The sequence below is a fragment of the Phocoena phocoena genome, chromosome 11 (genome assembly GCF_963924675.1).
Source record: "Phocoena phocoena chromosome 11, mPhoPho1.1, whole genome shotgun sequence".
In the NCBI taxonomy this organism is placed as follows: domain Eukaryota; kingdom Metazoa; phylum Chordata; class Mammalia; order Artiodactyla; family Phocoenidae; genus Phocoena; species Phocoena phocoena.
The window spans coordinates 38,051,316-38,122,711 of NC_089229.1; the positions used below are offsets into that span (position 1 = coordinate 38,051,316).

Below are 71,396 nucleotides of genomic sequence, written 5' to 3' on the forward strand. Positions count from 1 at the left end.
CATCAAGAGTTTATAATTTCTCCCTTCTTTTATTGAAACATTCCAAACTGGCTTTATAAATTACAATTAAAATGGAGTATCCGCAACTCATCGTGCCCTTGTCCCAAACCTAAAATGCCCAAGGCCACTGTAGGGGAAATATAAAGAAGTGCCAGTCAGTGGAAAATGGTTTTGACGGATTACGTTAAAATGCTTTATTTTTTGCTAATCGTATAGGAACACATGATTATGTGAAAACATTTGCTCGGGCCTCTCGCAGGGCTGGCTGCTGCAAGTGAGGAGCCCCAAGCTTAATTAATGAGGCTTAAGCCTCATTAGTGTCACAGTCATCCTGCTTCTGCTTACGGATTTTCAGAGTTACTTTCAGATGGGTAGGTAAACCTACCTCCTGTTGGGTGTGCATATGTTTTAGGGGATTTGGGGACTTAACTTATAGGAGAGAAAACCTAGAAAAGAGAAGCTGACGCATTTGTCTTTCTAGGGGTACTGAGTTAGACTGAACAGTTGCCATACCACTTTGGGCCTGGATATCAAAATGGAAAATTATAAAAAATGAATAGTCACTGCCAAGAAAAACCTGTCTTCTTCATGTGTGTGTATGTGTTATAAAGAAGACAAACCAGAGAAAAGCCTAGGTCTTACCTACCATTCCAGCAATTCAGAAGCATCTTGTGAAACGCCAGTCTCCCTCCCAATTCTAGGAATGACCCTTAATCTTGCTTTTCTCCTTTTTTTGCTCCTTAATAACTGATATTCCAGACTATAGCTCTGTACACTTGAAATGAAGCAAATAAAAATTTCTCTGTATAAATGTTAGGATATTATAATGAAAGGGATATTTGAAGCCTCAGTGAAATTAAGAAAACAATGATTTAACCTAATGCAGGACACACCTACTGATAAAATGAAAGACAATGGACTTCTGAATGCCAATTTGAAATATTATTATTATTTTTTAATGTGATTCAGAAATACACACATGGTTTTTTAGTGCTTGAAAGTGCAGTTTTCCATCTGACCACCAGGTAGCAGACAAATGCCTTGCAATAAAGGCTCTTCAATCACTTGAACATGAAAATGTCAAAAACTTACAACAAAAGGAGCGTAAATAAAGCCGAAGACATAAAGTGATTGACAAACAGTAGTGCTTTTGTTTTCAAAAATAGAGGATGCCAGAAGGCATATGCTAAAACAAAACATCTCAGCCATTTTCCATCTCAATATACTTAAAGACTTTATCAACTGTCATATACTTTGTGGGTTTGGATTGAAGAGGCAGGGTCTCCTCTCTGAAAGTGAGCAAGTACTAATAAAAGGAAAGATGTCCACATGTACTGCCCCTGCTTCCTGGAATTACTTGAAGTGTCTAAAGAAGGTGAACATTGTGTGTTGTCACCATAGTTAATCTACTGACAGAGACATCCCTAGAAGTTCTCTCTAGTCATAGCAAGGCTAGCTGCAAAAAGAAGAAAAGTGAATTCTCAATTTAACTTCATGTGTAAGTGCCAATAAAGAGTTTAGTTTAGTCATTGGCACATTTTAAATTAAACTCCACTCCATCAACTATAAATCAATAAAATTGCAGTATAAAATTCTTGCTTCTAGGCAAGTTTAAACAAATTATTCTTTAATACACAAGATCACCATGATATGTATTTTTCATTTAATTTAAAATATAGGACTACCTCATTTTACTGAACTTTGCTTTATTGTGCTTTGCAGATACTGCTTTCTTTACAAATTGAAAGTCTGAGACAACCCTGAGATGAGCAAGTATATTGGCACCATGTTTCCAAAAACATTTGCTCACTTCGTGTCTCTGTGTCACATTTTGGTAATTCTCACAATTTCAAACTTTTCAATTATATTTGTTATGGTGATCTGTGATCAATGAACTTTAATGTTACTATTGCAAAAAAGATTATGACTCATTGAAGGCTCAGATGATGGTTAGTATCTTTTAGCAATCTTTTGATTAAGGTATGTACATTGTTTTTTTAGACATAATGCTACTGCACACTCAGTAGACTACAGTATAGTATAAACATACCTTTTACATGCACTGGAAAATCAAAAACCTTTGTGACTCACTTTATCGCAATGGTGTGGAGCTGAACCTGCAACATATCCGAGGTATGACTACAATCCCTTAATGTTGTAAAACCTTCCCTGGGTTTTATTTAAACAGGTCTTCTCCAACGGATAATTAGTCTTTCGTAGAATCAAGTTGGAAAACTTGTCTTTGAAATCTGGAGGTTCTAACCTTCCCCCTCCCAGGTCTTTGACTCTTACACTGTCTGTAACCCCAGCCCCCCATCTTCCCTGAGTGCCGAGTAGTCACGTGATTGCTCCTCCCTCTGTCAAAACACCTGTTGTCATATCCTCAATTGCCATAAAAGACATGGTGACGGGCTTTCAAAGTTACCCTTCTGAGCACTGACTGCGTTTTCATAGGACTTGAACACTTAAGCTGAAGGGAGAAGGGAGAAGGTACAGAACTTGAGACTCAGAAGTCAGAATGCTGGATTTAAATCCCAGCTCTGTGCCTTACTAGCAAATTGCTTAATCTCTGTGTAATTTCTTTTCCTTCTATGTAAGATGGGGGTAAAAGTTACAGGACCTAGCGCACGGGCCTGCTGTGAGCCTTAAGTGAGATCACGGGACAGTGGGTCTGGCATGATGCAAACTCTTAATGAGTGCTAGTTGTATGTCTTTGTTACAAGGGAGGTTTCCCATAAGCCCCTTCTCGGGTGACTGGAATCATTACCCTTGACAGATTTTCCCTTCAGTAGGCCAGAGGATTCTGACCATGGCTATGGTTATGCAATCTGACCATGACTAGGTTGAAGTTTGAAAGAGCAGCTGTTCGTGACAACAATTGTCATGCTGTGTAGCCCTATGCAAGACATCCAATCCTTTCCACAAATGAACCTCTTAATTTGTAAAGACACGTTATTGATTAGACAGACAAATACTCTATTTACTGTAGTCTCAAAGCTCTTTTTCAACCAAGAAGTTCAAAGGTAAGTTCTCAAATGACTAATAGACATCTCAAATCTAGTACATCCGAATTGAACTTCTGACTACCTCACCCCCCATTCAGTACCCTCTCATCTTAATTTGTGGCAGCTCCAACCTGCCACTTTTTTTTAAGGCATATGCATTGGAGTGACCCCCAACTCCACTTTTTCTCTCACATCCTACTTCCCGTTTGTTAGATAATTCTGTTGCCTCGACCTTCAAAATGTATCCAGAAGCTGACCGCTTTTCACTAATTCCATTGCCATCATCCTGGTCCCAGACACCATCTCTCACTTGAATTACTGTAATAACTTCCTAACTGGTCTCCCTGATTCCACATACCCACCCCCAATCTATTCTCAGCACAGCATCCAGATCCTTTAAAAATAAAAGTCAGATAGTGTCACTCCTCTGCTTAGAACTCTGTAATGACTCTTCACCAGGAATAAAGGCCAAGGTACTTAAAATGTCCTTCAAGGCTTCCTGTAACCCAGTTCTCACTTCTCTGTCTCAAGTCCTACCATTAGCTCATTCCCCTCCAATCACATTGGCCTCTATGCTGTTCCTCAAAAATATCAGGCATGGCCACCTTCAGGCCTTTGAGCTAGCTGTTCTCTGTGCCCAGAATACCCTCCCCTGTTTGACTAATTCCTGCAGATCCTTCAAAGCTGTGTTCAGGTCTTATTTTCACAATGTGGTCTACTCTTACCACTCAAATTAATATTGCAACCTGCCTGTCCACACCCCTCCACATCTCCAGCCCATAATACCCTGTTCTACTTAACCTTTTGTTCCTTAGTACTCATCACCTCCAACAACATACATGTGTGTTTATATTCACTCCCCCTCCCCTGCATCTTTTATGCTGCTTATTTTATTTTGTCTATTTCCCTCCACTTGAATGTAAGCTCCACAGTGGCAGGTATTTTGGTTTGTTTGATTGATGGATGTGTCCCAACTACCACGAATACTCAATATTTGCTGAACGACTGAATTGGAGTAGGGGGAGAGAAGTAGTGTATAGAGAGGAATTAAGATACATTGAAGATTTATTGGTCACTGTTCTAAGCACTTTCACGTATAAATTCACTTGTTTTCCTCTTTTATGTGAGATTGGCAAAATTCAAACCTCTGTTAACACAGATTTCTATCATCATTTCTTGCCGAAGAGTTGCTTTTCAGATGCCAGGAGTATAATTGGGTCAGAACAGTAAGAGTAACAAGAATGGGGGGAAAATCTAAGAGAAAAGAACATGACAAATTCTTTGAATGGAGTTTCAAAATGTATTTTACAATGCTTCAGGGTCTAGCAGTCAGGTTCATCAAATATAAGCTCACGCTTATAAAGTCATTTTCATTTCCTTAGGAAAACTGGCTCGGATCCAGTCTATTAAAAGAAAATGTCTCAGCAGAAGTTAAAATGGATAATTTAAAAGATAACTAAATTCAATCGGGCTTCCCTGGTGGCGCAGTGGTTGAGGGTCCGCCTGCCGATGCAGGGGACACGGTTTTGTGCCCCGGTCCGGGAGGATCCCACATGCAGTGGAGTGGCTGGGCCCGTGAGCCATGGCCGCTGAGCCTGCACGTCCGGAGCCTGTGTTCCGCAACGGGAGAGGCCACAACAGTGAGAGACCCGCGTACCGCAAAAAAAAAAAAAAAAAAAAAAATATATATATATATAAAAAACTAAATTCAACAAACATATATTGAGTGATCATTATGCACTAAGCAATGTGTGGGTGGCAAGTAGGATACAAAAAATGAGGTATTTTCTTTTCCCAGTAAAAGGTTATAATTGAGTAGGAGGCACAGGCATACAACACCAATAATTATAATTCACGGCAGAAAGTGCTAAGTGCTATCATAAAGGTATAGGGTGCAATAGAAAGATGAGAATAAGAATGATTAATTTCAATACTTAGAGACAGTCACTTTTAAATTTCAGTTTAAATATGTGTGTGTGTTTATCTCTTGCAAGGCGCTTCAACTAAATTGACCTCAACCAACTGCAAATAATTGCTGTGGGTTTCATTTTATGTTATCAGACTCTGTGCTCTTCATTTGTCACTACCTCAATTTGTTTAAGTAATGCTTTGCAAAGTACAAAGCCCTGAATCCTGGAGCTTTAATGATTATTTTTTTAATATAGTAACGTCCCGTAATCTAAAGTGCTAACTGGACTCATTTAATTCATCATTTTATCTGAAGTTGAAATGAATCAGAAAATATGAAGTATGAATTCCATAAGACGTAATTCAAGCATCTATCGATAAAATATACTATAGTGTTAGCTTCATGAACACTACTATCTGAATGTATTTCAAGTAGATGATAAAAATTATAAATATAGAAACAGATCAAAAATGATGAGGAAATTCCTATGCTAATATTTGCTTTTTTAGCAAATGATAACATCAGAATCAGAAACCTAGGAATTATCTTTGAAATCTCCCTATCTTTCCTCATGCAATAGCCAATCCAGCATCAGACCCTATAGATTTTTACCTCCCCAGTATCTTTTTTTTTTTAAATTTGTTTTATTTATTTTATTTTTGGCTGCATTGGGTCTTTGTTTCTGCGCGTGAACTTTCTCTAGTTGCAGTGAGCGGGGTTTACTCTTCGTTGCAGTGCACGGGCTTCTCATTGCGGTGGCTTCTCTTGTTGCAGAGCATGGGCTCTAGGTGTGCAGGCTTCAGTAATTGTGGCACGCGGCCTCAGTAGTTGTGGCTAGTGGGCTCTAGGGTGCAGGTTCAGTAGTTGTGGCACACGGGCTTGCTCTGTGGCATGTGGGATCTTCCTGGACCAGGGATCGAACCCATGTCCCCTTCATTGGCAGGGGGATTCTTAACCACTGTGCCAGCAGGGAAGTCCCTACCTCCCCAGTATCTTTTAAATGCATCCACTTCTTCTCATCTCCACTTTTATTCTAGTCCAATCTACCAACCACCGTATCTCACGTGGACAATCACTATGGATTCGTAACTAGATATTTTACATTGGCTTTTGCCCCCTAAAAGTCATTCTTTACAGTAAGAGTGATTCCTGTTGGTGTGTGTGGTTATTTAGGGACCCCAGGTGTCAAGAATTGGGTGACTCATATTTCTCAGCTCATGGCACACTGTCGTCATCCGTCCATGCAATGTTCTTCTCTTATTTCATATTTTTTTCTCCCTGTACTTCCCATCACCATTCTTTTCTCTCATTCTGCTTATTCATGTAGGTATATATACTTGTTAATAAATATGATACTATTTCAGCGTAATGGGCTTAGAAACTGTGTAAATGTCATAATGCAAGAGATTATACTCTCTATCTTATTTTTTCTTTATTCAACACTATGCTCTTAAAATTTATCCATGATGCTATTTGTACATCTAATTAAGTACTTCTGCCTGCTGCCTAGTACTTTATTGAATGCATTCACCACACTTTTACTCATCATGCCCTGAACCCGAATTCTTTTGTTCAGCGTGGATTCATTGAGCAGCAGCTAAGGGTCTGGCAATTTTCTAGGCCATTGGAGATAATAAGGGAAAATATAATGGACAAAAAAATGTCCTCAGGAGCTTATGTTGTAATGGTAGAGACAAATAATAAACAAGATAAATGAGTAAAATATAGATTATGTTGGATGGTAATAATTACAGGAGAAAAATAAAGCAGGAAATGAGGGGTAAGACATGTGCAAGGATGGGGGATGTCAAGGAACACCTCTGTGTTCAGAGAAGGTGACATTTGATTTAAGACCTAAAGGAAGTGAGGATATGAGCCACATGGGTATTTGGAGGAAGAGTATTCCAGGTACAGAAAGACTAAGCTCAAGTCCCGAGGTAGGAGTGAACGAATGTGTGCAATAAGCAGCAAGGAGGGGAACGAGCAGTACAGGTGAGAGTAGAGAAGTGACATGGAAATACCTCTTCAAGGACTATGTAGATCCTTGTGCTGAATTATATGAGAAATTATTGAAGTATTTGAGCAGAGGAATAATGTGATCAGATGTATGCTTCATTAGGAATTTTCTGATTACTATGTTGAGAATAGACTGAAAAGGGCAAGGCAGGAGCAGAGACTAGGTAAGTGAGTCTCACAATAATCTTGTGTGAGAAAGTGGTAATTTAAACCAACATGGTAGCAATAGAGGTGATAAGAAGTTCTTTGGTTTTCGGTATATTTAGAAGGTGGAGCCAACAGGATTTTTTGATAAATCATTATAGTGCATGAAATAAAGAGAGGCAGAGATTACACAAAAGTTTTTTGTTGTTGCTGTTTGTTTGGGTTTTTTTTTTTTTTTTTTTTTTTTTTTTGCCTGAGTAGCTGAAATAATGTATTGTCATTTACTGCATGAGGAAGATAAAAAATTCAGTTCTGTTCATGTGCAGTTTGAGATGCCTATTAAACATTTAAGTAGAGTGGTTCATCAGACAGTTGGATTTATGAGTTTATAGTTCAGAGAGAAAAAGCTAGACTAGAGATATAAGTTTGGGAGCCTTCACCATTTGATAATATGTAAAGCCATGAGATTGAATGATTTCACTAAGGGAATAATTATAGCAATATAAGACACTGATGCCTGAGTCACAACAACATTTTTAGATCAGGGAGATGAAGAAAAACTAGCAAAACAAGGAAAGGGTGTCCAGGGAGGCAGTTCTTCATCTAGTCTAAAAGAGATTTTCTAAAGGCATGCCTTTTGCAGTCTATGGAAATATACCTCAGGTCCAAACAAGGACCTAGGTTTGGGGATTTGATGAGTTGACAAGACCAAGAGAAACTGCAGATAAATACCGCTTAGCTCAAAAGGCTTTCACTTTTTTTATTTTGTAAAGAAGCTAAGAAACATCTGCAAGCAAGCAAAATGGAATGGGGGTAGAGGACATAAGCTATCTGTCCAGTGACTGACAGTCTTTCTCTCTAGCTTAGCCACTGCTCACTCCCAGCAGGTGTGTCTCATGGTGTCACTTGCAAGACTTACCTAATGGTCTGCACATGGCAGTTTGCAGGCAGCTCTGCACGCTCTCGAGGACTTGGCGATTCAATGTGCCTCACAGTCTGGCCAGGAGACCTATAAGCTAATTGGGGAAACTGGGCACTCTGGAAGGGCCTCATATTCGATTGGTTTGCAGTTGTATCAGCCTCATTTTGATTGGTTAGACCCAAAGTTACATAAGCCATTACATCATTGATTATATAATGTTTTTGCAAGTTCTATCACTCCTTATGAATATATTCCAGAGCTTTCTTTTTTTACTTTTCAAAATATGTTTGCGTCTTTGAGGCACAGCAGGTGTTTATCTTCTTTAACCGAAGTGCTCTATGCTTACCCAAAATGGAGTATACATGTTTACAACTTTAACAACTAGTGAGAAAAACATGTTTACAAGCAGAAGAACACTTTCGGTGGGAAAGCTTGTTTACCACTTTAAGCACAGCAAAACAGGTTTTTATTCATTCTTCTAAAATGTAGGATGAGGCATACTTAAAAAATTATTTCAAACATGACCCATGACAAACCATATTATCATTCTTCTGCTTCAAATGCATCAAGGGCTTCCTGTTGTTCTTAAATCAAAGACCAATATATCTAAAGTGGTTACCAGGATCCTACAAGGTCTGGCTTCAACATACCTCTCTAGTTTCATCTCAAAATGATCCTTTTCATCCACACTGGCCCTTTTGATGGAACCCAGTTTGGTGCAGGGGCTTTGTATGCAGTTCCTCTGCTTGGAAATCTCTTCCCTAATCCCACACCCCAGCTACCCTCTAATCACTCAGTTAATTCCCTTAAATCTCACATCATTTATTTCTTCCTCAGGGAAGCCTTCCTGACTTTCTAAACTATATCAGGGTCCCTATCTCTTGCTTTTAAAGCACCGTATGTTTTTTCTTGGTAACCATTGTATCCTTTGTAATTTAACTTTTATCTGAATAATTATTTAATATCTTCCTAATTAGAAAGTACATTCCATTTCATTCCAGCAATTAGCACAATGCAAGGTTACATAGTAGGTTTTTATTAATATTTGTTGAGTGAATCAATAAATGGAAAATACTTGTCATTGTATTTTAGTGGAACAGCACAGCTTTCATTTACTCCCCTTTTTGCATTGTTTTCTTTTCTTCCTTTCTTATTGAGGTGTAATTGACATATAACATTGTATTAGTTTTAGGGGAGCAACATAATGATTCAGTATTTGTGTATAGCAAAATCATCAGCACAGTAAGTCTAACATCAGTCCCCATACGTGGTTACAAGTAGTTTTTCTAGTGATGAGAACTTTTAAGATCTAATCTCTTAGCATGGCTTTTCTTTTTATATATATATAAATTTATTTATTTAATTTTGGCTGCATTGGGTCTTCGTTGCTGTGCGCAGGCTTTCTCCAGTTTCGGCGAGCGGGGGCTACTCTTTGTTGCAGTGCGCGGGTTTATTGTGGTGGCTTGTCTTGTTGCGGAGCACAGGCTCTAGGGGCACGGGCTTCAGTGGTTGTGGCATGTGGGCTCAATATTTGTGGCTAGTGGGCTCTAGAGCGCAGGCTCAGTAGTCGTGGTGCACAAGCTTAGTTGCTCTGCGGCATGTGGGATCTTCCTGGACCAGGGCTTGAACCCATGTCCCCTGCATTGGCAGGCGGATTCTTAACCACTGCACCACCAGGGAAGCCCAGTACAGCTTTCTTAAAGTGCTTATTTTTTCACTTAAAAAATCCAACTTGGAAGCAGCATGTTATATTGAGAAATTCTGCATGTAATATGGGCATCTTAAATTTACCATGAAACTGAATTTTTTGCTTTAGTGATGCAGAAGCTAGAATAATAGATTTTATAATCCATGCTCAGTGATGTTTCAGTCAACAAATATGACCTGTTGTTAGTCTGAGTATCTAAAATCTATGCATTACTTTTTGGAAGAGCACAACTTACTAAGAAATAAATGTGAGTGGAATTTGACTCATCCATAGTTCTTATAATGAGTTTTGGGATTATTGTAGAACATAACCACAATGCTTATGGGTATGAGTCATGAAATGCCTGAATTGAACATGCTCACATTCAAAGAGAGAATTTTGACAACTCTGTTGACACTTCAGCGCTTTCATTAGATGTTTTTAAATTGTAATATGTATTCTAGGTTGACCAGCATGTAAATTCCTTGATTATTGTTAAGTAGGTTTGCAGAAGAATTTTGGGTTGCCATTCATCTCGTGCCACCCAGAGATCTATTACGTATCCGTGTGGACAGCCGCAGTGTTGTTTATCCCATTTAAGAGGAAGACACTTTTCCCTCAGTGCCTGCTGACCGCCAGCCCCACAACACATTTTTTTAAAACTCTAAAGCCCAAACATAAGACACCACTTTCTCCTTTATTTTCTTGTCTTCTTCTTGGATCATTTGGCTAGGGAGACAGAAAGGGGAACAGCTTGTTTGCTGAGAGATTTGGAGTTTGATTTTAGGCTTAACTGAGTAAGAGGAAGGGGTGTTGTTGAGTGTGGAGTAGAAAAGGGCAGAAACTTTGAAGTAGGAGAGCAAGGAGCAGCAAGGTGCTGAAGATCTTGCCCAACCAGAGCAATGTGCCTTCCAGAAGACAGCTTTAACACCTCGAGTAAGCTGCAAGCTTGAGAGTTGAACAGAATCAGTTAACAAAATTATAAAGAGTTTTGATTAAGTTAAACTCTGGAAAAGTTGTACTCATTTTTGCCCTTATTCATGCCCTTTCATATAATACTGTTTTATTTTCATCATAGCACTTATCACTACCTAAAATGTTTTTATTTACTTATTATTTATTTATCATTTATTTGTTTATTAGTCTGTTGTTTATAGTCTCTTTAGCCCTACTCGGTAAGCTCTGACAGTAGAGACCTTGACGTTTTTGTTCTGGACTGTATTCCCATTACCTAGAAAAGCATATGGCACTAAGTCCCTCAAGAAAACTTTACTAAATTAATTAAAGAATGCTTAAAGTCCCAACAAGTATTTCTGTCTTCTCTGTAAAGTCTTTCCTGATAAAGTAAGTCATTCCCTCTATGTTCTGGAGTATATTTCATTCATCCATCCATCCATTCATTCATGTTTGTTCATTCCTTCGTTCACTCATGTATTCATTCCTGCAACAATCATTCATTGAGTGAGTGGGGTATACTAAGAACTCTGAGAAGTAAGAATGCTATACGGTTGAATAAAACTGCCTGTAGTTACAGTCTAGAGAGGAGACAGGAAGTCCAGGGCTGTAATAGAGATGTGCACAGGCTTTTATGAGCGTGCATAGGAAAGAGCTATTAATCCAGCCTCGTAGGGGCAGGAAAGGCTTCCTAGAGAAGAGATCCTTTAAGCTGAGATCTGAAGAACAAGTAGAAGGGAATCATGTTTCACAAAGAAGAAACAGCGTTTCCAAGGCTGAGAGGCTAAAATGGAACATGGTAGATGTTGAGAACTACATTGTTCATCAGACAAATCCCAGGAAAGAGACAATACCCTGCACATAGTAAGTACTCGGTAAACGTTTCCCCCAGTGGTTGTATGGTTTCTTCACTGAGAAACAGAATAATTATGGAAACTAAAAAATCATCCATAATGAGTTACTCTGTGCTTTCCTTGCCTTGATTTAAGATCAATACATTTCTGTCTCCTGCTACATCAATACATGGCTGAAATAGCATTAATTCCTACACATATTCTATTTTAAATGTCTTAAAGGACAGAATTTATGTCTTCTATGCGGAGCCATTACTGCACCACACTTCACAGTTTAGTGGCACAGAAATTCCTGTCATGGGTGGCAGAAAGGACATGAGTACCAACCATTACCCCATCCTGTACCCTAACTACTGTGTGTCTGAAAGGAAATCATCCATCTCTATCTTAGGAGAAGGAAAACTGGTGCTTAATATCTGTCAAAAAGCATTCACTACTCTTTGGCAAAAACAAAAATCTCAATTATTCTTCAGTCTTCTGGGTCTTCATTATATTCCATGCTAGTTAATACAGAATAACTTTGGAGGATTTCTTGGCAATTGTAATTCATGGCTGGCTTCTCTCTGTTCTTTATGATTTCTAGCCAACTCCCATCTGTTTTGTAGTTTCAGTAGGAACTTGTCACAAAAGAGATTCACTGCCCACCTAAGGTTCAAAGGAGTGGCACAAAAGCTGCAGAGATGTTTCACATCTCAATCTGTAAGAAGAATGCAAATGCTAGTGTCCAGGGTACATATGAATCCTGTTAGAGTCAGAAAATGTGCGTTATTATTGAGGTAATGAAAAGACATCCAAAATAGATGGTTCAACAATTACTTCACTCTAAAACAAAACCACAAAACTCATATGGAATATAACAGGATCCTAAGGAGAGGGATTGCTGGGACAGGGTCAGCTGTAAACCTGCATGACGTTTAGCATCCTACTTGAATGGCCATCTCAGCCCCATAGCCTTTAATCATTTCTAGTTCATCCCTTTTCTCCTTTTTCCTTATCATTCCTCCCTTTCCCTACAATGCACATACGAAGTTAGGAATTTTAACACAATTTCATTTAGTTGACACCATTTAAAAATATGACAATTTTAGGGGCTTCCCTGGTGGCGCAGTGGTTGAGAATCTGCCTGCCAATGTAGGGGACACGGGTTCAAGCCCTGGTCTGGGAAGATCCCACGTGCCGCAGAGCAACTAGGCCCATGAGCCACAGCTACTGAGCCTGCGCGTCTGGAGCCTGTGCTCCACAACAAGAGAGGCCGCGATAGTGAGAGGCCTGCGCGCCGTGATGAAGAGTGGCCCCCGCTTGGCGCAACTAGAGAAAGCCCTCGCACAGAAACGAAGACCCAACACAGCCAAAAATAAGTAAAATAAATAAATAAATTTAAAGAGTTAAAAAAAAATATGACAAGTTTACATAAAAATTGAGATTCTTAGTTTCTCTTGAAGAAAGAAAATGGGCCCGCGTTCTTTCTTGGTGATAATTAGGTAGAGCTGACAATACTCCCTGGAGTCTCTGTTTGCCCCAGTCCTCGCTAATCCCTTTATTCCCACACAGACTCTTTCTCTTACATTATCTATCTAGTTTCTGTAGGAGTTAGAGTTTCATTTCTCTGATTTTCTGTTTTAGTGCCTGTATCTCTCATGTATCACTTAATGTCTGCTCTTGCAGTTCTGGATAAACAAGTCCGTCCTCTTACTTGGCTGTTAGCTCTATAAGAGTTCTCTGATTCAGTTTTGGGCCTGTAACGATGTTCTCTGATTCAAAGGGCCTATGATGATATTGTTCAGTGAATAGTTGATGAAAAAATGCAGTAGATGAGAAAGTGTCACAGAGTAAATAAAGGACTGTTTAGGGCATTTGGCCCTTCTGTTAATGAACAATGTGATCTTCAGCAAGAGATACCTCCATCTGGGGTCTCAGTTTCTGTGTTTTTAAAAATAGGAAAGTTAGTTTTGATGACTGTTGCTTTCTCTTCACTCTAGCATTTTATGATTCTAGAGTTCTTTGAACCGGACTTTCCTCAATTTCTATAAATTTGCCAGCTGGGTCACGAAATCCCCACGCTCTTCCCCATTGAACATGAGTGGGAAATTATTCTGATTATAGTTTTGCAAAGGCAGACAAAAGAGCACGTCAAAGAAAATCACACTTGGCACATTGTGAATGAGGTTTTAAACCAAATATTTTTAGACTGCGTTTATTCTTCGATGTGCCGTTATCTAAATCCTCCTCGCAGGGCTCTCGTTTCAGAAGTGATTTAGAGTTAATGATATGGTAGGAATCAAGCAACTCTGTCTTCCCGGTTATGCCACACAAAAGGGGAAAATACAGACACCAGAGAACTCATGATGAAGAATTTGCCGAGTCATGTGTTCCTTTATGTTCTACAGAGCAGAGAGAATTCTATTGCCACTTGAAAGATAAATAATAATAATTGTAATAAGTTCTACTTTATTCCCAGCAGGGCTGTCAGAATCTGAATAGTACTTTTTTTGCAATCTTCCAACTGGGGATACAGGCTCCCTGATGTCTTTGCAAGGCTCAGAGTCATGTCGAGGTTTATTCTCTTTCCCCTGACTAGGGCTCCGACTGGATGTCTCAAGTAGAGGATGTGACTTACTCCTTCAAATGTATCACTACAGAAATATTAATTAACCATCGTGGAAAATTTTAATATAAATAAAAATTTATATTTTTATAGGTTTAGAAATGTTGGAATTTAAATCACCTAAAATATTGCCTTGTAGTTACTCTTAATAATTCCAAATGTGAGCACACACACATAATTTTGAAAAGGATAGTTGTCATTTTATACTCTCATATCTTTCCCCTTCCTACCAGTGCTCTGCTATCTGTGGAGAATCATGTCTGCCTCCCTCGTGTGTACTGTTGGTGAGATGACAAGTTTGACGTTAGAGGGAAATATCATTTCCCAACTTTTGTATTTCTATATGGAGCATATTTCTCAGCTTCAGCACCACTGACATTTTGAGCCTGAAAAATCTTTATTGTAAGAGCTTTCCTGTGCTTTGTGGGATGGTTAGCAGCATCCCTGGCCTTTGCCCACTAGATGCCAGTAACACCTCTCCAATTTTGACAATCAAAAATTTCTCCAGTTATTGCCACTGGGGCAAAATTGCCCTCAGTTGAGAACTAGCAGTATAGTGTGACTGTCCTACAGTAAAATTCCAGGCCTCTTATGAGGGAGGAGTGACTTTGCTGTTTGGAGACTTTGAGGGAAGGAACTAAGCATGCATGGCCTGGCACCTTCTGGATTCCCTTTGGAATCTGTTTGCCTCCAGAGAATGTATTATGGTCTGCTCTTAGGCTTCTGGTAATATAACTGGAGCTTGAATTTGTGGTGGTGGTTTACTTAATCAAGTGTTCATTTTTTAAAAATCTAGCTAATAGTCAAATTTGTACCACCATGGCATGCTTTAACGGTTACATAATTGACTTTAAACTGGCGTGATTTAGGTGAGTGGCTTTAGAACTTAGGATTTTGTGAGTGCAAGCTATGTGGTTATTTTGACCTTGACAGGTCATCACAACTTAAGGTGGCTTTATCCTCAGGCAAATTGATTGTATCTCAGCAAAAATGGGCCGTAATGGCCTTGGCAGATGTTGGCCGCTTGGGCTCTAGAATGCAAGCTGCTGTAGCTTGATTGTAAATAGTGTTCTGTCATGGCACTGCAAAAGAGACAGAAAAATGCACTTGTTCTTTTTTGCACATCGACAGGGAGAGAAACATTTGCTGCTTATGCTCTGTTTTTTCAGCCAGGCCTTCAGATTGGGACTTTGAACAGCAGAGACCGTTGAGTTCCAAGTGAACTACACTAATGAATTTCAGACTTTAAATTATTAGTGCCAGGCCTGAACAGACAGTGCTAGGTCAGCTGCCCAAAATTCCATCCTTCTTTTTGTTGTCTTAAACTGCATTCCTGGCAGACGAAGAGCTAACATCTTCGATTAATGTTCCTTGTCTGCATGTTCCTGCATGTACACCCTCCACTACCATCACTACATGGTCTCAAAATGGCTGGAGCTTTGTTCATTACAGACGTTCTAACCTTAGTTTTAAATCACAGAGGCCCAAACTCTGATTTTATTTGTATTAGGTTGGCCAGTTTGGGTAATTATGCAAAAAAGTAAAATTAGGTAGTTCCTTACCATAAAGAGAATATTCCTTCTTCTTGGTTGGAGGCAGAAAACAACCCAAAGAAACTTTGCAAAACTAAAGGTTATGAAAGTAATTAAAGAGGCTTCTACCCGGAACAACATATTTCTTGGAATCACAGTTCCCAAGAAATCAAGAAATGGTTTGGAAAAACAGGTTTCAGCCATACACTCAGAAAGGAGCAAGAGAAGAATACAAATAAATAAAGGAAAGCAAATAAGTAAACTTGAGGAAGAGAAAGCATTCTTTAATTTTAAGACCGTAGATGATATTCGAGACAGATATGATCTTCAAGGCTACAATAAACAGATATAAAAATAGAAAATGCTTCCAGGTCTCATTTCTTTTAAAGAGAACATATAAAAGAAAGGAATTATTTCCATTATTCACAAAGAGTAACTAGGATCCAATAACATCTAATAGAGGAAGAGAAGTAAGATCTTTTTTTTTTTTTTTTTTTTTTTTTTTTGTGGTACACGGGCCTCTCACTGTCGTGGCCTCTCCCGTTGCGGAGCACAGGCTCCGGATGGGTGCAGCCGCTCCGCGGCATGTGGGATCTTCCCGGACTGGGGCACGAACCCGTGTCCCCTGCATCGGCAGGCGGACTCTCAACCACTGCGCCACCAGGGAAGCCCGAGAAGTAAGATCTTAAAGAGCAGGTTAAAATACTGCACAAGGGCTTCCCTGGTGGCGCAGTGGTTGAGAGTCCGCCTGCCGATGCAGGGGACACGGGTTCGTGCCCCAGTCCGGGAAGATCCCACATGCCGCGGAGCGGCTGCACCCATGAGCCATGGCCGCTGAGCCTGCGCGTCTGGAGCCTGTGCTCCGCAACGGTAGAGGCCACAACAGTGAGAGGCCCACGTACCGCAAAAAAAAAAAAAAAAATGCTGCACAAAGGGCAGGATTCAGGAAATTCCTGACCTTGAATGGCACAGTTAGTTCAAGTAAAGCTGCACAAAGTGAGTATACCTGGAGTCCCCCGCCTTGAATAGCTGTTATCAAACAGTTCTAATGTAGAGGATTTGGACCTACTGAGAAAATAAAACCAGGGACATTGACATAGAGACTCAAGAATCACTTGGTAAACTTTCAAGGTGAGAGAGTTATTGTCAACAGGCCTGCATATACTGCCTCTGCCTTGAAGGGCTATGATCCAGGGAGTTTTAACGTCACGAATCCTAGGGAAGGCACAGACGAGATGAGACCCTAAAGGAAGCTGGGCAGGACAAGAACAGCGTCCATGCCTGATCTGAATATTTGCCTGATAGAAGAACATCTCCTGGGTGAGATTATCTGACTTGGGGAAAATAAAGGGGGACATAATTTGTTTGAATTATGGAAGCTTTTAGCAGCCCCTTAAACTTGATATTTCTGTCTAAAGCAGACGCCAAGGAGACAAAATCTAGAGAAATATGTAAGAAAGATAAGTCTGAGCCAGAAAACAAAGATAGGAAAGGAAAGAACAAGACATTCAAGTTTGGCCAACAGGGTTAGTTCCACCTGTCTCAACTAGGAAAGGGAGCAACTTAAGAATCAGGTTAACTGTAAAAGCTGGACTTAACTCTTCTAAGCAGAGTAGGAGAATATTAAAGGGAAATAAAATATAGCAGCTCAGTAAAAAAAATATGCACAAGGAAGATCTGGAACCTTCAAAAGCTTCAGGAAGACAGTGTCTTGGGGAGCACATAGCAGAGGTATTGGTCTTTATTGGACCCTGGGATACAAGCTTCAGTATTTCGAAAGCAGCATCAGTTCGGGAATCTGCTGAAGAAGATTCTTTAATTGAACCAATGTGGAGATCAGGTGAAAACCTTCCGAAGCATGCTGGTTGTACACGCCTAAAAAATAATACAATGAAAAGCAGTGGGAACAATCACTATGCTTGGGCCCAGGAGAAAGTGGAGGCTTTGTCATTTAGTGCAGAATCACAACATAAGAAGCGCAGATTCTAGTGGGAGATGAAAATAAAGAAGCTTTGAATACGCTGTGTACAAACAAATTAGACCTGGTCACTGAGGATCCCACACTGCAAATTTTTAAACTTTGCAAAGAAAAGGCAGTATTACCACGTGTCTAGGTAAGCATTTGCGAGGCTGATTAGGAAGGAAGAGTACTCCAGAGAGAGGGAACGGTGTCTTGTTCAAGACTAAGAGACATGAGATAAATGTCACAGTTGGAGGATTGCAACTAGGTCAAGTGACGGAATGAGGTAATGGCCAGAAATGAAGTCAGAGGCTAGACCTCATGTTAAAAATATATATATATTCTGATCCACAGTAGGTGCTGAGTATATGTTAGGAGGGAATGTGGAACCAAACAACAAACAAGTTTTTTTACAGTTTTAATAATGGAAATATTTCCTACATTAGGAACTGTCTTGGGAAAAGCAACAGCAAGTAATATTCAGGGTAAGATTGATAAAATTGAGCTGGGGAGGGAAGAGGTGCTACTGGAAGTGGCAAGTAAATACAATATGCTATATCCATTGTCTACTGCAGAGCAATGTGCCCCCAAATGTAGTAGCTGGAAACCACAAAAGTTTATTATTTTCATGATTCTGCCAGTTGGTTGGATGGCTCTTCTGCTGGTCTCACCTGAGCTTCCTCATGGGGCTGTGTTCAGTTGGTGTGTTGCTGGGGGATTGTGCTTGGCTGGGGCAGCTGGAATGGCAGGGTCTTTCTCTCTATGTACTCTTTTATCTCAAGAAGGCTTGGTTGAGCTTCTTTACAGAGTCTCAAGAGTTCCAAGTGTGGGAAGGGGACAGCTGCAAGACTTCATGGGTTCTAGGTTCAAGAACATATACAGTGTCACTTACACGACATTTTATTTGCTAAAGCAAGCCACAAGATCAGCCCACGGTTGATATGCAGCAAAATATTGTGGCCATATTTTTTCAGTCCACCCAATCAACTAAAAAACCTTTGACATTTTGTGGTCAAAATCAGTTGGGAACTGACCTCAAGTATCTGAATTAAAATCCACCAACCAGCCTATGATGTCATCCTCATTCCAGATTACTCCTAGTCTTAGGTCTTGGGGTTCTATAAGTGCTACTCACAGAGGGGCCATATATCATATGGGTTATTCTTCCCCTTCTGCACAATGTTTTGTTTTCCATAGAATTCATTTTTGTTTTCTTTTGTTCTTGTGTGAGTTTTTTGTACATTTATATTAAGTTCATCTCCTCACTCATTCCCACGTTATTACTTCTCTATATATTTAAAAACAGAAGGTATTCTCCAGTTTTCTCTTCCTGAAGATATTTATTCTGGTGAATTCTGTCTTGCTCCAGTCTGATTGGCCAGATGAACAGCTGTCCCCTTGAAATTTCCCATTAACCCATTCTTGTGTTTGCTTTCCCGTTTCATGGATTTTGTTTCGCTTGTTCTTTGAACAAGTAGAACTCCTTTCTACTTGTGAAATGCATCCTTTAGAAACTTTCTGAAAGAAGGTAAATTTTTTTGAAGCTATGCCTATCTACTAAAATTGCCCTTTTTCTACCTTCACACTTAATTGAAAAAAGTTTAGATTGAAAAAACTTTTGTACAGAATTGTGAAGGTATTGTTCTTCTGCCTTCAATCTTTCAGCATTGCTCCTAAGATGTTTATTGCCTTTCAGATCTTGATCGTATGTATAAATCTGAGTTCTCTTGGAAGGTTTCAGAACCTTCTCTTTGTCCTTGATCTTCTGAAACTGCATACTGATGTTATTTGATTTGGCCGAGTATTCACTCATTGTGCACTAATGGTTAATTCAACCTGACGAACCCTGTTCTTTATTTCTGGGGAATATTTCGAAGTTTTTTCATTATTCCTTTCCACCGCTTTCTTTATTCTTTCTTAGAATTCTTATTATTTGGATGTTAAAACACTTGGCCTGGTCCAATAAAATTTCTAATCTTTTCTATTTGCTCTGTTTTTTCTACTTTTTAGGAGGTAGCTTTAACTTTATTGTTCAATCCTTCTCTTGAATATTTCGTATTTTATATTTCCATGACCTCTTTTGCTCTCCAAATATTCCTTTTGTAGGGTTATTTCTTATTTCACGATACAATAATTTCTAAGCATCACAAGGTGTAGCCTTTTGTCTGTTCTACTTACTACTGAAGCCCTAGTGCCTGGCACATAGTAGGCCCTTAAATATTTGTTTAATGATTGCCCATGGAGATATTTTTATAGATTCTTGGAGGGTTTTTTTTCTCTCTGCACAGTGTCTGTTTCCTCCAAAATTTTAGTTTCTATTTCTTATGTTTTCTTTCATTGTGCATCTGCTTATTCTTGGTTGTCTACTCATGTTGAAAAGCTCGGCTCTGAAAAGCTGATCAGAAGCTCTATATACACAGGAAAAACTTGTTTATGGTGGATTTCCTTATAGGATTAGTCAAATCGAATTTAAAATATTCAGCCCCAGTTTTTAGCACACAATTTACTTAGATTTAACCACAGAATGTTCTAAATCATGTGAGATATATTTAAATTTCTAGTTTTAACATGTTCTATCATTTTTCTCATCTTCCTGAATTCCTCTTAATCCTTACGGTAGTAGTCTATACAGAGTAGGGTCACATCAAATCCTTTAACTCTTAATTTTACCATCCAAATATATTCATATAAATATCCAAAGATCTATATACAAGGATATACATTGCAGTGTTGTTTGTAAACAACCCAAATGCTCATCAGTTTGGAGAGTGTAAAGTAAATAATGGTATAGTCATATAATGGAATACTCTACTGATTTTAAAGAGCATGAGGGAGACCTACAGTGCTGATATGGAAAGATGACTGAATTTTGTTTTAAGCAAGGTAGAAAACATAAAAATAAATACGTGGTATTCCACTTGCATAAAAAATGAGTAGGCACAGAATTTATTATCCCATTCCAGAAGTAAAGCCTGGGTTGTTGTAGGGGCTGAAGGAACCTCCTTTGGTAACTTATTCTAGGGATTAATAAAAATATATAAAAATAAAACCATCTCTATGGTTTTATTTATATAAGACAAATTTTAAGTTATTTCTTTATATACTGTAGGTATATAAAGGTACTGTAGGTATATAAAGGTATAAAGGGTACTGTATTTCAGGTACCCTTTTATGTACATGTATACTTCAGGTACTTTACATGTATTAACTTTAATTCTCACAACTACATATAGACACCATTATTATCCCCACTTTTAGATGAGGATGCTGAGGCACAGAGAAATTAGATAATTTGCATAAATTTATTATCTAAGGTTTGAATCTACAAAATTCATGTCCAGGTCCTATTCTTTGACCACTATATTATCCTATTTATTTAACCATTGAAAGTTGAGGTTAAAACATTTCTAGCTGATAGATGGTTAGAAGGGCCAACCTTTAAAATCACAGTTGATTATTCCAAAGAAAATGAGTTTTTAAACCTTTTAATCAAAATGCTCTTTACTCTAATATGCACCATTACTCACATCTTCCTCTTTATTGGCTTATAATTCCTACTGGTATTTCATTTTTATATCTGCCTCCTTATAAAGACATAAATTCCAGACTTGCGTTTCTCTCACCTGGTGCTGAAAGCAGCCAAGAAATATTTGTAAACTTGAAATCTAAAAGGTAGATTTTCACCACAAGAAAAAAGAAAATGGTAACTGTGTGAGGTGATGGATTGACAGATACGTTAATTATCTTGATTTTGGTGATCATTTCACAATATATACATATATTAAAACATCAAGCAGTATACCTTAAATATAAACAATTTTTATTGTCAATTTTACCTCAATAAACCTGAAAAAAACCTACATTTGTACTTACATACGTTTCCTGGATGTCTTCTTTTCTAGTAGCTAGAGATACAGTCAGCAAACTGGCAGATTTATCATAGCATGAGCTCAGGCTAAACTCAGGAAATATATTCTTCCCCATATCCTCCCCTTGCCCTCTAAATTATGCCAAATAGTTCCTTCTTAAAGCTTATAAAGTGCATTGTAATTAAATCATATTTATGTATTATGACTGGCATGCCAAAGTTATTTCATTCCTACAACGTTAAAGAAAATATAGAAGATTGGAATAATATATCCTTAAACTAGCCCAGTTCCCATTCTCATATTTTTAAAAATTATTTTATTGGGGGGGGTGGTTGATTGTATTTTTATTTATTTTCCCTAGGAGCCCCTGGGAACCTTCCTATCTATGGCTCACTTTACCCTTCTGATAGACCCTAACTGGCCCTTTCCATAGCATTGTCTCCTACTGAGAGAAAACTATTCCAAAGGGTAGTGCACACTATCACCGTTGCTCTGCCCAGTCCCCTCACATCCCTTTGATTTCATCTCTGTGCTCATCTCCAGGTTCTGTGTGCCTTGTTTCCACACAAAGTGCTGACCCTGTCTAGAGCTACTTTCCCTGTAAGTGCAGAGAGCAGGACGTTCCTAGGAGGTCACCAGCAGGGCCCTTAGGCCATGACTGACTTGATACTTAAATATGAAAGCCCAGATCCTTTGCCTACAGAGAGGACAAATTCTAAGACAAAATTTACATTCCAGAGATCCCAGTGACAACAGGCTGTTACTGGAGCTTTGTCTGAAATCATATCCTTTCTTGGCTTCTTCCTCTTCCCTGTTCTGATTCTCTCACTCTCTTACCAGATTTTTCTGGGAACATTTCTTTAATAAACTACTTGCACACAGATCCCCATTTTGAGATCTACTTCTGGAGATGCCAACTTCCTAACCTAAGATGTAAAAGAATAGATCTTCATCAGGTTTTTATAGTGTAAGAGTCTCCCCAAGCTCAGCCCTCACCCAGGTGTCTATGTTCTTGTATGGGCTAGATCTGTTTACTTTAGTAGGTTTCTTCTCCCTATCAACCTAATTCACACTACTGTGGTATATGTGTGTGTTTGTTTCTTTCTCCTGAAATTTATCTCTACGATTCAGGGTTCTTCTGGCTACTGAATGTGTCCTGTACCCCACAGCCTCCTGAAAACTATGTTCCTTGCTATCAGTTCTTTCTCAAGAGTTCAGGTTGATTCCCAAATATGTATTTTGAGATCTTAAATAATTTTATACATACATACACATATACGTGCATATACATTAAGATATCTATTTGGTAGGACAAAGTCTTAAAGTTTTACTCTTTCAGCCTTACTGCTCCTAGGTTATTGTTTCTGATTATGTGGCTTGCTGCATCAGAATGACCTGAGTTGGGATGATTTTTGCTGTTACTCTCATGAAAATTATTTTTACATATCATGATTCATTATACACATAGATACCTACACATTCCTACACACATGTTGTACACACACACACGTGTAACTGAAATAGCATTTTAAAGAAATGATACTCTTACGACATATAATATCTGATATTTTGCACTGTACTTCATATTTTTATTCCACTTAAAATACATTAAGTTTAAAACATATCCCTGGGCTTCCCTGGTGGCGCAGTGGTTGAGAGTCCACCTGCCGATGCAGGGGACACGGGTTCGTGCCCCGGTCCGGGAAGGTCCCACATGCCGCAGAGCGGCTGGGCCCGTGGGCCATGGCCGCTGAGCCTGCGCCTCCGGAGCCTGTGCTCCGCAACGGGAGAGGCCACAACAGTGAGAGGCCCGCGTACCGCAAAAAACAAAACAAAACAAACATATCCCTTTTTTTCAAACTTGTGCTTCGATTTATTTTGCCCATATGATCTTAATACATTATAATTTTTATGACTCAAGGTCTTTTACTGATCTCACTGTTATAATTTCCTGCAACAAAGGTAGATATAAAATTTAAATTTAAAAAATGAAACTTCCTCTGACTATAAAATCCTAAGTGTTAAAATATTTCTTTGGGATTAAGTTGTGATTTTACAATTAGTAGTAATACATAATTGATCAAAATAACTAATGTTTAGTTTTGATAATTCTTAAACATAAAAAGCAAAATTATATTGGAAATATTCCTTAATGAAATGCTACTAATCGAATGACTGTTACTAATCGCTAAAGTAAAACAGGGTTCAGATCCATTTTTTCATAAAAATAAGCACTAAGAAATCTTATTCACATAAGTAAGTATGAACGGAAGAAGATAGCTGACTAATAACTAATGTCATTTAGTTCATTGAATTGTTTCTGAGTTATATGTCAAAATCACATAGGGCTCTACAATAAAACACTATTTTTAATGACCTATTAGTAAATACCTTGATTAGGTCCTCCATTAAATAAGTAAAAGGGGATGATTAGAAACTACTTGTCATCAAAAGGCTATATTAGTCATTATAGCCATTCACCTTCCTAATACATACACCAATATTTAAATTTGTTCCATTGTTTGGCATCCTGGTGATTTTTGCACCTGGAGTCAATGTACCCTAGTAAGGTTCAGGATGGGTGAGAGGATTATCTTTTTTATTTTTATTTTTTTCTCTCTCGGTACGCGGGCCTCTCACTGCCATGGCCTCTCGCGTCGCGGAGCACAGGCTCCGGACGCGCAGGCTCAGCGGCCATGGCTCACGGACCCAGCCGCTCCGTGGCATGTGGGATCCTCCCGGACCGGGGCACGAACCCGCGTACCCTGCATCAGCAGGCGGACTTTCAACCACTGCGCCACCAGGGAAGCCCGAGAGGATTATCTTTGACTCATAAAATGGAAGAAAGATTGTTTGAGAGGGGAGATGGAGAAGAACACATAAGAAACTTGCTGAGATGTGTTCTCATGCACACCAATTTTAAGCAAGTGTGCATATGGGAATTGAGCACCTGAAACCCTATTCCTTTGAAATATCTTGGAAAGTCTTTGTATACTTTGAGATATATAAGTAACTCAGTCAGAAGACTTCTGCCCTAGGGTTTATATATTTATGAATGAAATTGTTTTGTCACGGCCATGTACATGATTAAAATTATTGGTTAAGGGACAAGTGATTATCAAATATTTGTTCTAATTTACACTCCCGCCAGCAGCATTTAAGAGCTCCCATTATTCCACATCCTTCCCAACACCTGGGATTGTCGGCTTTTTTAACATTTGCCAATCTGCTATGCATAAAATGAGAGCCAATTATAGTTTCATTTTGTATTTCCTTGATTACAAATTAAGTTGAGCAACTTTCTATATGTTTATCGGGCATTCAGGTTTCCAGTTTCCTTTCTTATGATTTTCTGGGTTACATATTTTGCCCAGTTTTTAACTTTTTCATTATTTATTTAAATATTTTAATATACATATATACACCTATATATTATATATGTATATTAGATACAATCCTTTGTTGGTTGATGTGTTGTAAAACCTTCTTATTTGTGGCTTATATTTTCACTTTTTTATTACGTTTTTTGATGAATAATACTTAAAATATTAATGTAGAAGAATTTATCATTTTTTTCTTTTTGTGTTTTGTGCTGTGTCTTATGTTAGAAATCCACCTGAACATCATAAAGATATTCTTCTATAAGTTTTGCTTTTCACATTTACATTCCACCTAAAAGTCTCCCTCCCTCCCTCCCTCTCTCCCTCCCTCCCTCCCTCCCTCCCTCCCTCCCTCCCTTCCTCCCTTCCTCCTTTCCTTCCTTCCTTCCTTCCTTCCTTCCTTCCTCCCTCCCTCCCTCCCTCCCTCCCTCCTTTCCTCCCTCCTTCCCTTCCTCTCTCTCTTTCTTTTTTTCTTAGGATAGTAAAATGTCCAGACACAATTTGTTGAAGAGCCATAATTTCACCACTGAATTTCAAATACCACCACTATAATTCATAAAGTGTCCACATACGGGTGGGTCTATTTATTTGGGGGCTCTTTATCCTCTTCCTCTGCCCCACTGCTCTATTTGTCCCTGAATCAGTATCAAACTGCCTAATTACTATAACTTTTATAGTAAATATTAATATTAGGTGGAGCAAGTACCCCACCTTTGGCTTCTTCAGTTGTATCCTGGTCATTCAACATAAATGTTAGAGTTATCTCATCATATTCCCCAATGAAAGTATACTGGATTTAAAGATTAAATTTGATGAAAATTGACATGAGTAAAATATCCCATTCCCCTATTTATGGATATAGTATACCTTTCTTTTTATTCAGATATTTCTGAATATTTTTCAATAAAGTTTTAAAATTTCTCCCAAGAAATAAGAAATTTTCAGATATTGATCTTACAGTTAGCCATCTGCCTGAACTCTTATTGGCTCTAGTAATTTGTATAATATTTAAGTTTTATACACAGGCCTCATATCTATGCAAATAAAGGACAGGTGGATGACTTCCAAAGTTTTTCCATGTTAGAGCTGAAACCAGAAGTCTGACTCTTTTTCTTAGTGTCCTGTGCTGCTCACTCCCCTGCCACCCACTTTATAAGGCATTATGGAACACAAGCTTTGTTAATAAATAACCCCATCTTCACTCCCCCATCAAATCAAGATCAACTGACACTGTTAATTGCCACAAAACTAAGCATACAACAGCAACCGCATGTATTATATTTGGACCGTTGGCTTCCATATAACGCTTTACTCATTTTCTCAGACTTGTCAGACTGCACTTTCCCAGCCTCCTTCACCAATTTGTCTTCCTTTCCCTGATTCATTTAAATATTGGCAGTCTTAAGGATCCTTCTTAATCATCTTCTCTTCATTCTACACTCCTTCCAATATGTTCATCGCTTCAAGGAATATTTAGCTAATTTAAAATCTGAAAGTTTTACTTCCATCCCAGTCCTTTTTTTAAACTTCAAACATGTATATCCAATTGCCTCTCATCATTTACATTTGAATTTTTAAGAAACAGCTCAGTAAATATTTTTGATTGATAGAGTGATGAAAGGGTCTTGTGCGCTTCCTTTTCCTACAATGTCATTAATCGGTGAGCTCAGTAACTAGTGCTTAAAGATCAGTGTCAGAGTCAGATTGAAGCTTAAAGGCAAAAAATGTCTGTTTCTTTCCTCCACATGTGATTGTAAGCCTCTTGAAATTAGGTACCACAATTTGTTTATTTTGGAAGGGCTCATAAAATTTTTTTTTAACACTTGAATAGTGTTAACCTCTTAGAAAAAAGTGACCAGAATAGCTAATTCTTCCTTTGAACTTATTTTACTGTGTTTATTGATGATGTGCTCAGCTCAAGTAGCACTGACATAGCATTTATGTTGACCTTAAAATTAAGAATTGATGAGATGGGATGGAGATGATAAAGAGGAAGAGGTCAGAACTGGGAAAGGTGGAAGGAAAAAAAAAGGATAAAATGCAGATTCTTTAGCAGAGATATAATTAGGTTTACTCTGCCTTCTTTTGAATGTGAATAATCTAACTATAGGAAAAAAGAATGATTCTGTCGTACATCTTGGGCTTGAATGCTAGCCTAACATTTGAGTAAAGTTCTTAATCTAACCTCACATGGTTTCATAACCTGTAAAATAATGCATGTAGAGGAATGATTGCAGTGACTGTCCTTAGGTAAATTCTCAGTAAATACCTGTTATTAAAACAAGGCAGTGAACTAAAGTCCTTTAGGAGGTAAGGCATAAATAGATGTCAGGAGTTGAGGAACTCCAGTTGGCCACTCATTACTTAAACTGATTGAACACCAATTTAGAATTATTCAATCAGACTTTTGCTTTCAGATGAATGACTTTTTTTCTTCACTTTACTTACATTTACCCCTCTTCAGGCACCCCACCTCGCCTCCCAGTACTTCCATGTATTCACTGACCTCTCTCTAAATCACTTTTTTTTCCTCAGGTGAAGGGTTTTTAACATTTTCCAACCGAGTTCTTAAAGGAACAGAACACTTCTTTAGTGCTTACCTGGGTTACAAAATCAGAAGATTAAAGAAATAACAGTTTTCTTCGACAGCACCAAAGGTTTTTCACCAGATTGATGCATCCTGAGCTTTAGATTTTGTGCACACTCCACTGAATTAACCTGAACAGTCTGAAAAGAAAGAACATCTTCTAAAAACAAACAAGAAAACTACCTTTAAAATCCTGTCTACTCTGCATAGCAATTGTGAAATCCGTTTAATATTCCAAATGATGTACTATTCAACAAAATCTGCCCAAAATGTAAACTTTCATGTTACTCTGGTATCTCCAAGAACATTTTTTCCCTAGTAAACACTGCAAAATGTACAATGAGGGCCCCGAGTAACTAATACCTGAAATTGGCTTTATATATTATTTGTTGCCTGATTTTCATCATGGTAGGGTTGCTTCTCACCCTACAAAAACCTAAGCTCCTCACGGGCAGCCCTGTATTGCCTGATTCTTTTATGCCTCCACATAAGTTCTCTGCACACTGATGACTCAATAAAGACCTGACAACTGGTTATATTTTAAGTCCATATATTCCAAACAAAGGCATAAAGAGGGTGAATTCTGATTGAACTAGCGGAGCCTTCTAAAGAAGGAACATTTGGGAAATATATTTGTTAAGAGGCACTGAAAGTTACCTCCTTCTAAAAGGGCAAAAGAAAAACCCTGAAGCCAGTTGCATATCAGAAATGGCATCCATTAATTTCTTTGCCAAGCAGCATAATGCAGAGAGGCCTTTGAAAACAGTTGCCCTTAAGAATCGAGTCATGGTTTAATGTGTTTGGTTTGGAGCACCTTGCTTTTAGAAGCCAGCACCTGCAGCAGACTGACTGAGTCACTGCTTCTGGTAGCAGATTGGGTAATGATGCTGATGACATTTATGGTCCAACATTTCAAGAATTAATTTACAATGGAAATAGTTCTTAGTGCAATGAATACATCACTGCAGTGAAAGATTGACTCCCAGTTTACCAGCTATAAACTATGCAGCTCAGCTTAAGTCCTTTAGAAGGCAAGCATTACAGACATTACTCACAGCTATTTGGGGTTCATAATTCACTGAGAGAATATTTGAAATATGAAGGTATATGCCACTATAGTAAAAATCAAGAGTAAAAACCTAGAAAGGGATTTGGAGGGGGAGAAGAACAATAAAGAAATGTGTTCCAGGTGCCTCTGTGTCTCTTCCCTCCTCTGGTCAGATTTCCTATGGAAGCCATGCAATTTCATTCCTGATACTCCCCTATATTTTACATCAGGAAGTTCCCATGAAAACATTTCTTCTTTCAGCTTCTCTTCTTTATCACCAACTTATAGCCAGCCCATCATTTTTATTAGAAAATTTTCTGTAAATCTGTTAGGAAAAGTAACATAAATTATGCATCTTCATATTATTTTGTGGATTATTAAAGAATTACAAGTGCCTCATTTCCAGTCTTCAGAAAATCTAGTATTTTCCTAGGACTTCTGGCCTATTCTCCAGATGACTCTGACCACCTGTTTTTTTCAGGGAGAGATGGCTCTGTCTACTGAAAGTAAAAAATATGAGGGATGTACTGGTAGTAAACATACATCTAAATGTTGATTAAACTATTGGCTATAGGAATGAGACTTGTCTTATAATTATAAAAAGTAATACAAATTATGCAAAGGGATTAACATAAGCTATTATACTGCAGTAAGCTACAACAAATAATTGCATTTAAAGGCTAATTATTGAGAAGCAGAGATACTGGAATTGTAATTATTAGCACCTATTCTTGGCCCTGAAATAGACTTGGGATGAGCTCTTAGATTGAAATCATTATTTTTCTGTGTCTTTAAATTAGCATGGTCTTTCTCAAAGCAAATGTCCTTGTGGGGAGGAATAATTTTTTAGGGGGTGGTCTGAATGGTCACAGGGGCAGTAGGGAAAGACATATACTCCAATTAGCATTTGCAAAGCCTTTTGTCAGAGTTCTGTATGAGCTTAATGGGTTTTTAGTTAGTCTGGTAGTACCCCTCATATACACCTTCATTCTCTCCTAACCCATCCCAACCCTTTCTTCTTTTGGTCATACCTAATGAGAGTAGATGTATCCGTGTGCAAACAGCACATGAAACATTAGGGCTGCTTTCAAAAGTCAACTAACTCTCTAAAGAGGAAATTACAGGTTGGATAATGTTGATATAAGAAGAGTTTGTATAAGTTGTGCACTGTTTTGTTTTCTTTATCAAAGTGTCCATTTAGAAAACTTGGGAAAAACTCAAAAGGAAAAAATAATGAAGCAATTAAATGTATAGTTCCCTCATCCAAACACACTGTCATTCTTTGTGCGTTAATACATAGGAATATGTAGTACAAGTACTGCGTGGAGGAGTTTGCAAAATTCTATAAAATGTCATTACTTTTGACTGAACATTTACTGGGAGCTAATACATAAAATAATTGAAAAAATACCACCCGTAAAAATAGAAGTCTTTTATATGGCTTACCAGCAAGTGATATGGCTCAGTGAGTAAAGCTAGGATGGGCATACCGGAGATACTCAACCCTTTGTCAATGTTCCCAAGTGCCACAGTAAATATAACACATGAAACTTAATAGCCATGATTTTAGGAATTAACCTCCGGAGAGGATTATACTAATAATTAGAATCCTATGTATTTTAGTTTCAGTGAGCTTGAAGTCTTGCCGCTCTACTTTTGTTATACATTGATTTTAAAAGGGATGATTTTGCCTACCATACTCGAGTAAGGATTAAAAATGATATTCTCACATATGGTGAAATAGCCATATTAACCTAGATAGATTGAAGAGCATATCGTTGTAGTATGACTGTAGATCACTTAACACCAATCACTGGTATATGATTTCAGTATAGAACTCAGATATTTTTCTCTAAGGATTGTTAAGAACTAGTTTTTGTAGCACTTTTGTATTTTGTATTATATGTTCATATTTCAGAATTTAATTTATATTGTGAAAACATTTTAAAGTTATATCTTTATTTATTCATTCAAAGAATGAAGGCCAAAGTTTAGAAAAGAGATGGAATGGAGAAGATATAGTCTCTGGAGTTGAAGATAAGATTTTATTAGAACTTGTACATTAACCAAAATAAAAGGAACAATGATTTTAAGTAATTTATTTAAATAACTTTAATATTACAGCATTATATAACTTCCTGTTTAAACAGTAATATCTGTGTGAACATTCTAGAGTTTGTCAAACTGAGCTGGAAACAATTCATCTTGGAATTTTGATTAAGTATTTATTGCTAGGCAGAAAAAAAAGGAAAAATAATTAGTATGCTTATCTTTTCTCTAGTTCCACCTAAATATAACTTCTAGCTATGGTATTTAATCTATCACTACTACTGTAATGTCTTAAGTTAAACCAAACAACCTCTTGGGTCAATAACTTGTCAGATCCCTAGGTTAAGAATAATTTAGTGTATTAGGAAATAATTCTCAAAATCCCCTCCCTGACATTTTGTATGAATTTTGCTGACCATTAATAGGCAAAATAATTTGTTCCATGTATGATGTGTGTTCTATGTACTAAAAATTGATTTCAGAGCTTGATACACATATATATAACTAACCCTAAAAATATCTTGTGGAAATGGGTATTAAGAATTCTGTTATGACTGAGGAAAATAAAGCACAGAGAGGGAAAGTAGTTTGATCAATTTATAAGCTGGGAACTTGTGACTTGACCAAGGTCACTCTTACTTCACAGGTCATTCCCTTAAGTACTATATACATAGCTTTCTACATTCTTTATGTTGGATCAGAAAACCACAAACGTCTCCATGTGATAGTACTAAAGAACTCTTGAGCTGTTGAATCACATCTTGAATTCAGTTGGTTATACTAACACGACTTTCGTGGTCATTAAGTATACTAGAGACTTTATACCAGTACAGAACATTTAACCTTTCTGCCGGGCCAGAAGTCTAATTTGAGCAGTTTTACTTTGATGCTCTATTTTTGATTGGTTAAGCCATTCATCCTGTTTGACATTGTTGTGTGGTGTTGCTATGCTTACTTTAACCAGCTGTCACATTCCAGCCCAGAGGTGGGTGAAATGATTTGTGTTTATATGTAATTCTGAAAGGCTTTTAGATGCTTTGAGTTGGCAGTATGTCAATATAAAAGACATTTATCCATCCAGCATAGCAAGCCTGAGAGACTTTCAAAATTCTTCATGTAACTTTATAAAAATTTCTTTCTGCCACTCAAATGTTGGCAGACTGTTCTTATGCAATTATTTCTAGCTCTATTATTAAGCCTGTGACTGTAAAGAGCTGTCTTTGTAGCAGATACTCATTTCTTCATGTTGAATTGGTTCTAAATTTGTATGAGACTATTCATATCATATATCCTGTCTTTCTGAAAGAGATTATAACACTTAAAGCGGGATAGTTGTCCTGAGCTACAATTAGATATGGGAAGAAGTTTGAATTCCTCCAGTAGAGTTTCTGCACAAGTATACAGATTGATATAAGAATATAGACATTTAATGAGCATTTAAACGCCTGAAGCAAGTCCAGGTGCTAGGGATACATAGAACAGTTCTGCATTGAGGGTACTAATAATGCAGCAGCAAAACAAAAAAAAACAAAAAAGACAAACCCACATACTTTTAGTATTCTTTAGCCACAAACTCATAATCCTTCCAAAAAGTTTTGACAGCTTAAATCAGTGGAGTTGTGGGTTTAGTTATTCAGGAAATCATCTCAATTTTTTGTCACTTTCCTGTGTAGAAAGCTTATCTTCCAAAAGAGTATTATCCCTATTCACAAAATGTAAAGCCACCCAAGTGATTCAAAAAGTAACTTTAAAAATCAGTAATTTCTTCAAGAAAGAAAAAAAGGCCAACCCCATATCAATCAATGTCTTTATCATCATTCACACAAAACACCCAGTTAACCAGTTGCTTTACTCAAACTTTCACTTACAGCAGGTCAACTTAGCATTTGGACATAGAATGAATATGATTAAAAGGCATTATCTTCAATGATAAATTAATATCCTTATTTTCAAGTTATGTTTACTTGGAGACAGTTTTTCAAAGAACAAAGGTATGTTTCTATTACCATCATTACTTAATTACAGCAGTATGATTTTATCAAAATTGGGATTTAAAAAATACATTATTATATGTAATATAGTTACTTAGGAGGATAATTTACTTTTAGTGAACTAAACATGATATTACGGTGCTTCGTTTTTATATCTCATTTTAACTGTGCGCAGAAGGAAAGTGTTAACATTTAATTGTCTGCGAAATATTTTCAAGGAGTTAGCTTTGATGTGAAAAAATAATAGTTACTTAGGGAACTGTAATGCTATAAGCTTGAGACACCCAACCCAATGAAAATTCTTTGAATGAAAAAGAGGGCAACCACAACAAATAGTATTTAAAATGCGTCTCTGATCATATGAAGCTTTCACTTTCTTCATTATTTATTTCCATGTTCACCTGTCTAGTACACCACCATTACTCTTTTAGTGATTCATCAGCATTGGCAACCTAACCATTCCCTAAGAAAAAGCAAGGAAGGGCAATCGGTACATGCTCAAGCTGAGTTAACTCAATGCTGTTTATCTGGATGTAAAGTAAGAAAGGCAGTCAATCAGTTAAAAGTTTTAAATGTTTGATGGTGTCGTATCATGTAACCTTACCATCTGGATGACTGGATTTTCGTCTTTATATCCAGATGTCTGGCATCATGCAGACACCACCTCAGTGGTTCAATCAGTCAACAACTTTCATTGAGAGCCCCCTTTGCCTGGACGACTCAGCAAGGGCTAAAGGAAATGTCACCTCATGCATGGGCTATTACAGTATCCTCTTAATTAGCTCTCTTTACTCGCTCTCCATTCCAAACAACCAGGATACCAAAACACCATTTTCAAGATCTAAGTTAAATACTTGCTCAGGAGCCTCGCCTTGCCTCAGGTTTTCACTGAACTCTAGTTGCTTCATAGGTCTGTAACAGAAGAGTTTACAGAAACTCTGCTTTTAAATTAATCATGTTATTTACCCCTCTGTGTGTAAGCCCTTCTTCAGCTGTAGCCTGGAGTGGGTAATACTCAACTCCGTGAGCTGCTTTTATGCTTAGCTATATATTATGCATATCAGACTTCAAAAACTGTTCCAGGATCATAGTAGTCACTCCGTGAATGGAGGTAATTATTTTTATTGACTCATGATCAACATCAATAAGGCATGTAAAACTCAGTTTCTGGTATAAAAGAAAGTGATGAATAAATGTCCCTTCTTAAACTTCATTTAGAGTCAACATTTACTTTACCCTAAAATCTCATTGATTATAAGATGTCCAATTTGCAACTTTTTTGAGGAGAAAAGGCATCCTATTCCATTAATATAGGCAAAGACTATAAAACTCAGACTGATTTCATAAATTACGGTGTGGAAAATTATGCTTATTGAGGAAATACACTGTTGTTTCTACTGCTATTACTACTATTATTTTAACAATTCCTTTTTGCATTATGATCCAGACAAACTAAATTAATTGTTGAGGGAAAAGGAGGAATCAAAAATGATTCTAAAATTTTTGGCATGCGTACTTATGCATGTGGTGCCACGAAATGAAATACGATATGTAGGAGTAAAAGACAAGTTAAATTTTGTCCATGTTGAGATTGCCATCAAGGGGGAAAGAGCCCATTGATCACTGAGTATATGAATGGCCTTCTGAAGAAAAATCTGCAGATTAATATTTGGAGAATGTTTTACTGTGATTCTTTTAGTTACAAATCCACTCAGGGTAGCTCATATATGACTACCATGAAAAGTAATAAGGGAATCACTTGAGCCAATGGTCACTAAACCAAGAGGACTTCTTTGGAATCAAGATAATTCCAAAGATCCCCACATCAAGCATTCATGAGTCTTCATCCTAAATCTCAATCATTGTGCTTTCTTTTATTATCATTGTATGAGTATGTGTTATGGACTAGGCACTAAGCTAAGCATTTTTTATGCCTTATGTCCTGCAACTCTCACAAAAAGTCGTGTGAGTTCTGTTATTATCCACATTTATAAGTGAAAAAACAGCTTCTGAGAATCTAAGTAATTTACCCAAGTACCCTCAGCTAATTAGTGGTCAACTTCAACTCTTATCCAGGGACCTATATGTACTACAAATAGTGGGCGCTGTGTTCTCTTCTGCCTCTGAATCCACTCTATTCCACTACCAATTGGCTTTTTGGTTTACCTTAACTCATGTTCTCCCATAATTTCAGCCTGTGTGTGGCCTTTCATAAACTCTCCAGTCCCATCAACATCATGACCTTTCAATTTAGTTCCCACTATTAAATGGTGATTTAATTTCTCTATTTTTTAGGCTGACTCATGATAATAAGAATCTGTTTATCTCAATGCAATATTGAAATCAAGCTATGCATTTCATAAATGTTGTTCAGTCTGTTGATTGGTTGCCCTCACATCAGATACCCATCCCTAACTGATTAACAGTTACTAAAAAGGCCAGCCAAGCCAATCAAAGGATGCATGTGGGGCAGCTTTCCTTAGGAAAGGTAAGACTGAAGCAATAGTAGAAACATCTCTACGTAGGAGATAGGTGGGAGTTGAAGCTATGGAAGTGGGAAAGGTCCACAGTAGACCAAAAAGAAAAGAGGACACACAACAGAACCCTAAAAAATAAATATATGAAAATTGGCCAGAATAAGAGAGGTCAGTATAAGAAATTAACATAAAACAGAAAATTATGAGAAAAGTAGAAAATAGTGTCAAGGAATTCTATGGATAAGAAAGTTTGAACATTAAGGGTGCACTCCACAACAAAAGCTTCAGCAATATCAATTCTCATATAGTCCAGGGTTGAGCAAGACAGGTCCTTGCTCTCATGGTGGAGGAGACAAATGTTAGTCATCACACTAATTAATGCACAATTGCAATTCTGAGACATGCTACCGAGAAGAGGTATATGGTATTTTGAAATCGTAGGATACGAGGACTTGATACTGTGAAAGAGTCCAAGAAAATCTTGCCTTAGAATTGATGCCTGAATTGAGGTCTGAAAGGAGTGGGAATGGACTAGGGGAAGTGGAGGAAGGAAGAGCATTGCAGACAGAATGTGTAAAGCTCCTTTGGTAAGAGGGAATGTAGTGACTGATAGAAGTCTCTTATGTAGCTGGAGTGGAGAGAACAAGGACTTGACCAGAAAGACGTACTACTAACGAGGTAGATAGGAGGTAGACACAGAAGCTTGACGGTCACATTAAGGGGCTTGTTCTGTCGATACCCTATGTGCAATAAGCTGGGAGGGAAAATGGGGTGATTGACATGATGAGATGAATATTCTGAAATGATTGCTCTGGCTGCAATAAATAGGAAAGATCAAAGAATGGCATTATGCAAGATTTTTCTGTTTCAGTTAACCAAGTTCCCACTATTACTGGTTTAAGAAAAAAGATCTTTGTTGGCTCCAAACTTGTAAAGCATGGCCAAGAGCAGATATTCAGGCATTTGGGGATCCAGATACTTAATGATATTTTCAGGGATATATCACTCTGTGTCACAGATCTGATTTCTACTGTGTTGGCTTTATTTTTAGGCAGGATCTCCTCTCCCAGGGACATGGCAGCTGGCAGCCTAGAGTAAAAAACATCTCTTATATAAGAACCTCAGCAGAAAGAGAGCTTTTTCCTTACAGTTCCAGCAAATATCCCAGGACTGACACTTAGTGAACAACTTGGTCACACTCCCGTCCATGAAACAGTCATGTGGCCAAGGAAGAGGACACACTCATGGTCAGGCTCATTTCTGGAGGTACACTCAGTCCCACTTGAACCACATGGCCCGAGAAGAGGAAAGGGACAGTCCCCAAAGGCAAACTTGGATGCTGTCTCCAGAAATGGGAGGCCCAGAGAAATTATGGGGGAACAGGTTAAGAAGGTCTTTCGATATTCCTGGATAGAGATAACCATAGTTTGGATTGAGAGGTATTTAAGGAGAATAAATGTGTAGGATTTTGTAGTGAATTAGACAAGAGGTAAGAGAGATTGAAGTATCAGGAGTATGTCCCAAGTTTCATGTTTATATAACTGGTGATATCATTCACTGAGAGAGTCAACACTGAAAGGGTGCCAGGTTAAGAGGTAGGGAGAGAGGCAGAACAGCATGAACCTAACTTGGAATGTGTTTACTTGGAGGTACCATTGAGACATTCAAGAGATGATAGGAATCTAAAGATCAGTTGGATATACAGGTCTGAAGATCAGGGAAGATATCAGGGCTGGAGGATAAGCTTGCCCAGGGCTGGAACACTCTGTTTTGAAGGTTGTAATGACCATGGATAGTGATAGAGGCAGAGCCAGTTTATGGTCAGTGGAATCAGTGAAAGATAAAGAAATAGAGACTGCAAGTATATACTAGTCATTATGGTAGATTAACTATGGCCACAGATTCATTACTATTTCTTCCACTGAAAAGTGGAGTTTAGTTTGCTTCTCAGTGATTCTGGATTGACTTTAGTAACTTGCTTGACCAGAGTAATGCAATAGACACAATGTTCTGGGACTTTTCATGCTATATCATAAGGAACCTTGTGATTTCCACCTGAGCCTCCTGGAATATGTGCTGTGAAAAGGCCCAAAGAGCCAGCCCAAACAGAGTGTTCTTGGGAAAATTATTAAACTCCTTAAGCTTCTACTTCTTTATTTGCATAATAATGCAAACTCAATTTTTAGTTGCTGGTTTATCATTAGTGTTCACTCAGTCTGTAATGAAGTGAATTAAGTAGCATAAAAGGAGATAAGAGTTGGCTTGTTTTTCCCTTTACTAAGGATTATTTCTATAAGATTTTAAGCCTATAACAATTTTAGTGGTAACTATTTATTATATAATATTATCTTAAACTATCATTGACTCCATTTTACAATGTGGCAAGTAAAATTAAAAAGAGAGCAATACATTAGCAATTTTAGACCCAGTTTAGACTTCGCATTAAATTCTAGATCCTTTGCTCAGCAAATGTACCTTGTTAAACAATTAAATCACTAGTCAACTAATATCAAATCAGAACTGTTAAAGAAATAAATTTCATGTTCTGTGCTTTTTGTGACAACGTGGGAACTTTCAGTGGTGACATTTTCAGGGGTACTTTGCCATTTGAGCAGGGATTTTCTAAAGTTACAAATAGCTATACTCTAATATCATTCCCAGAAATACCACCTCTGAAAGTCAGAGAATTAAATTACTTCTTTAATCTAGTAACTGTTGTAACCTCAAAGAGAGAATTTCAGGAAATACCACTGTCAGATTAAGTATTTGTAGGAATGCCATCTTAAAGAAGAATTTAGGGCTATAACATAGCCAGTAATTTTATCTGACTTGTATTTTTCAAATGAGAAAAAAAATAGGGGCAATCAAGACACCTTGATTTATGTAGCAACTTGCTTCCACATAGTACTTCCCAATTTCCATAACCTCACTGGATGAAGTTTTCCTCTGTAACCCAGTGAACTTGCATTTCTCAGGCATGAGGAGAAAGGAGTCTCTTTTGACTCTTTTTTCCTGAGAACCTCCTCGCCATCAGGTTGCAAATGGGAAAGGGGATGTTTTCCTATAAATTTGACTGTTAGTGGCATGTTTTCCACCAGCTGAGGTGGGTCTGATATAAGCTTAGTGGCAGCCCACTTGTTCACTCCAGGGGATTTTGGAGATGGCAAAATCCTGTCCTTACTTGACTATTTTGTCAGTGTCACTCTTTTCCCCCTCTTCTCCCCTACTTTCTTTGAGAAGGGAATGGGTGTGGATTACTGCAAGCAACTCCCAAAGGCCCTTGTCAGAAAAGTATATATGACTGCATGTGATGTGTTGTGCTGAGCTGTTTACTGAGTAGACACCAGCCTTCACTGTTAGTCCATTGGAAATGAGATTAATCCAAGCAAGCTGTCATGGAGAGTATTGTATTAAATCATACATTTATCACCATCTGTATTATATCCAGAGCATTGAAAAACTCTTAACTAAATACTTTGAGGCATTATAATATTAACTGAGAATATCAAATACATTTACAAGTATAGAAGTAACTGAAGTTTGGAAATAAAATTAATTTTTATTCACTTGAATTAAAAATTATCTCTGCTTACTTTTATTAAATGGATAATTTAATGTGTTTTAAAATTGAACTTTAAAAAACAATCTTTGGATAGTTCTTTTTATTCTAATTCTACTAAGAGCAACAACAAATTTCCCACTTCTTCATAGAAGTAGAAGAAGGAGACAGTGTCTAACAATAACAAAAGTGAATCACTCAAACTAAAGTTGAAATTATATGTGAATCTTTATAATGCCCTCTTGAATTCTTTTCACTTCAAATCCTCACACTGTCCAATCATGGATAAAGAAAGACTTACCTGTGTAGTAAAGTCAGCATCCCATATCAGGGCATGATGCTAACAGAGTGACAGTGGCTACAATATTTTTTGAACCCACCCCCTCTTCTTTCCTTTCCTTTATGGAATAATATCTATTCTTTTAAGCCTGGTGACTGGACAAGCAAAAGAAAAGAAGGGGAAACCTTCCTAAGAACAGTACAACTGCCAACCTCCAGCAAAGAGTCCATATGCTTTGGCTGGTGAATATATGTAACTACAAACTTAGAAATTTTGAACTAATTTACAAATTAGAAGAGAAGATCATTATCTTTATTTGCTCTCTGTGAACAGCCAATTTAGATGCTTCAAGGATATTTCCCTTTTTATCTCTCTCAGTGGTAACCTTGTGAGAATTATTCCAATGATTGGCTATCTGATTTTCCACTTACTTGTTCTGTTTTCATCTCAATTCATTCTAAAGGAGATTTAAATGATGAACAATAAAAGACACATGTCCATCACGCACACACAACACAGAAGCATAACATATGATTAATAAAATCAAAAAGGCTTTGAAAAGGAGGAGGGCAGTTGCAGTCTGCTTCACTTTACTATGGTTTGTGTAAATTTTCTTATGCCAGCACTTTAATAATACAAAAAAACGCTCAATACCTTTAAATATTTTATTGACAATATTAATATACTAATGTATCAAGATGTTTTCAGGCAAGTAGATATATATGACCTAACTCATGATTTCTAATGTACTGTAGATATTAAAATGATGTAATGTTGTACATTCTTTTTGTTTAAAAATATTTTCTTGTCCTGAATAACTTCTATCTTTCCCCCACATACACACACAGTTTGACATTATATGGTGCAACATTAAGGTAAAAGAAAAATTTTAGTTAGTAGGCTCCCTTGAAGTATGCTTAAAATAGAAATGTGGTATTTTCATCTGTGACGCCAACAGGACCTAAGGTGAGTCCATGAGATGGTAAATATTCAGATTTATCCACAAAACCAACTGTTTCAGCATTTTCAGCCCCAACTTAAAAATATCATATCAATGACTGCCAACTCCATTAGGGGGTTCTTTCACCAAAATCATAAACCAAAATGTTTCTTCATTTAAACAATTTTATTTGTGGTGGAATTTCCAAAATCTCTTATATCTTGAAATCATCCACAAAATACTATTTTGTGCTTACATTAAAAAGATGCATTTCTTATAAGATCAAAATATATACCATTAGGCAGTATTGTTATATTTTTATTTTACACAATATAATCAAAGGATTAAAGAGACAAGCAAAAAAGTTAAATATATTTAAAACTCCCTATAACTGATTTACAGCTATTCTAAAGTTTTAAAGAAAAAAAATAAAGCTCTAAACATCAGATGTAATATTTTGATAAGCAATATTTATAAAAAAATATAAGTTAAGCATTGCAACAAGCTACCTTTGATGAACTGCCCCCTATAAGAAATAGTATCTCTGGAACTATATATCTAAAGCAAGACAAAGGAAAAGAAGAAAAGAAAGTATTAATTGCAATAGTGACTTTTTAGTTAAATACACTTTCTTATAAAGTGGCAAGATAATATTTACAAATTTACAACTGCAAGGAAATGTTTATTTACAGGTTGTCTTGCTTTTGGACTTTTTTGGCCTCTTTCCTCCTGTGTAATAGGCCCTCCTGGCAGAACTGATCTAGACTAGATTTTTAGTTCATAGCACATGATAGATGAGCCTGGAATTAGAGGCCCCTTGAGTTGCAGGCTGAGAATCGGTGCTGGCAACTGGGGAGAGAGATGCTGGGTCCTGGAGAGGCAATCCAGGTTGCTCTGAGTTGGTGATCCGATCCACTATGCTGGATAAGCAGTCCAAGCTGGATAAGGAGCTTTTATCTGTGGCATATACTAAGGATACAAAGAGAAAACCATTAAAAAAAAAATCCTTGCTTATGTTGCCTCTTAAGCAGCAGGTCAGCTCCTTTGAAACCCAGAGGTCAGGTGGTCACAGAAAGCCTGATGTAGAAATTTACAACAAATATCTAGCAATTCACGGGGATGAAGGTGGGGAGTGGAGAAGCGCCCGGGTAATATTTCAAGCAAAAGCTCCTATGTCTGTGTGTGTGCATGGATGTATCTGTTAGGGGGATTTTGAGCAGAAGATGTGTGTTTATTTTGCTCTGTCCCAAAACGCCATAAATACCATTCTATCCTTTTCCCAATACCGCATGGAAGAACAGACTCTGCTTTGATAGGCTGAATTGTGAAGTTGAACTGGTTTTTAAACTCCTCTGAGGTCATCAATTCTTACCATTTGGTACATCAGGACAGTAGACGCTGTCAAAACTGCTGCTTTTTCTGGACCAGACAGGGCTGTTACATTCGGGCTATAATAAAAGATACAAAAGAAGGCATTTGTTTTCAGGTCTTGGCAAAAGATGCTCTGACGTAGGGTGAGGCAGTGCTTGCCCACCAGCTCCATAAACTGACCGCTGTCAAATACCTTCATTGCCTTGATTTAGGAAGGGCTAGCCTGACCAAATTGCAAGGGCACTGAGGTCAATCTCTGTGCTTGGAGAAGAGGACAGAGGCAGCAAAAGGAAGAGGGTGGGTGGAATTCAGCAGCCATGTGCATTGGGTTAACCATGCAAAATGGATTGGAGTAGAAGGAAGCCACACTAATTCAGAGAGAGAGAGCACTTTCCCAGGGCAAAAACACATTAAAACCTGGCAGCGTTGGCGCAAACGCCCTCTGTAAAGAATGCATCAACATCTTCCAGCCAGGCCTCAGCAGAGCAGGGACTCGGGCCACACGGGCATCTCTCTCTTAAGTTACAAACTGCGGGACAGTGGAAGCCTCACACAGTTGCCTTTAGATGTTAGTGTATGGCAGGGGCCACTGGTGGTATATATTGGAAATAAACCGAGTTGTAGAGAAAACATCTGATTGATCATTCACAGCCACCTATCTCATGTGACAGCCTCTTCCTACGATGTACACTTAGAACTTGGTAGGAAGTCAAACTAAACTCCTGGTCCGCAGCTACCTGTTTCCTGGCATCTGTCTAAATGCGGCACCTCTCTTCTCTTTCAGCACCTGCCTCCCCATTCCCACCCCCAACTATCCACCAATAACTACTGGCTGTTTGGTCGCTACACCTGGCCTAAATGAGATGTAAAGGTTTTTGTAAAAGATTGGAAGGGCCTAGTAGGTGCAGAGCTCTCTCTTACCATGCCGTCAGAGCAGCTGGAGGTGGGGCTGGTGGGCTCAGAGCAGCTCTGCCCTGGCAGGCTGTAGTAGTTTTCCACCTGTTCCCTCAGCAGCTCCTGCAGGCTCTCAATGTAGCGGATGGCATTCCTGAGGATCTCCACCTTGGGCAGCCTCTGGTTGGGGTTGGTCGTGGTGCACCGCTTGAGCGTCTCGAAAGCCTGGTTGACCTTCTTCAGGCGTCTCCGCTCACGCATGGTGGCCGCCTTCCTCCGATCCATGGTGGTGGACTTCCTCTTGCATGCTTTGCAGGCCCACATGAGGCAGTGGCCGGCCTGGTGGTGGCCCGTAGGTGCTCGCACGTGCTCATCCTCGTCTGAGCCCTGCAGGTCTGCTTTGTGCGCCCCGAAAGCAGCCACTCGCGGCTCAAACTCGTCCCCGAACTCGCCCTCGGGGGACGGGATGCAGGAGCCATCGTAGAAGTACTCAGAAGGCGAGAACTGGCAGCCATCCATCATGTCCATCTTCTGCGGAGAGGAAGGAGGTGCACCTGGGCAGCAGCGAGATAGGGGAGAAACCGGAGCCTGGCGCCGCTGCGGGCAGGCGAGTCCCGGGCGGAGCTCCCTGGTCGGTTTCTCCGGTAATTAACAAGGGCAGACGCCTGGCGGCCTGGGTCAGCCGCGCTGGGGTTGAGGATCTTTATATATTCTTGGGGAAGGGAGGCCGGCCCCAGTGGCCCCGCACTATTAGCATATCCCACTGCAACCCCCGCCGGGGCTGTCTGGGCAAACCTCCGCCTTTCCTCTAGAGACAACTTGCTGTTTACTGCCCCTTTTGACGCTAATGGTTTTACTGCATTTCTGCTGGGGCGGGGGTGATGGATGGCTCCCCAACCCACTTACTTGCACACTCTAGATTACCTAAACCAAGGGACACTTAAAGGGTGTCACAGACAAAAGAAACGAAGGAAATCCTACTTTGTACGATTGCTGTCACATTAAAAAAAGATAATTAGTAAATAGAACTCCCTACTTCAGCTGACACCAAAAGCGGACCTGCCTTCCCAGTCCGGGACATGAGGGATCACTTTATTTTCAGATGTTTCTCTTTTTCATGAACTTTAGTTCTGTCAGGCATTTTTTCAGCCAGTAGGCCAAATATCGGTTGCTAAGAGCTTGAAGTGGCACTTTCAGTAATGGAGTGGATCTAGATTTTTGTTTTAATCTGTTTTGTTTCTCATCATATTGCCATTTTGTAGGCTCTGTGTTATCGGGGGTAAGCGGGGAGGGGAAGGTTCCTTTTCCCCAAGACAGAGCCCGCTCTGAGTTCTCTCACTATGCTTATTCAAAAGGCGTGGGCACAGGAGGGCCAGGTGGCCAGGAACACACCTCCCTTCCTCTCTTTCCCGCTTATGCGCATGTTTGCCGAGCGCCTTCTCTTTTGCGCCAGACCTTTGATGGGCCCTGAGCCGGCGGAAGGTACGCACTGACTGCGCCTCTTAAGATTTGTATTCTAAGAAGCCCAGTTTTAGACGGCGAACTTCTTTCCAGGGGTGCGTCTCCCTTCTCCCTCTCTTTCTGCTCCGCCCTGTCGTTTCTACAGACTAAACAGCCAAGCAGGGCTTTGGGGTCGCTAATTTTCTGCTTTCAGGCAAACTAACACCGTTACAGATGCGTCCCAGCTGCCGGCACAGCAATCCTTCTTGGCTCGTGTAAAATTTCCAACTCCTCCAATCTGAGAAACTTCACACACTTTGGCGACAAAAGCCTTCCAGAAAAGCAATCACAGCAGGGTCTTTGAAACTTTGGTGGCTAGAAGGCGAGAGGGGAGGGCTTCCATTTAAGTGACAATGAACCTATTAATCAGCTTTTGTCAATCCTCCTCCACCCTTACTTAACCCACTACCAAATCACTTGTGGGAGGTTGGTGGGGGGCTTGCTGTTTATATATGGGAAAAGCTCTTACTTCAGGCCTAAACAAGTATTCTGAGGTTTGGGGTCAGGCCTTGTAGCCTCATTCAAAGAGGAGAGAGAGTTCTCACCTTGATCTTGGGTCATACAGTCCAGTAACTGTTGTGACTCCGAACGTATTGGGGGCTGAGGGAGCTTTCTTTTCTATTACTTTTTCCTAAAATTATTTTCCAAAAGCAGCCCTGGCAGGCAGATCCCTGTCTGCAGGAGCCAGAGAAGTATTAACTTTTTCAGGTGAAATCTGTACTCCAAAGTGAAGGTCCCAGAAACCAGAGGTGGGAGAGTGTCAGTCACCAAGGTTTGCTACAGACATCCCCGCCGCAGTCCTCTCTTCCAAGTTCTGTCATCTCTAAGACAAAGACACTACCACCACCACCATCACCATCCACCCTCGAAAATCAGGCCCTTTCATTCCAACGGGCTGCTTAGTAGGCCTGTGGGAAATTCATCTGTACCTTATTTAGGACTATTAACAAGTGGCTGCCTTTGAAATGAATAGGTACCCAGGGCTACACCAGATAAAAGAATTAAGTTCCTACAGGACTCATCCAGGTGGGTGGAAACATTCCAAACCAAGCACATTGCTACCTCTGAAACACAATAGTGGGTAGATATTCTCATCTGGGAGTTATCAGCCAAGTCCCACAGGTTCTGGTCAGCAGCAATAGTACCATTTTCTTTGCCTAGAGGGTTCTGGTCAGCAGCAATAGTACCATTTTCTTTGCCTAGAGAGTCCAGAAGTTCACACACTGGTTGAAGCTAAACTGAGTTGTGTGCAGATTTAAGATTTGGGCACAAATAAACTTTAAGCGGAAGATAGAAGTTACCTTGCCTTTCAGCTGATTTCTTTCCACCGGGCACCTAATGTGCTTTGTACCCAAACTGCTCAGCGTTGCATGTGTGGAGCAAACAATTATTAAGAATTTTCTATTTGCCAAGCACTCTTCCCAACCCTTTCCATGTATTCACTCGTTTATGACTTACAACAATTTTGTGGCAACTGTAAGTGGACCCATTATTAAAAGAAGGTAACCAAGCTCAAGGAGTAAGTCATTTGCCCCCGCTCACACAGAATTGGAAAGTAGGCTTCCCCGTGGAGAGTTTGTGCTCCTAGAGGTGAATTTCGTTTGTTTTTTTCTTGAATCAATTTGTTCTCACTGCGCGTCCTTAACGCTCCAGAGCAGAAACTCGCAAACGCCGGTCCCCAACAGCTTTCCCTCGGCTCCCGGGCTGGGAAGACGCTGTCACTCAGGAAGCTCTGTCAGGAACGGTGGTTCTCAGAGGTTAGGGCTGTCTTTGGTAAGGTGATCTCAAACAAATTTACCAGAGTGCCGCGGGTGAGTGGAACTAAAGAAGCCGAGAAAACACAAGCGCCCGGCGGCTTAATGGGACTTGCTAGGGGGGAAACAGGGTCCAGGGTTGAGGACCCTTGGGACCCGAGTGCTGAAAATAGGATCTCAGAGCACCAAAGTTAAAAAAACGAAACAAAACTTTTAGACCTCTGTCAGGGGCGAGAAGAGAAAGAGATCAAAAAATGGGAGGCAGGATACAAAGAAGGCAGGGAGCCAGCGCCTCAAAGATGGCTGGGCTCCCCTAATTCGGGAGAGATTCCCCTGCTCTTTTCCCAAGAAAGACCCTGGGTGGGGAAAATGCGAAACTGAGTGAACGAGACAGAGGAAAAAAAAATTTTTTTTGAGTGGGAAAATTGAACAGAGAAGTATGAAAACAGTTAAAATTTACTTTTTTAAAAATAGGTCGTTTACAGTGCTCATCTGGGTGGCCTCTTCTTCTCAAAATCAGACTAGATTGGCTTTTGCTTCTCATAGAAAGGAATGAAAATACTGTTTTCCACTATTTCTCCAGAGAAGTGGATGTCTTCCATGCAGAGAAAACTCACGATTGTCTAATATGTAAACGGGTTGTTAGAAATGATATTCCAACACTGACTGTCTGCTAGGAAAGTATCACAGTAGTCAGATGATGGGAGGAAAACTCAGCCCAGCTGGGTGTTATAAATGAATGCCCACCAAGGTTCTGGTGAAGTGTCAACAGATATAATGTTTTTAAATTTTTGTGTCATTTTACATTCTGAATAAAAATAAACACATGCTTAATTTTCTTACAATTTAGACTTGTAAGCAGGTATTAATTGCAAAGACCTTTAAGTAATCATCAAGTTTTTTTTTTTTAAAGAGAACATATTTTAGTTTAACCATTATGGCAACAATCCTAGTGTTGATGGACAGACCACACCAGCAAAATGATGCTTAGAGCTTCCTTTTTTAGTAAAATTTGCCCACCCTAGGAATTCTGCACAATTGAAAATTCTCCATGCTTCTCTTAGCAGGAGAAATCAAATATACATAGGAAGATAAGTTCATTTCAATTCGTTTCTGCCCCTACCTGAGACCCTTATCAACTCCTGGACCAAGGGAGTTCTTGAAATGTTTGCTTATTATATCTGACGTAACAACATGCTAAACAATTTCAAACCGCTGTTAGCTCTGGGAACCAGGCACACCTAAGTAAACACATTAGTACCTGCCAAAGCTGCTGGAAGAATTTGTGGAGAAGACAGCTGAGGAAGACATTGGCCTCTGCTTGAATTCGAAGACTCCCAGGAGAGATCAAAGGCCTGAGTAAGGACTTTTAGCAGCCTTGAGAGTAGAGAAAGTAGCCAGTCCTTGCAGCGTTATCTTTGTTCCAGCACATGGCATAGGCATCCCGTCTCACAGGCTGACTCTGAACTAGGCTTGCAAAAAATTGCTTTTCAGAATGAAACCTCTAGGAAGGAGGGTCATCTTTTACAACACTTCTTCTGACTTTAAGGGAGTGACTGGAGGAGTCTGTTGGGGAAATGTCTTGATGGCTTAGCTCTTTGAGGAAATGCCATGTTATTGCTAATTTACTAAGAATGCATTAGAGTAGGAAATGAGATATTCAAAGTTTAAACTAAAAATTTTTTTAAAATACTTTTTCCAGTTAAGGTGTTGTAGGAGGAAGGTTTTGAGATGAATAAAAGGGATAAAATATTACTAAGAGAAAAGCACAGATGGGTAAATTGTAACTTTGAGTTAAGAGATGTCTTAATAGGGATAGAGGTCACTTTAGCAGCCCAGGACTTCTCTGCCAGTCTCAAGAGGACTTGGGAACATTGAATTTTAGCACCACACCTCCACCCTAAAAACATATGAAAGAGTCTGAAAAAAAAAAAATGAGTCCGTTAGACATAAGTGGATTTCCACTACGTTCAGGCTTGAAACTCAATGATCCAGGTGTGATGATTAAAGTTAGTTTCAGAAAGCTGACATTTGACATTCTACAAATTATTTCTATAGTAACATAAAAGAGAAAGTCACTCGTTATTTTATACTTGATAACTTCATGCCTGCCTCTGGAAAGAGGCTCAGTTTTAATCTCAAATTGCTTATCTTTACCAAGTTATTAACATCTTGATTTTCTGCTTCTACAGCCCTGTTTGTTTTGGCTTTGGCCTTAGTCAAGCTTATCATCATTAATATCAAATAAAAACATTTAAATTGCAAACACACCAAGGATTTCATTGGAAAGCCTAACATGTCAGCTATAGCAGTGGAGGTCGCATGAAGTCTTTGGGAAATACTTGCTCTATTTAATGAAGAGACTTCTATAGGCAAACTTATTCCAAACAGTTTCTCAAGTTACCCCGCCAAGAGAGATAGAGAGGATTTGATTTACAAAGACTGAATAAAAACTATCAGCAATTAAAGTCCGTGAATTGATAAAAGCTTTTTGCTGATGAGCAGACTATAACACAAATCTTATTATAAATATATGCACAGTTATAAAGTAAATGAGTTCACCTGGTCACTTATGACATCTGATTTCAGTTGTGGCGTGGATCTGATTTTCCAAAATATAGGGGTGTGCGTGTACATATACATTTTTAGGAAATTGTTATCGATTCTCAGGAAGAAAATCATAGATACATAATAAGCATGATTAATGGATATACACGCCATTAAGCCATCTTCAGTTACATGTGTTCCGATTAGATAATTTGCAATGCTTGACCACGTATCTTTTAATTAAATGACTCCTCTAATTTGGAGTTTACTAGCTAAATCACTCTTGAGAAAGAGCTTTTGGAAAACAATTGTCAAATACAGCCAAATTATTCTGCAGTCCTTAAATGCTCCTCATTTCTCAAGGGCTTCTCTTTCAGGATGCATAAGCAATTCTGAGAGCGAGCTTGAAGCCACTGATGTTGACTGGCTCCAAATCCTGGCTCTGTACTTAAAACTGCAAGAACTCCTCTCTGTTCCAAAGTATCCTTTTCTCGTAAGAGATAACAAAAGGACCCCTTTACAGGTTTTCGTAGGGTTATATGAGTAAACAGGTAAAGTGTTAGTAATGGCTCATTCATTTTACTGCTGGTCTCATTGTTATTAATACTTTCTCAGCCAGAGCCTGCAAAAAAGCTAGAAAACTAAATCTCATGGTACTGTGGCTTTTGGTGGAAGAAAAGCCTCTTGATGGTCAATTTAGATTTACTAATGCAAAATAAAAACAGCTGACATTTAGTGTTTATTTTTGTGTCCTGTTTTGGTTAAGAACTTTATCTCAGTGAATCTTCAGAACCCCAGGAGTCACGCACTATTATAGTCATCCCCATTATTTTATAAATGAGGAAACGGGAAAAAGAGAGGAGCAGTGATAGTTCCACGTTTACACTGTAGCAGCGAAGATTCAATCCAGTTTACGGCGCACAGAGGTTCAGCAGTTTGCATCCACTAACACTCCCACCTACTTCTCTCACACTTTTGAGAGGGATTATATGTCAAGATCAGTTTCCTCTATGACGCTTTCTGCATTTCAGGAGAAAGTAGAATTATCCATACACTCAGAAAATTGAGTAACTATTATCCCCAGGAAGAAGCTTTTTGAAATGCTAAAGGGGCAAGACACTGCTCCATGCCTGCGGGGGGCGCGGTCTGTGGCGGCATCTGGAACTCTGGCGGTGGGCAACAAGGTCCAGACTGGAGCGTTGGGAATGAAGTTTGGGCTGGGAAGTGCTGAATTAAATTTGATTTTCACATTTCTGAACTGAGGACTAGCTGTAGAGAAAAAGAGGGAAGGAAGCAGTTAAGGGCGGGCGGGGGGAGTGAAAGTACCATTTACGGAATGTAAGAGAGAAGTAGCAATTCCAAAGAAATAGCTTGCCTCTTTCCTCTGCTTCACTTCCCACTGTGATTCTTGGTGGTCGTTTCTTCCTGAGGTTACAGGATAAACAAACCTGGCACACGTTGTAAAATCCTCACGGTGAGGAGCTCCTGGGGCTTCAAGCCTCTCTGGGGCTTTGCTATTTGGTCCAGCTAAGAGGTTTCATGTGTGTTGTTGTTGTCTTTTGCCCTCAGCCATTTAACCCTTACCTCTCTTGAAGCAACCTTCCTTCAAAGATGCCCACCCCACCTCATGAGACAGATCGTCCCCTTCTTTTATCTTTCTATTTGGAAAACAAACCCAAGCCACGAGAGGTCTTGAGGCTATTCCAGTCTTCTAGCCACCAGTCTAGTTCAAGAAAACCCGGGAGGGACCAGAGAGACCTGGCTCAGAAGCCAGCGCAGCCCCTGGTGCACCATATGAATGCTTCCTCACGAAGGGCCGGGCCTGTAAATTCAAAGAGGGAAAGTAATTCGGGCTAAATTAGCTGAAGATTTTTTTAGGCAAATGAGCAGAATTTTTGTGCGGTAATTTCTTGTAACAATGAGATTTTCCTCGATTGAACATTCAGTTGTTAACTTTGAGAAAGTAAATCTCACCCAGATCTCCAGGTAAAGGACAGTTAAAACAGAAAGAAAAGGGATGCTGATAAGAGGGAAAAGGGCAGATTTCTTCCGGATGGTCTTCATTTCTAACCACAAGTGTGGGGTCTACATGAGATAGAAAAGTGAACAGTTTAATTCAGACACAGGAAAACAACCCATTTTCCATCCCTTTAAATCAGTCCATAAGTAAAAGCCCAAATAAATGGGCTTGGGTGATTTCTAAATTAAAATGTGGTTCACCTTTATTTATGCCTCAAACATATTTTTTTCAGTTGAATCAAATTAGGAACAACTTTGTTCATATAGAAACTTACATTTTAATATTACTATATCAGGATCCTCGCACATTTTATATACAATACGTCACTACACATTTAAAATATATTTCTTAGGTTTACATTAAAAAATGAAAGTACTAAGATTATTTACAAAAATATATTCAATACCACTAACATTTAGATGCAACGTTCCCACTTTGCTTTAAACAGGAATGAACTTCTTTTGAACATGGCACAAAAGGATCATCGTAATAAAAGTAAATATATTACAAAACCAACCAAACAAAAACAAAGCAAAACTGCTAGATCTAAGCCACTCGCGGTTCCCCAAATACAAGCCCAAAGCCGAAAGGCTTTTTCATCTGAGCGTGCACAACAGTTTCCGAGAAGTTTCTTTGTGAATATGGCTCCTTCCCTTTCATAAGCTCCTGGGTCTGGGTTCCTAAATATTACTGTAACGTGACCTAAAGGATTAGGCGAATGAGGGAGGGAGGGATCTTCCTGCTACGTGGAGGACATCCCAAGCACCGGCGCCGGGTTACTTCTCCACCACCTCCTCCGCGCAGGGGAGTTTGTGCTCCTCCGAGGAGATGCTGTCCACGATGGAGGAAAGACATCGAAGGCTACTCGAGGCCGATGAATCAATGCTTGCCCCTGCTGAGCGCAGAAAACACACACACAAACATAACCCCGACGGAAGGAAGAAGCCGGCCGCCCCGCGCCCCGCGCGAAGCCGCTTAGACCGCGCGGGAGGACTGGTCCCCGTGCAAGGAGCGCCGGTCTCTTAGGGACCGTCCAGGCTCCTGCTGGGCTCCGAGCGCTTTCTGCCCCCAGCGAGCACCCCAGTCCCCTCCCGGGATGTTCTCCAGCGCAGTCCAGTGCCCTTTTACTTTACCTTCCTTGGCAGTTATCACGAGCCCCCTGGAATGATCCGAAACACTTGGCCACTGGGAGCTGCAGGTGCGCAGGAAATCCGCACCCTCAAGCTGGAGGAAAACCGAGGCAGCAGATTAGTCAAGAAACATCAATTCCGGGGGTGGGGTAGGGCACCCTTTGTGAGGGGGGGTCTCCCCTGTTTCCTCAGGCCGGGTACGAATTTCCTGCCTATTGCAGGCACCCCGTGTTCACGGGTCACCGGGGGTTCATTTGAGAGGGACCGGGAGGGGCGGGTGAGGAAGGAGGACGCGAACGGAGACCGAGCAGCTGGAGGTTAAGGCCCCAAGGAGGGCGACTAATCAGCCTATGCATTCCCGGCCCCGGCAGCATCTGGGCTTACATTCTCTTGCTTGGGTCTGTAGCTGAAGGGGTCCACCCCTAGCTCCTGCATTTTGTCCTGCTGATCCAGCCGGTGCAGCAGGTCCTGCAACCGCTCAATGTAGTTGATGGCGCTCCGCAGAATCTCCACCTTGGGCAGTCTCTGGTTGGGGTTGGCCACAGTCCGCCGCTTCAGTGCCTCGAAGGCCTCGTTGATTTTCTTTAGCCGCCTCCTCTCGCGCAGGGTGGCGGCCTTCCGCCGGTCAGTGGGGGCAGATTTTCTCTTGCAGGTCTTGCAAGCCCAGATCAGGCATTGGCCGGGGCAGTGAGGAGGCTGCAGGCCTGGGGGCGCCAGGACATGTTCCTCTCCGCTGCTGTCGCTCCCAGCTTCCGGGGGCATTTGGTCCTGGCAGGGGGACAGGGTACCATCACTCCCTGGATACAAAGGAGAGCCCTCTGCCACTTCTAACGGCTGCAGGGTAACATTTTCCCCATCCAAGTAGAAGAAATAGGAGCCAGTTTCAAAAAGGTCCATCATCATGTTCTCCTCCTTGGCCTCTGACTCGGTCTGAACGGGGTGATGGGCTCAAAAACCCAGAGGAGCCACCCAGATGGCATTTAATTAGTGCGGTGACTTAAGTCGCCCCAGCTTTATATATAGAAGCTCCTGAAACTCAATCCAACTTTTAGCTGTCATGGAGCATCAGTCTCTCAACGTGATTACAGCCAGTGCTCTCTAGAACATCTAGTTTGAAAGAAAACTGAGAAGTGTCACCCCCAGAATGATGTGACAACCTATATGCAGAACAGGTTAAAACAAAATACATAGAGAGAATCCAATAATTTAAACAAAGCATCGAACACTTCAATCTGGGGCAGTTTAGACGCTAACCTGCTTACAGGACAACTTCAGAACAACTGGGGATTAACACTGCTCCATTCCCCTCCCCCAGGCTCATCTGAATTCTAAGTATAGACCCATGATGAAAGATTTCAAAGGCAATAGCCATTGCTCCAAAATAGCTTGGTTAATGTTTGCAGACTGGTTCAGCTCTTTTCTCCCTCCTGCCTGTCAAAAAGGTGCTATTCCTGTGATTAAAACCATTACAGTCCTTCAAAGGTTATACATGACTTTCAGGCTTCAGCCTCAATAGCAGCAGGTAAATCTCTTTCCTCTCTTTTACTAAGGTTGAATGACAGTTTGGGAGCTGGAAGGGGGTGGCTGGAGGGTGCTCAGATTCCTTCCTTGGCTATCTCTTTTTGGAGGGTGGCAACCAAGATCTGAATTCCGTACCCCTGTTCCACGGTGGAGCAGTAGTACCTATAAGGTAAGGGGTGGGACTGAGGATGGGGATGCACTAAATGTAATAATGTCTCTTGAAAAATAGTTTTAGTGGAAATAAGACTCACACTATAGCTATTTGATATTCCAGGATTCAACGTGCCACTCCAAGATGCCTCTGTTAAGGCTCCTGTTCTACAATGTGTGGTCATAGCTTTTTCATTAGCATTCTCGGTATCCACTGACTCCAAATAAGTTCTTTCATAGGATTCAGATGAGAAAGGTAGCAACCAAGATACAAACCAAGGAACAGAATGTTTAGTTGCAGTTTGCCCATGGTCCAATACACACAAGTATGGTGGTTGAGGAGGCAGTACAAGATAAGGGTGAAGTGCAGGGCCCCTAAATTCCAAAGATGCCCCCTCAAGTCTTAGCTAAGTTAATTTCTATTTATGTGTGGATGGGTAATACTAGGTCTTGATTTCTTTAAGATAACAATGGTTGCCTTATGGAATTTTGGTGAGAATTCGATCAAATGATACCGTGCGTGTGAAGCATATAACCTTATATTAGCTACTTGATGAACATTAGTTATTTAAAGCATAAGGCTATGTCAAGGCTAAGACCATTTCTTATGAAGGAAATAAAGCACAGCTGTAGCAGAGATTTATTTTTTCTCCTATTTAAATTCTTTAATTTATTTATTTATTTAATTTTTTAAATATCCCTTCCCTTTCCCTTTCCTTTCCTTCCCCTCCCAGAGCTCTGGAAGGACTCCTTCCAACCTTAAATTGCCTTTGGGGTGACAGTCAGCTCTGGTTTTAGCCTTTATAGTTAGGGCCTGAAAAACTAGATGGAAACATAAGATCTTCTTATTCTACCCCAAGCAGTGATAATTATAGGCTGTGTTCAATACGATTTCACTTTTTAAATGAAGAGACCGAAGACAACGTCCTTGGACTCAATGGTCAGACAACGTAGAAACTAGTTACATTTTTTAGTTAAGTCACTTATTCCGGAAGATAATTTTTCATAGTCTCTTCCTGTTGAGTCACAGACTTGGGATGTTAAGTTCTGACATTTTGTGCTGTTTTTGCATTTTTCTTATGGGCAGCTGAATAATTCCTTATCAAGTGTGAGAACCATTTTTCTGTGTTTGGAAAAGTAGGAGGCACAGGGAATAAGAAGAAGCCAGTACTTTTGTGACATTTTCTCCTATTTCTGCCATTCCCCTGGTTGTGATATCAGAAGTTAAGACTCCAGATTGGAGGCTCCAAGAGTTAAGGGAATAGCCTAACCTCTATTAAGGAAAATTACCCTGAGCTCTTAACCTCACTCTGTGCTGTATCTTGTAATGTGAAGACAATTTGAAAAGTCATTTTAACCAGTAAAGTTATATAGCATTATTGCTAAGATTATTAAGATAACAATAGCTGAAATTCATTTATTCGACATGTTTGGGGTACCTACTGAGTGCCAGATAGTGTCTTGGGTGACAAGAATAAAATGGTGAAAAATGATCTCTTCTTATGGAGTTGGAATCTAGAAGGGTGAGTGAAATTGACTAAGTAATTAAAAAAATGGAAGCAATAGCACTGGAATTGGGGGTGGAAGACCTAGATCACAATCGTTTGGGGCCTATGAGAACTTAGTCAACCCTAATATCTCAAATTCTTAGTTTTTTCACCCATAACATGTATAATGACAAAGACACCATACTCTCAAAGGTCATGATAAAGTTTTTAAAAATGTGAAATTGCTTCAAAAATGTTGCATACCTATAAAAGTATTTTTATTACTGCAATTAGGTATAGAGAAAAAATGAGATAAGAAAAAGATCACTTCTAGGGAATTTTGTTGCTTGGGTGACAGAAGTAACGAAGCATCGACATATATACACTACCAAATGTAAAATAGATAGCTAGTGGGAAGCAGCTGCATAGCACAGGGAGATCAGCTCGGTGCTTTGTGTCCACCTAGAGGGGTGGGATAGGGAGAGTGGGAGGGAGGCTCAAGAGGGAGGGGATATGGGGATATATGTATGCATATGGCTGATTCACTTTGTTGCACAACAGAAAGTAACACAACATTGTGAAGCAATTATACTCCTATAAAGATGTATTTAAAAAAAAAAGAAGTGGGGCTTCCCTGGTGGTGCAGTGGTTGAGAGTCCGCCTGCCGATGCAGGGGACACGGGTTCGTGCCCCGGTCCGGGAGGATCCCACATGCCGCGGAGCGGCTGGGCCCGTGGGCCATGGCCGCTGAGCCTGCGCGTCCGGAGCCTGTGCTCCGTAACGGGAGAGGCCACAACAGTGAGAGGCCCGCGTACCACAAAAAAAAAAAAAAAAAAAAGTAACGTTTAAGGTGACACCATTCTTAGATTCACCACTGATTTTAAGAGGTATCGGGTAGATATGAGAAAGTCTGCACATCATGAACCTGCTAAAGAATATGAAAGTGTGCACTTTCTCCTTCATTTTCCCCTTATTTAAGTGTTGTCACTGGAGAAACAGTGAGTTCAAAATGTAGAAAGAGAAGATTCTAGAAAGAAGAAGAAAAAGCTTTGGGGTGCTGATCAAGAGCAGCTTCCCAGAAAGGGGTGGCATTTCTTTGTGTGAATTCAACTATCACTATTGAACTGTCATTTCTTATTAAACTACAAAGCCCCTTTCACAACATTCTCTAGAACTCGGGCCAATAAAATTAATGTTGTTATTCACCTTTGTTCAAACAGATTTTTCCCTCTTTTGTTGTTGTTTTGGGGATTGGGAGTAGGGATGGGAAGAGAGAGAAAAGGAAATGCCAGCTTGGGAAATAACCATTTTTTATTAGATTAGGTAATGGGAAAATACGCAATGATTCCAGACAACTAAATACGGAACTCTTGGAACTCAAACAAAATGTGAGATGCCTGTAATTGCAATTACATTATTTCTCAGTACAACTTGGGAGACACAGATCTTGACAAGTGGTCAAAACAGGTTTATCCTCCAAGGTTTAAATAGTTCAAATATGTTTTTTTAATTATGGAAAAAGTAAATAATAATAAGAGAATAATAATATTGTGTCAGTAAATCACTTCAGGGGCCTAGAGTTCATTCATAACGAAATGTGAAAGTAAGCTAGTGATAGAATTGAGAGTTTTCAAATAGTTTACCACCCCATTATTCTTACTTCATGCTTAGTTATTTGTAAATGCATTTTCTTCCCATCATCTCCACAAAAGCTTGAGTATGTCCAGTTCTTCTTCTCCGTGAAAAGGAGTGGGAGGAAAAGGATTATGGCCAGCTCAGCCAATGGTGGATTTTAGCTATGAGCCTTTGGGAAGATGCTGTTATGTGGTAGAAAAACAGTCTCGGAGTAAGCCAGAATCTAAGTTCTAGCCATCCTCAATTATACATTCCAAGCCTCAGTTTTACAAGAGATCAAATGGCATATGTAATGTATACATCACAGGTTTGTTGTTAGCATGGATGGAAAAAATGGAAATGGAAAGTTTGTTGTTAGCATGGATGGAAAAAATGGAAAAAAATATATGTTGAGTCCTTGCTATGGAATATGCACTCAACAAACTTTAATTTCCTTCCTTCCCCTACACAATTCATAAGGCCTCTGACTGAAATAGCCAAAGGGAATTAACTGAAATACCTAGATTTGTTAAGACAGATGTTTAGGATAAATTTAGGGATTTATTTGTGTTAATGGGGTAATGGAAGTGAAAATATTAGAACTAGTGACTCTGATAATTGTGTTTCATGTATTTATGCCCTCAACAAATTTCCAATTACTGGGGGACAGACACTAATTAAAAAAATGACTACCTGAGCTAGGAACTTTGGAGGAAAAGAATGTGATTCTTTATGAGTGTATAACAATGAAGAGTCTGTCATGAATGGAAGCTTGCGAAAGGACATAAGTTCCTGAGATGTTGGGTTGGTATTTCTAGGGAGCAGAGTTGAAGATTTTTAACAAACCTGTGGATTGGAGTAGTGGTGACAGTAGGAGGAAGGTCAGGGAAGAAGTAGACACAGGGTTAGTCAGAAACTGATGAAGAGATTTTTGTGGGTTATACCTAAGGAATTTGGCTATATTATTGCATAGCTGGGTTCAAAGAAAGCAGTTTCAGTTACAGCTGAGAAAGTAGACCTGAGGGCCAGATAGAAAATATACTTTTTCAGCAGTGGAAAGAAAGAGGAGAAAAGGGAGTAAAAGAAAGGGGGTGGAGGAGGGCAAGGAGAGAAAGAAAATGAACAGCACTAAGTCCAGCCTGCCGGGAGAAGACGATCAACTAACAAGGCCAGTGAGTGGCCCTGAAGAAGTAGAAGGTGAAGGAAGGGCCTGCTGACTGAAAGGGAAAATTCAGAAGAGGCAGATTAATGCTTTAAACTTGTGGCTGCTAAATGAGTAACCTGAACCCATGCACCTGTAATTTACCTAATCTGCAGACAGTGTGTGCCCAGAGATTCCCGAACACTGTGGTAAAAATAGTTTGCACTTAGACTGACAGAACATTCGAGTTACTTCAGAGGACATGGGAGAGGGGCACAGACCAAGCAGAGGAGAAGGGAATGTTTTAAAGGCAAATGCAACTTCCAGACTGTGGCAGTGAGAAGTTGGGTGGAGAAATGGGGCTGGATCTGGATTACAGGGACTGCCGCGCAGCTGCCTTTTTCAAAATAGCTCCGAAGAAATGTGTCTAAGATGAGCAGAGGAGGAACCAGAGAGGCTGCTCTTCAGATTTTTCAAATATATTTTTTACTCTTTGCTCTCACCCCCCTTTCCCTTCCACTTGGGAATAGAGCAGGACTTCCACAAAAACCTGTGTTCAGTTCATGTACTAGACACAAAATGCTACTGAAAGAGGCTGCTGCTCATTTATTTTCTAGGCACAGTGTCCAGGGAAAGAGACCATAAATGCTCGTCTACCTGAGAAACTCTTATTTGGTGCTTAAAAAATGAAGTTCTCTTTATAATTCTGCACTCTCCCTATTTTCATTCAGATTTAGGAGTTTGAGAGCAACATTTGTGAACCATTAGAATGTTTTCAGGTTACGTATTCCTTCCCTGTGGGTCACCAACTGGCAAAGGTTTGCTTAGGACAAGTACCCAGGAGGTCCCACTTTCAGTACAAAGACTGGGAAATCCTGGACAAATCAGAACAAGTTGGTCACCTTACTTCCAGGAAAAACAGGATAGATGCTGACAAGTATCTATTCATAAATAAGAACAATGAACAGGGTGCAGTATATACAAAGTAGACTTTTTTCTTTAAACATAATTATAGTGATTACAAATATGGGGTTTGATGTTAGATCTAAATCCTAGGCTCAGCTCTGCCACTTGCTAATATTTGACCTTGGGCAAGTTATTTAACTTCTCTAAGTCTCAACTAGTCCATAAAATGGAAATAATATTACCTTATAAGGTTGTTTTCATGATTAAAACAATGTTAATAAAATACAGTGTCTAGCGCATAGTAAACAATACAAATTGGTATTATTTAACTTTTGATTGAAGAAATATCATCCATCTACGTGTCACCTCAATAAATCATACTTTGCTTTTTTTGTCTTCTATATGACCAAAAATTTTATATTATTAATAATACATAATGTAAATTTTGTATTACATAATTTTAAGAATATAGATATAATACAATATCATGCATATATGGCCTTTTTCACTTAAAATATTACATAAACATTTTCCATGATGCTACGTAAAACTAATGTTTAAAATTTCTAAGATATATGGAATGATTTTTCAATGTTATTTACATCTTTTAAAAACTAAATGAATTGTGATATTCAGATGACCCAAATTATAGTAGGGTCTGATGTTACTAGCTTGTTAAGCTAAACAGATGTCTCTAGTATAGAATGGTTAGCCAAGTATTTTGTTACTGCCCTCCAACTGGCTGGTTATGACATATTGTCCAAAATAGTTGGTGCTTTAATGCCTATGTCACAGCCTACTGTGACAAATAGTCACCACTGTACAAACACATTTATTCCATAAAGTTTTTCTACCGGTTTGGAAAAAAAAGTTGTTTAATCAGACGTACACACACATTTCATACTTTTTCAGAAGCTCAGACATTTCGCCTTGAGATAATGCATGTTAGCTTTTAGGATAGTAAGTGATAGAAATATGGCAAAAGTTATAAAATGTTTAAATTGTATATAATCTGGTGTTTTTGAAGTACAGGGATTATATTTTCAAAGTGCCACTAGTCACATAAAAATTAATCACGTTAAGTTTTATCTTCCCTGATTTCAAGATCTGAGCTAGATGTTGTGATTGGAAAAACCGTGCTGTATAATTTCACAATGTAAGTATAATCTTTTTATTAAATCATTTAAATTATTTTTAAAATTTTCTTCTGTTTAAGTATAAGCTATCATGAGATTTAAGCTATAATATTCCAGAATTTGTACTTTTAGAGTATAGAATAAAAAGTAGTTATATATATTTTACTTTGTAAAGTTGTAGCCATTATTCAATTCTGAAAAAAAAAAAGTTGCAATCCCTGTGTCAAAGTGCTTTAAATAAATGATTTCATTACATCTTTTTTTAAAAATAAATTTATTTATTTGTTTATTTTGGCTACGTCGGGTCTTTGTTGCTGCGCCTGGGCTTTCTCTGGTTGTGGCGAGCGGGGGCTACTCTTCGTTGTGGTGCACCGGCTTCTCATTGCGGTGGCTTCTCTTGTTGTGGAGCACGGGCTCTAGGCGCACGGGCTTCAGTAGTTGCAGCACGTGGGCTCTAGAGCACAGGCTCAGTAGTTGTGGCGCACGGGCTTAGTTGCTCCGCGGCATGTGGGATCTTCCCGGACCAGGGCTTGAACCCGTGTCCCCTGTGTTGGTAGGCGGATTCTTAACCACTGCGCCACCAGGGAAGCCGGATTTCATTACATCTTCACAATGTTTTATCAAGTATGATTTATCTCCATTTTAAAGAGGGAGTAAAGCATTGAGAAGTTAATCTACTTGCCTGAAAATCACATGCTTATAAACTAAACTCTGGCTCTTAGAGCAGTCATTTATATAATCAAAATGAAGTTCTTATTCTGAGCCTCCTTACAGTGCCCAATAGAAGAGTAGTCTTCAGTGGGAAAAATAAAGTCTAGGGGCAAACTACCTTAGAGGACCTTTGAATGTTTATTTGGCAACCTGTAGGATAACTTCCGTTTTTCTAGTGACCAAAAGAGGCACTGTTGATAGCTGTTGGCTGAGATTTGGACCTGTGTTGTACTTTGGGAAATAATGATGCAATGCTATTTTCCATGTACAGTGCCATGTACAGGCAGCCTGTCCTAGAGGTCATGAAACTGATGCTCAAATTCAAATGCTTGAAACTCATGGTCTATTTGATTATTTTAAAATATACAGTAAGAAGGAAAGAGAAAGAGTAGGTTAGCACACTTAAGATAGGGTACAAGTGGGGCAGAGAGACCATACTATACAAGTCTTGAGTTACACAATGCATATATATCCTGTCTTTCTCCCTTCCCCTTCAGTCTGCCCCACTTACAGTATCTACAAGGACTATAATTGAGGGTGATCAAAGGATTTCAGCAGATGGAAGGTGTCTGAACAAATACACAGGTGCTCTATACACCTAGTCAAAACTACAGCTCACCTATAATCTACTGGGCAGCCAGCAGATTCTGTGGACCAAACTGGATTTCACCAATAAGTGGTCAGTTTAAGACTCCTTAAATATTGGGTTTCTCAGGCATATTTAGTTATTTGATGCTTAATTGGCCCTCCATCCCTTTCTATGTTGACAAGCATAGGCTACACTTACTTTGTCTGTCTCTAACCTGTTTTCCAAGCCATTTGCTTTTATATTTAGTTTCATCTGTTCTCCCTATTTTTTGCTCTTATACTCTATGGTAGGATTGACTATTCTTAAATAAGAGCAAATGTATATTATATCTCCTTTCAGAAGTTCTTTACATGTTTTCAAACAGAATTGCTATCGCTTGATATTTTCTAGTTTCTTGCCTAATTTCTTTGAATTCTTTAACATAAATCTATCTTATAAAAGTTTCATAATCTCTAATTTCTATTTGCCACTTCCCATCCCTTGTTCTTTGCTTCTTTTCGAAAGTTGCAAAAAAAGATAGCTTGGGCTTGAAAGAGTCTTTTTTTTTCCTCAAAATGGTTCCAAGAACTACCACAACAGCTGAGTGTAGAATTTCTTTCTAAATTTGTTTTCAAGAAAACAGACGATCATATGCTTTTGGAGATCAACAAAGTAAGGTGCTTACGTAGCCCTTAATAAAGCATTCTTTTTACTAAACACAGAGTAATGTGGATTGTGACAAGCATGACTCCTATGATGGATATTTGGTAAAGTATGATTTTCTTTTCATACAAACCAGGGCTCTATTAACATGGTTTCCTCAAGTCTACTTCTCACTTCCAAATCCTCTAGGAATTGACACCAACTGTCCATTTTGACACTTGTTCATTAATTTCCTTTCAATGGGACTATTCTCTTCTCTCAGCTGTTGTAGCAATTTAAGGTTTTACAGACTCTTCTGGTATGGCTCTTTGTTGAACATTCTTTCTGTGTTCAGACTGTGTAACACCAGAGCCTGAAAGTATGTCACAGAGTCATTAGTGTAGTTCACCACTTGTTCCATTATCCACTCTCACAGAGGGAGACTTTAGCTGACCCCTTAAAAACTGAAAAGGGCAAAATCAATTAGTTCTCTCCAGCAAGATTTAATGGTCTTGATAGCAGTAAATCCGTGCTTCCTTTCCTAACCTGCATCATTCTACACACCTGACCTGACTGCATCCAATAGATCTCTAGTTATAAACTTCTTACAGAAAAAAAATGTTTTTTCCTGTTTGGGAGGTGTGTGTACACACGCTGTGTGAGGGAGGTCATTTCACTGCCATGACTGTAGGCACTAACAGATCCCAGTAAACAGAGAATGATTGTTGCTTCTCTTTGTGAAATATGAACAACCTTGCTAATTTTTATTCATGATTGGGAAACCCCAGCATTGTGAGGATTAAAGGACATAAAAATGAATAATACAAGAATGGCTATAGAAGAATATAGCATTTGTTTTGTAGTAAAATGGAGTGGGACCGTGTGACTTTTCCATGGCGCAAGTTCTTTTCTTGTGTGTCAAGTTTTGTTTTGGGTTAGTGAGAAACATCACATCACGAAGAAAGAACGCAAGAAGCAAGGGCTGCTTTACACTTTACCAATCTGTTGTGCTGTTCCTGGAAATTTTTGCATTTGAAGTTTGACAGAAGGTAGCAAATTTTGTGTGTGTGGTTGCTATGCTTAAAAATAAGTATATAATAAGTGATATTTGATTGTTTTATATTATTTTACCATTTTATAGATGAACATGGTTTAATCCTTTAGATTTTCTTTCATCTTATGATATAATAGCGCTAAGAACATATGCTGCTTTTTTTAACCAAGTAATTTCAAGATATTAATTCTTTAATGTTCCCTATATAATTCTAAGACAGCTAGACTTCTTATGTTTCAAACTTTATTTTTACTTCTTTGAGTGTTTGGTATTTTATATAGCTTTCTAAAACTTTCATAGCAGAACTTTTTCTTTAATCTTATCCATTTTAATTCATCAAACAGCTTATTTTTTCCTGACTTTGAAGAAAATCCCAGTCTTCTCTATGGAATAAGTTATCTTTTGAAGATTAAAGTGATGATTAAAATCAGCTTTTGGACATATGATAATACTATAATACTATTTTTGGCAGTGGTGTGTTACTTTAAAAGTTTTATAAATACATTATCTTAGCAATAACTTCAGCCACAGGAAAAAATGAAGCACGATCTTATAAGATTAGTGTGAGATTTCCTGAGGGTACAGTAATTTAGCTCTACCTTCAGAAGTGGGCAGCAAGACTTTTCTGGGACTCTGGGGCTTTTAATAGTCTATCTAGTATAAAGGCAAATAATGGAGACAGAAGAGGAGGGAAGGGGGAGAGGCAGGGAGGAAAGGAGAGAGGAGAGAGGGAAAGGAAAAGCTGGAAGGGGAAATGGAGGGTTGTGAAGTCATTCTTAGTTCAGAATTGACCATTAGACTTCTATCAAAATCTACTCTTTTTAAAAAATCACAGCGTTTTGAAAATCAAAGGCCTTAGAATTAAGCACATGTTTTATTGCTGGGTTACTTGTTCCTAAGCACAAGTATCCTTCCTTGGTAATAGAATTTGCTGAAAAAGCACAGAATCACTGGAAGCTTGATGTTGTCTCGTATGTTCCTATTTCAAAGTTTATGACTGTAAGAAAATACTCACAAGAGACTGTTTGTGGAGTGTGGATCATCAAACGATTTCTATTTTTCACAACTGTCTCTTTTCACGTCTCATATCGATTACAATATTTGCTTCTATGGTTATTCATAACCAAGCACTTATCACATTGCCCTTTAATGCTTATTTATTCATATCCTCCACTCTGTAGAGCAGGAGCTATGTAATCATCATTGCTTAGACGGATCACCTGGTGGAAAACAGGTAGTATGCAATCTCTGCTCAGTGATAATTGTCAAAACCCACATCATCTTCTCTGAGATGAAGTGGCGTTTTCCCTTATTGGATATTTATTTCTATTTCTATTTGGGATTTGTTTAAATTTTTTGGTGCTTTGCCCAAAACATTGTGTGTCTCGATCAGTGCAAGATATAATGCTCGTTTTATTTTAGTAGAAGTTCCTGGAAACTTCATGGGACAAGAGGTGCTCTACTCAAAAATACATTATATAGCAAGATTTATTTTTGGAGCTGAAATTGCTAAGCCTTAGATACTAAGTCTAAGTAATTAATTGCTAAGTCTGGCTGCCACAACAAAATTAGAGTACATCAATTTGAGTTAAGGCACTCATGCTATGTTTATAAGAAGAGAGTATGATAGTTTATTGGCTACTTGTTTTAAAAGTATTGGTGGGGGCTTCCTTGGTGGGGGCTTCCTTGGTGGGGGCTTCCCTGGTGGCGCAGTGGTTGAGAGTCCGCCTGCCAATGCAGGGGACACGGGTTCGTGCCCCGGTCCGGGAAGATCCCACATGCCGTGGAGCGGCTGGGCCTGTGAGCCATGGCCGCTGAGCCTGCGCATCCGGAGCCTGTGCTCCGCAAGGGGAGAGGCCACAGCAGTGAGAGGCTTGCGTACCGCAAAAAAAAAAAAAAAAAAGTATTGGTGGGTTACTTGTTCCTAGTCATCCAGCTCCTGAATACCTGGTCATCCTTGTTTTTTTCTGGCCTCCATGTCAATGAGAGTCTCTATTTTACCCAGCTGGCCCTGAGAGTGAAAGCCTTAGGACAGTGGTTATCTTACCCTTGGCCATTCTTCTGGACACTCTCCAGAAGCTGGTCTGTGTTGCCACCTTTTCACTTCTTGAACCCTGCGGGTTCAGGGTTTCCTGGGTACCTGAAGGTAATCAGAATAGTATGTATGGAACCCAGCACTGGAACTAGTAATCCTTAACTCACCTCTTTGTATCCTTCAACTTTCTTCTTCATAAAGTCTTGGCTTTATAGTAATAAAATATTTTAATTTACCTTAAATTAACTTAATTTTGTACATTTTTTAGTCCAGTAAATATTCATTTTAAAAAATGGTATCTTAAATGTTACATACCGTGTAACCCATTTATAAGAGGACTTTGAAATGATTACAGTAGTCTGTATAAGGTGCTGTTGAAATTACCAGGCCTCAGTAAACTTCTTAAAAAAGAACACGAACTAGTGGAACACCTAGTAGAGCAGGCCTCTCCTTTCACGTGACTTAATTTGGCAGATTTTTTGATGGATTAATTTATTAATTTTTTTTGTCAATTACATATAATTCAGGCCCAAACTCTGAAAGCAAAATGGTCATACTTCTAGCCAATGCCATAAACTCCCCAATTATCTTATTAGGTATCTTCATGAAACTTTGATGAATTTCTTTTGTTGACCATGATGAGAAGAAAAAGGTTTGGAAAGCACTACTCCAAACTGTTGATAATAGTTATATTTAGGTACTAGAATTTTGGTTGATATAAATTTAAAAGAGAGTTTTCTGTAATTAAAAAAAATCTATAATAAGCATTCTCTAGTTTTGTAATGAGAAAATCAAATGAATATTATTTAAGAAAATCAAATAAAAATAGGAACTTAGTCACAAGTAGAACTAGTATATCTGGCAAATAAGACAGAATCTTAATTTTTAGGACAGGAAACAAGGCCTGTACCGTATTTGCAGCAAAATTCTCTTGATGCTGCAGCAAAATTCTCTTGAAGGAATAAACCTAAAATTTCCCAAGATAAGGACTAAATCTTCCCAGATTTTGGGGTGAATTGCTTCTGATATACAGAGATGAGGACTGTGGGAGCTGGGAACCATGTAGCTTTCTCCAAATGATAAGCTTCAATTATCTGGGCAATTCAATTATGGGAATAAGGTCCTTCCCAATTATAACAGATTATGGTATATGCTACTTTAATTCAATTTATTGGACTGGGAAGTAAGGTTACTCAAAGTAGCCCAATAGTCTAAACTTCAGTTTGGTTTTTTTTCTCTCAGGAATGCTGTATTTTTTTATTGAGATACAATTCACATGACATAAAATTCAGCCTTTTAAAATGTACAGTTCAATGGTTTATATAGTATTTTCACAAAGTTGTACAATCATCACCACTATTTCCATCACCCCAGAAGAAACCCTGTATCCATTAACAGTCACTTCCCATTTCCCACTCTGTCCCTGGCAACTACTAATGAGCTTCTATGGATATGCCTATTTTGGATATTTCATATAAATGGAATAATTACGATATGTCTGGCTTCTTCTGTAATCATGGGTGAAATCCATTTCACCTGCCTTCACTAATCAAGGTTTTAAGACTTTCATGACCTCTAAGCAGCACATAGCCTGAACAATAAGGTGTCTGACTGAGTTGTTTTCCAGGAACTTGGAGTCAGCTGCATCTATTTCAAGCTGAGCCAAGGGTCAGCTGTGTCTAGTTTGAGCTGAGCTGCTTAAGACCGGGAAGGACCACTGACCCTTGAACTGGGCATGCGCAGGCATGCGCACTCGTGAACTTTAGAATGTGAAGAGGCCTGTAGCGTAGTTAAGCCTGCGCAGAGCAACAATTATCACACCTTTTTCTAATCACCATTCCCCGTTCCCCCTCGCCTGCGACAGCCCTGCTTCTTTTTTTTTTTAATCCCATAAATACCCAAGCCTCTTGCCTTCTTGGAGCGGATTTGAGACCTGGTTTCCCGTCTCCTCGCTTTGCTGCAAACCTCGGCATCTCACCGTTTTAGCTTGCTGCACGTTGGGCAAAACAAACCCGGTTAGTACCACCTTCACTTAGCGTAAAGTTTTCAAGGTCGATATATGTTGTATCATGAGTAAGTACTTCACTCCTTTTTGTGGCTGAATACTGTTCCATTGTATGGTTATACCACATTTATCCATTTTTTGGCTATTATGAATAATGTTGCTATAAAAATTTACGTACAAGTGTCTGTGTGGAGCCATTTTAGTTTGTATTTTTGAACTGGCACCAAAATAAAGCCCACACAATGTGATTAGTTGATAAATCTTTTAAGTCTCTATGGTTCCTCCTCTACAACTTTATATCTTTTGCAAATTTGTTGAAGAAATTGAATCATTAGTCCTGTACAGTTTTCCAAAATCTGGGTTTTGCTGATTGCATTCTTTTGGCATAATTTAACATTCTTCTGACGTCTATAGTTTCATTCATTGGTAGCTCGCTGTAGAGGCTTGATTGGATTCAGACTTGATGGGGGAGGGAGGGCTGGCAAGATTACAGTATAGTCTGTTATTCTACAAACATTATGTCTGGTTGTCTCTTTTTTGATATTAGCAGCTATTGTTGATCTTTGCTGGGATCCATTATGGAATGAGAAGTAGTGATAGTCTAATTCTGTCATTTCTTCTTTATTTATAGCTAGAATATGGTATAAAGAAAAAAATCTGTCTTCAGATATGTTGTTACTGCATCATTCAGTTTGTATATAAAAGGAAGGATAAAATGCTTGAATCTTTCCCCTTATTTGCTCGTTTTCAGAAAAAATTGGTTATCATCCTCTAATAATGACTGACTATTCATGGGTTTTAAAAATGATCTCATGGACTAAACATATTCAGTATATTCTAATCAATTGGAGTTATTATTCTTTTTCAAATTAATAGTTGAATTTTTAAAAAGAAGTTTCTGTATTTTGGCAGGAACACATAAGTAGATTTTGACATTCATTATATTAGATGATTAACCATATTTCTTTTTATATAAAGTCCCCTTATTTAGGTTCTTTGAAAATGTATTTATTTTGTGTTGAAGTATAGTTGATTTACAATGTTGTGTTAGTTTCTGGTGTACAGCAAAATGATTCAGTTATACATGTATAATATACATTCTTTATCAGATTCTTTTCCTTTATGGTTTATTACAGGACCATATATATGTACTATACAGTAGGACCTTGTTCTTTATGTACTTTATATATAGTGCTTTTTATCTACTAATTCCAAACTCCTAATATATACCTCCTTTCCGTGCTTTCCCCTTTGGTAAACATAAGTTTGTTTTCTGTGCCTGTGAGTCTTGTTTCTGTTTTGTAAATAAGTTCATTTATATCATTTTTTTGGATTCCATATATAACTGATATCATATGATATTTGTCTTTCTCTGACTTACTTCACTTAGTATGATAATCTCTAGGTCCATCCATATTGCTGCAAATGGCATTATTTCATTCTTTTTTATGGCTGAGTAATATTCCATTGTGTATATTCATATATATATATATATATATATATATATATCTCCACACACATCTTCTTTATCCATTCCTCTGTCAGTGGACATTTAGGTTGCATCCATGTCTTGGCTATTGTAAATAGTGCTGCATTGAACATTCGGGTGCATGTATCTTTTCTAATTAGACTTTTGTCCAGATACATGCTCAGGAGTGGGATTGCTGGATCATATGGTAACTTTTTTTAGCTCTCCCAGTGCCACCTGCTGAAGAGACTGTCTTTTTTCCATTGTATATTCTTGACTCCTTAGTTGAGGATTGATTACCATTGGTGAGTGGGTTTTTTCCTGAGCTCTCTATTTTGTTCCATTGATCCATATATCTGTTTTTGTGCCAATACCACAATGTTTTGATTACTGGAGCTTTGTAATAATTGTCTGAAGTTTAGGAGGGTTATGCTTCCAGCTTTGTTCTTTTTCCTCAGGATGGCTTTAGCAATTCTGAGTCTTTTGTGGTTCCATATAAATTTTAATTATTTGTTGTAGTTCTGTGAAAAATGTCATGGTTAATTTGATAGGTATCATTAAATCTGTAGATTGTTTTGGGTACTATGGCCATTTTAACAATATTAATTCTTCCAGTCCAAGAGCTTGGGATATCTTTCCATTTCTTTGAATAATCTTCAATTTCCTTTATCAATATTTTACCGTTCTCAGCATATAAGTCTTTCATCTCCTTGGTCAGGTTTACTCCTAAGTATTTTATTTTTTGATGCAATTTTAAAAGGAATATTTTTTACTTTCCCTTTCTGGTATTTCATTGTTAGTGTAAAGAAATGCAACAGATTTATGTATGATAATTTTATATCCTGATACCTTGCTGAATTTATCAGTTCTAATAGTTTTTGTGTGGAGTCCTTAGGAGTTTTCTATATAAAGTATCCTATCATCTGCATATAATGACAAGTTTACCTTTTCCCTTCCAGTTTGGATACCTTTTATTTCTTTAAACTTCAGGTTTTGTTTCTGGGACATATATCTTTGAATTCTTATAAATTTTGGAGAAAATGTAAATGTTTCACACTGGGGTGGTATGATCCATTGGGCATTAGAAGTTGGGTGAGTGTTCATCCTGAAAAGGTGAAATTATTTATGATCTTTAAAGGAAATGAAGACCAAAGGAAATAAGACCATGGAACATACTGAGATTTTTTGCTCCAAAATTCATTTTGGTTTAGTGTGAGGGGGTTAAATTGAACATGATTTCATTTTTTTTCCCTAGCAGCCAATTTCCCTACATCATTTACTGAATAATGATGTATCTTTTCTTCCTTGGTGGATGATATTTCCTTACTGACATATTAAAATCTTATAACATGGCCTCTGTTTGAAAACTTGTCTCTTTCAGTAGGTATTGCTTCTTCTCATGTCAGTCGTACACTTTATTTTGATAATAAAATATTTTAACAGATGGAAGTTCTCACCTCATCACTCTTATTACTCAAAGTTTATCTTATTTCTCAGTTATTTATTCTTCCAGATGAACTTATGATGTTTTTATAAATAGGAAATAATCTAATACTATTTAAGATTTTTAAATTGGCATTTTAAACTTATGAAGTAATTTGAGAAGAACCACGTTTTTTATAATAGGCTTCCCTTACCAAAAACTGTAATCATATCTTAGATTTCCCTGTTTTCGTTTTCTTCAGAAGTGACCTCTAAGTTTAGCTTCTTGGTATTTTATATTTTGGACACTATCAGTGAACTGACTTTTCCCGTTATATCTTCTCACTCATTAATTGGTTGCTTATAAGTTTGGAATATTTATTTTGTGGTCACTTGTATTAGAGAACTTGTTATTATAAAGTATTTCTGCTTATTTGTATCTTCTAGGTATGCAGTATTTTTGTGTTGAATCATGACAGTTTTGACGTCTGTTATTTTTGTTTTCCTTATTACTTTGGTTAGATTAGCAGTATACATATTTGGTACCTGATTTTGATAAAAATCTTTGTCTCTAAAATCTCTCTAGTACCTTAGTTATTTAAAGCACGTATGTATTTTTCATGCCGTTACCATTTATTTACTACTGTTAAGCCGCAGTGAAGGAGTGATATAGAGATAGGTACATATGTGTATGTGTATCTCTGTTTGTTTATCTATATCTATCTTCAGGAAATGAGGGGTTATTGAACCCTGCCTGAGTCTCTCTACTTTGTGTCTGTCCCTGAGGAAGGGAGATGCCTCTGAACCTAGCTGGACAGTAGGACCCTGCTGTCTGATGACCCACTTCCCTACCTCTGGCTTTTCTTGGATCTGAGTAGTGCCAGTTCCTGGATTCTCCTTAGCCTTGCTCCACCTGCCTGTTATGATATGCTACCTCCTACCAGTCCACCCTCGTGTGTCCTGCTAGCCTGGTTTGCCACCTGTTGCTCGTTACTGTCTTCTCTGGCCCTGGTGTCCGCCTCCATGCCTGTACACATTGGCAGCTGAATACAGACCTGCCTCTGCATGGCCAGAAACTGTCTCACCTCGTGGAATATTTTGTTCCAAGTTTCTTCTGGAACTGCCTCTCCCTACCTTTCTAGTCTAATTAGTTTTGATGAGGTCTTTAAAAGAATATATTAAATCCATACCTGTCTCCTTAAGGAGTAAATATAATGTAATTTAAAAAGAAAAATGTTTTCTTAAAGAGGACTTTGGTTATAATATTCCAGTGGGTATTGAAATATATTGGATTTCTATAAATGGTCCCCAAATTTTATGTTTTGAAGGCCTATGTGCTTTTAAGAGGAAGGTGTGTGTGTGTGTGTGTGTGTGTGTGTGTGTGTGTACATAATATAAGGATATAAACCATTAGCTTTGCTGTTTACAAACTGCTGTGAACTGGGAAATCATGTTTGTTGAAGTGTCTATAATGTAAGACAAAAAATACTGTCGATGAACTGCTTTTTAATATGTTGCCCAAACATACAGTATTCGTTTTTGTCACCTTCAGTTGTTCAGAGGTTTTTCGCGTACTGTTAAGATCTCAGTTTCATTCTGGACAACTGATGATCCTGAACAAATGACAGATTACTGTCTGCCCATTTTCCCTGCTCCCCCACTTTCATTTATCTTTGATCCAGTATTGTTTGTTTGCTCCTTGATTGAAAAGATACTTTAGCAAGTGTGGATTGGTAGGAAAATACACTGTTGCTTACACAACGTTAGTTTACCTCTTCTAAGGGAAACTTTCCAGTTGCACATATTAGTTTAAGTTTACCTCATATAGAAGATGTTATGCTAAATGCAACGAGGTTAAAATCATGAGAAAAACTTAGTCCTTGTTCACAAGCAGCTGACAATCTAGTAAGCGGGGAATGCCAGAGGAGGATAAGAACTATTGAGGAGAATGTAGGAGCTAAAGTGTGGTACTGGGAATGTGTACAGTGTGTTTTAGTAGGCAGCAGGTATTCTAGTTTGGCTGGAAAATTGGAGTAAGACTGTGGGAAAAGCATTTTACGAGTTTAACTCGATAGGCAATGAAGGGCTACCGAACGGATCAGTAAAATGATCAGAGCTGTGAGCTAAGGAGATAAATCTGGCATGAGTTCCAGAGAATCAGAAAAACAAACAATACATTTTGGTTTGGATCAAATATATATTGGGGGAGGCAGCAAATTACAGAAAGACTATCAAACTAGATACCTGAATTCAAAGGCTAGCACTACCACTGGCTGACTATGTGACATGAATAATTTGCATAAAAAGGCCTATTTTAGATGCTATCAGGAAACTTCCGTTCTTGAGGATGGGAGTAATTAGAGTTCACATGTATGTTCTACTTCCAAGTAGGTGAGATCAAAGATAATATATATCTGATGGTCTCTGGGTAATACAATGGCATATGGTGGCTGATGCTGGAGACTCTGAAATCAGATTTCTGATTTCAGCTCTAGCTCTTTCACCTACTTGATGTGTAACCTTGGGCAGGTTATTTAACCCGTTTTTTGTTT

At 38.8% G+C, this 71,396-nt stretch overlaps 2 protein-coding genes across 2 annotated transcripts; both read right to left on the minus strand.

Moving 5' to 3' along the window:
• Positions 1-39,940: 39,940 nt before the first annotated feature.
• On the minus strand, positions 39,941-42,713 carry MYF5 (myogenic factor 5). The gene is made up of 3 exons (XM_065887141.1): positions 42,061-42,713; positions 41,141-41,216; positions 39,941-40,737 (listed from the first exon to the last, which is right to left on the minus strand). The coding sequence occupies exons 1-3, from the start codon at positions 42,559-42,561 to the stop codon at positions 40,547-40,549; spliced, it is 768 nt and encodes a 255-aa protein (XP_065743213.1). The 5' UTR covers positions 42,562-42,713; the 3' UTR covers positions 39,941-40,546.
• Positions 42,714-50,111: 7,398 nt separating this feature from the next.
• On the minus strand, positions 50,112-51,973 carry MYF6 (myogenic factor 6). Its single transcript, XM_065887204.1, has 3 exons — positions 51,369-51,973; positions 50,988-51,078; positions 50,112-50,749 (listed from the first exon to the last, which is right to left on the minus strand). The coding sequence occupies exons 1-3, from the start codon at positions 51,885-51,887 to the stop codon at positions 50,631-50,633; spliced, it is 729 nt and encodes a 242-aa protein (XP_065743276.1). The 5' UTR covers positions 51,888-51,973; the 3' UTR covers positions 50,112-50,630.
• Between the last annotated feature and the right edge of the window lie 19,423 nt (positions 51,974-71,396).

What these genes read in the sequence shown, in the direction of transcription:
- MYF5 (XM_065887141.1), bottom strand. Translation starts at nt 42,561, where the DNA reads ATGGACATGATGGATGGCTGCCAGTTCTCGCCTTCTGAGTACTTCTAC. An exon ending in CCAGCTGCTCTGACGGCATG is followed by an intron (nt 41,217 to 42,060) that starts GTAAGAGAGAGC and finishes CTTTTATTATAG; the next exon opens with CCCGAATGTAACAGCCCTGT. An exon ending in CTGTCCTGATGTACCAAATG is followed by an intron (nt 40,738 to 41,140) that starts GTAAGAATTGAT and finishes TTGTATCCTTAG; the next exon opens with TATATGCCACAGATAAAAGC.
- MYF6 (XM_065887204.1), bottom strand. Translation starts at nt 51,887, where the DNA reads ATGATGATGGACCTTTTTGAAACTGGCTCCTATTTCTTCTACTTGGAT. An exon ending in ACAGACCCAAGCAAGAGAAT is followed by an intron (nt 51,079 to 51,368) that starts GTAAGCCCAGAT and finishes GTTTTCCTCCAG; the next exon opens with CTTGAGGGTGCGGATTTCCT. An exon ending in CGTGATAACTGCCAAGGAAG is followed by an intron (nt 50,750 to 50,987) that starts GTAAAGTAAAAG and finishes TTCTGCGCTCAG; the next exon opens with CAGGGGCAAGCATTGATTCA.